This window comes from Lissotriton helveticus, chromosome 10 (assembly GCF_964261635.1).
Source record: "Lissotriton helveticus chromosome 10, aLisHel1.1, whole genome shotgun sequence".
Lineage (NCBI taxonomy): Eukaryota > Metazoa > Chordata > Amphibia > Caudata > Salamandridae > Lissotriton > Lissotriton helveticus.
In genome coordinates this window covers 398409541-398481629 of record NC_136071.1, presented here as the reverse complement: position 1 = coordinate 398481629, position 72089 = coordinate 398409541, and positions in this window count along the sequence as shown.

Sequence of the window (72089 nt, the reverse complement as noted above, 5' to 3'; positions counted from 1 at the left end):
ATTACTGTTGGATGGGAAATATTACTTTTTCAACTAAAATAATTGTGTTTAAAGTCATTTCTGTGCCTGAAATTGGTCAAAATTGAAGCTTTTGAGTAAGCAAAACTCTGTAAAAATGGCAATTTTGGTCACTGTGAGGGTTTAAAATGTGGTTATTTGACATGAGGCACGATCCAATTGACATTTTGAATCATTTTTGGTACAGTCCAAAAAATCAATTTTCTGATGAAAAACGATGACCAGTCGAAGGTTCCTAAAATGGTCAATTTTGATGAAATTTTAACATTTAATCTTTTGACTGTAAATTAATGCTGGATGTGAAATATTACTTTTTCAACTGAAATGATTGTGTTTAAAGTCATTTCTGTGCCTGAAATTGGTCAAAATTGTAGCTTCTGAGTTAGCAAAACTATGTAAAAATGGCAATTTTGGTCACTGTGAGGGTGTAAAAAGTGGTTATTCAACATGAGGCACGATCCAAATGACATTTTGAATCATTTTTGGTACAGTCCAAAAAATAAATTTTCTGATGAAAAACGATGACCCCGGACCAGTCGAACTTTCCTAAAATGGTCAATTTGGATGAAATTTTAACATTTAATCTTTTGACTGTAAATTACTGTTGGATGTGAATTATTACTTTTTCAACTAAAATCAGTGTGTTTAAAGTCATTTCTGTGCCTGAAATTTGTCAAAATTGAAGCTTATGAGCAAGCGAAACGCTGTAAAAATGGCAATTTTGGTCACTTTGAGGGTTTAAAAAGTGTTTATTCAACATGAGGCACGATCCAAATGACATTTTGAATCATTTTTGGTACACTCCAAAAAATCAATTTTCTGATGAAAAACGATGAGCCTGGACCAGTCAAACTTTCCTAAAATAGTCAATTTGGATGAACTTTTAACATTTAATCTTTTGACTGTAAATTACTGTTGGATGTGAATTATTACTTTTTTAACTAAAATAATTGTGTTTATAGTCATTTCTGTGCCTGAAATTGGTTACAATTGAAGCTTCCGAGCAAGCAAAACTCGTAAAAAAATTGCAATTTTGGTCACTCTGAGGGTTTGAAAAGTGGTTATTCAACATGAGGCACGATCCAAATTACATTTTGAATCATTTTTGGTACAGTCCAAAAAATCAATTTTCTGATGAAAAACGATGACCCCGGACCAGTCGAACGTTCCTAAAAAGGTCAATTTCGATGAAATGTTAACATTTAATCTTTTCACTGTAAATTACTGTTAGATGTGGATTATTACTTTTTCAACCAAAATCAGTGTGGTTAAAGTAATTTCTGTGCCGTAAATTGTTCAAAATTGAAGCTTCTGAGTAGGCAAAACTCTGTAAAAATGGCAATTTTGGTCACTGTGAGGCATTAAAAAGTGGTTAGTTAACATGAGGCACGATCCAATTGACAATTTAAATCATTTTCGGTACAGTCCAAAAAATCAATTTTCTGATGAAAAACAATGACCCCTGACCAGTTGAACATTCCTAAAATTGAAAATTTGGATGAAATTTTAAAATTTAATGTTTTGACTGTAAATTCCTGTTGGATGGGAATAATTACTTTTTCAACTAAAATAATGGTGTTTAAAGTCATTTCTGTGCCTGAAATTGGTCAAAATTGAAGCTTCTGAGTTAGCAAAACTCTGTAAAAATGGCAATTTTGGTCACTGTGAGGGTTTAAAAAGTGGTTATTCAACATGAAGCACGATCCAAATTACATTTTGAATCATTTTTGGTACAGTCCAAAAAATCATTTTTCTGATGAAAAACGATGACCAGTCGAACGTTCGTAAAAAGGTCAATTTTGATGACATTTTAATATTTAATCTTTTGACTGTAAATTACTGTTGGATAGGAATTATTACTTTTTCAGCTAAAATAATTGTGTTTAAAGTCATTTCTGTGCCTGAAATTGGTCAAAATTGAAGCTTCTGAGTAAGCAAAACTCTGTAAAAATGGCAATTTTGGTCACTGTGAGGGTTTAAAAAGTGGTTATTTAACATGAGGCACGATCCAATTGACATTTTGAATCATTTTTGGTACAGTCCAAAAAATCAATTTTCTGATTAAAAACGATGACCCAGGACCAGTCGAACGTTCCCAAAATGCTCAATTTTGATGACATTTTAACATTTAATCTTTTGACTGTTAATTACTGTTGGATGTGAATTATTACTTTTTCAACTAAAATCAGTGTGTTTAAAGTCACTTCTGTGCCTGAAATTGGTCAAAATTGAAACTTTTGAGTAAGCAAAACTCTGTCAAAATGGCAATTTTCGTCACTGTGAGGGTTTAAAAAGAGGTTATTTAACATGAGGAACGATCCAATTGACATTTTGAATGATTTTTGGTACAGTCCAAAAAATCCATTTTCTGATGAAAAACGATGACCCCGGACCAGTCGAACTTTCCTAAAATGGTCAATTTGGATGAAATTTTAACATTTAATCTTTTGACTGTAAATTACTGTTGGATGTGAATTATTAATTTTTCAACTAAAATAATTGTGTTCAAAGTAATTTCTGTGCCTGAAATTTGTCAAAATTGAAGCTTATGAGCAAGCGAAACGCTGTAAAAATGGCAATTTTGGTCACTTTGAGGGTTTAAAAAGTGTTTATTCAACATGAGGCACGATCCAAATGACATTTTGAATCATTTTTGGTACACTCCAAAAAATCTATTTTCTGATGAAAAACGAAGACCCCAGACCAGGCGAACGTTCCTAAAATGGTCAAATTTGATGACATTTTAACATTTAATCTTTTGACTGTTAATTACTGTTGGATGTGAATTATTACTTTTTCAACTAAAATCAGTGTGTTTAAAGTCATTTCTGTGCCTGAAATTGGTCAAATTGAAGCTTCTGAGTAAGCAAAACTCTGTAAAAATGGCAATTTTGGTCACTGTGAGGATTTAAAAAGTGGTTATTTAACATGAGGCACAATCCAATTGACATTTTTAATGATTTTTGGTACAGTCCAAAAAATCTATTTATTTTCTGATGAAAAACGATGACCCCGGACCAGTCGAACTTTCCTAAAATGGTCAATTTGGATGAAATTTTAACATTTAATCTTTTGACTGTAAATTCCTGTTGGATAGGAATTATTACTTTTTCGACTAAAATAATTGTGTTTAAAGTCATTTCTGTGCCTGAAATTGGTCAAAATTGAAGCTTCTGAGTAAGCAAAACTCTGTAAAAATGGCAATTTTGGTCACTGAGAGGGTTTAAAAAGTGGTTATTTGACATGAGGCACGATCCAATTGACATTTTGAATCATTTTTGGTACAGTCCAAAAAATCAATTTTCTGATGAAAAACGATGAGCCCGGACCAGTCGAACGTTCGTAAAATGGTCAATTTTGATGAAATTTTAACATTTAATCTTTTGAATGTAAATTACTGTTTGATGTGAATTATTACTTTTTCAAGTAGAATAATTGTGTTTAAAGTCATTTCTGTGCCTGAAATTAGTCAAAATTGAAGCTTCTGAGCAAGCAAAACACTGTAAAAATGGCAATTTTGGTCACTGTGAGAGTTTAAAAAGTGGTTATTCAATATCAGGCACGATCCAACTTACATTTTGAATCATTTTTGGTACAGTCCAAAAAATCAATTTTCTGATGAAAACGATGACCAGTCGATCCTAAAATGGCCAATTTTGATGACACTTTAAAATGTAATCTTTTGACTGTTAATTATTGTTGGATGTGAATTATTACTTTTTCAACTAAAATCAGTGTGTTTAAAGTCATTTCTGAGCATGAAATTAGTCAAAATTGAAGCTTCTGAGCAAGCAAAAATCTGTAAAAATGGCAATTTTGGTCACTTTGAGGGTTTAAAAAGTGGTTATTCAACATGAGGCACGATCCAAATGACATTTTGAATCATTTTTGGTACAGTCCAAAAAATCAATTTTCTTATGAAAAACGATGACCCCGGACCAGTCGAACGTTCCTAAAATGGTCAATTTTTATGACATTTTAACATTTAATCTTTTGACTGTAAATTACTGTTGGATGTGAATTATTACTTTTTAACTAAAATCAGTGTGTTTAAAGTCATTTCTGTGCCTGAAATTGGTCAAATTGAAGCTTCTGAATAAGCAAAACTCTGTAAAAATGGCAATTTTGGTCACTGTGAGGGTTTAAAAAGTGATTATTTAACATTAGGCACAATCCAATTGACATTTTTAATGATTTTTGGAACAGTCCAAAAAATCGATTTTCTGATGAAAAACGATGACCCAGGACCAGTCGAACTTTCCTAAAATGGTCAATTTGGATGAAATTTTAACATTTAATCTTTTGACTGTAAATTACTGTTCGATGGGAAATATTACTTTTTCAACTAAAATAATTGTGTTTAAAGTCATTTCTGAGCCTGAAATTGGTCAAAATTGAAGCTTTTGAGTAAGCAAAACTCTGTAAAAATGGCAATTTTGGTCACTGTGAGGGTTTAAAAAGTGGTTTTTAAACATGAGGAACGATCCAATTGACATTTTGAATGATTTTTGGTACAGTCCAAAAAATTCAATTTTCTAATGAAAAACGATTACCCCGGACCAGTCGTACTTTCCTAAAATGGTCAATTTTGATTAAATTTTAACATTTAATCTTTTGACTGTAAATTACTGTTGGATGTGAATTATTACTTTTTCAACTAAAATAATTGTGTTTAAAGTAATTTCTGTGCCTGAAATTAGTCAAAATCGAAGCTTCTTAGCAAGCAAAACTCTGTAAAAATGGCAATTTTGGTCACTGTGAGGGTTTAAAAAGTGGTTATTCAATATGAGGCATGATCAAAATTACATTTTGAATCATTTTTGGTACAGTCCAAAAAATCAATTTTCTGATGAAAAACGATGACCAGTTGAACGTTCCTAAAATGGTCAATTTTGATGACACTTTAAAATTTAATCTTTTGACTGTTAATTATTGTTGGATGTGAATTATTACTTTTTCAACTAAAATCAGTGTGTTTAAAGTCATTTCTGAGCCTGAAATTAGTCAACATTGAAGCTTCTGAGCAAGCAAAACTCTGTAAAAATGGCAATTTTGGTCACTTTGAGGGTTTAAAAAGTGGTTATTCAACATGAGGCACGATCCAAATGACATTTTGAATCATTTTTGGTACAGTCCAAAAAATAAATTTTCTTATGAAAAACGATGACCCCGGACCAGTCGAACGTTCCTAAAATGGTCAATTTTGATGACATTTTAACATTTAATCTTTTGACTGTAAATTACTGTTGGATGGGAATTATTACTTTTTCAACTAAAATAATTGTGTTTAAAGTCATTTCTGTGCCTGAAATTGGTCAAAATTGAAGCTTCTGAGTAAGCAAATCTCTGTAAAAATGGCAATTTTGGTCACTGTGAGGGTTTAAAAAGTGGTTATTCAACATGAGGCACGATCCAAATTACATTTTGAATCATTTTTGGTACAGTCCAAAAAATAAATTTTCTGATGAAAAACGATGACCAGTCGAACGTTCCTAAAATGGTCAATTTTGATGACACTTTAAAATTTAATCTTTTGACTGTTAATTATTGTTGGATGTGAATTATTACTTTTTCAACTAAAATCAGTGTGTTTAAAGTCATTTCTGAGCCTGAAATTGGTCAAAATTGAAGCTTTTGAGTAAGCACAACTCTGTAAAAATGGCAATTTTGGTCACTGTGAGGGTTTAAAAAGTGGTTTTTAAACATGAGGAACGATCCAATTGACATTTTGAATGATTTTTGGTACAGTCCAAAAAATTCAATTTTCTAATGAAAAACGATTACCCGGACCAGTCGAACTTTCCTAAAATGGTCAATTTTGATTAAATTTTAACATTTAATCTTTTGACTGTAAATTACTGTTGGATGTGAATTATTACTTTTTCAACTAAAATAATTGTGTTTAAAGTAATTTCTGTGCCTGAAATTAGTCAAAATCGAAGCTTCTTAGCAAGCAAAACGCTGTAAAAATGGCAATTTTAGTGACTTTGAGGGTTTAAAAAGTGGTTATTCAACATGAGGCACGATCCAAATGACATTTTGAATCATTTTTGGTACAGTCCAAAAAAATCAATTTTCTGATTAAAAACGATGACCCCGGACCAGTCGAACGTTCCTAAAATGGTCAATTTTGATGACATTTTAACATTTAATCTTTTGACTGTTAATTACTGTTGGATGTGAATTATTACTTTTTCAACTAAAATCAGTGTGTTTAAAGTCATTTCCGTGCCTGAAATTGGTCAAATTGAAGCTTCTGAGTAAGCAAAACTCTCTAAAAATGGCAATTTTGATCACTGTGAGGGTTTAAAAAGTGGTTATTTAACATGAGGCACAATCCAATTGACATTTTTAATGATTTTTGGTACAGTCCAAAAAATCAATTTTCTGATGAAAAACGATGACCCAGGACCAGTCGAACTTTCCTAAAATGGTCAATTTGGATGAAATTTTAACATTTAATCTTTTGACTGTAAATTACTGTTGGATGGGAATTATTACTTTTTCAACTAACATAATTGTGTTTAAAGTCATTTCTGTGCCTGAATTTGGTCAAAATTGAAGCTTCTGAGCAAGCAAAACTCTGTAAAAATGGCAATTTTGGTCACTGTGAGGGTTTAAAAAGTGGTTATTCAATATGAGGCACGATCCAAATTACATTTTGAATCATTTTTGGTACAGTCCAAAAAATCAATTTTCTGATGAAAAACGATGACCAGTCGAACGTTCCTAAAATGGTCAATTTTGATGACACTTTAAAATTTAATCTTTTGACTGTTAATTATTGTTGGATGTGAATTATTACTTTTTCAACTAAAATCAGTGTGTTTAAAGTCATTTCTGAGCCTGAAATTAGTCAACATTGAAGCTTCTGAGCAAGCAAAACTCTGTAAAAATGGCAATTTTGGTCACTTTGAGGGTTTAAAAAGTGGTTATTCAACATGAGGCACGATCCAAATGACATTTTTAATCATTTTTGGTACAGTCCAAAAAATCAATTTTCTTATGAAAAACGATGACCCCGGACCAGTCGAACGTTCCTAAAATGGTCAATTTTGATGACATTTTAACATTTAATCTTTTGACTGTAAATTACTGTTGGATGGGAATTATTACTTTTTCAACTAAAATAATTGTGTTTAAAGTCATTTCTGTGCCTGAAATTGGTCAAAATTGAAGCTTCTGAGTAAGCAAATCTCTGTAAAAATGGCAATTTTGGTCACTGTGAGGGTTTAAAAAGTGGTTATTCAACATGAGGCACGATCTAAATTACATTTTGAATCATTTTTGGTACAGTCCAAAAAATAAATTTTCTGATTAAAAACGATGACCCCGGACCAGTCGAACGTTCCTAAAATGGTCAATTTTGATGACATTTTAACATTTAATCTTTTGACTGTTAATTACTGTTGGATGTGAATTATTACTTTTTCAACTAAAATCAGTGTGTTTAAAGTCATTTCTGAGCCTGAAATTGGTCAAAATTGAAGCTTTTGAGTAAGCAAAACTCTGTAAAAATGGCAATTTTGGTCACTGTGAAGGTTTAAAAAGTGGTTTTTAAACATGAGGAACGATCCAATTGACATTTTGAATGATTTTTGGTACAGTCCAAAAAATTCAATTTTCTAATGAAAAACGATTACCCCGGACCAGTCGAACGTTCCTAAAATGGTCAATTTTGATGACATTTTAACATTTAATCTTTTGACTGTAAATTACTATTGGATGGGAATTATTACTTTTTCAACTAAAATAATTGTGTTTAAAGTCATTTCTGTGCCTGAAATTGGTAAAAATTGAAGCTTCTGAGTAACCAAATCTCTGTAAAAATGGCAATTTTGGTCACTGTGAGGGTTTAAAAAGTGGTTATTCAACATGAGGCACGATCTAAATTACATTTTGAATCATTTTTGGTACAGTCCAAAAAATCAATTTTCTGATTAAAAACGATGACCCCGGACCAGTCGAACGTTCCTAAAATGGTCAATTTTGATGACATTTTAACATTTAATCTTTTGACTGTTAATTACTGTTGGATGTGAATTATTACTTTTTCAACTAAAATCAGTGTGTTTAAAGTCATTTCTGAGCCTGAAATTGGTCAAAATTGAAGCTTTTGAGTAAGCAAAACTCTGTAAAAATGGCAATTTTGGTCACTGTGAGGGTTTAAAAAGTGTTTTTTAAACATGAGGAACGATCCAATTGACATTTTGAATGATTTTTGGTACAGTCCAAAAAATTCAATTTACTAATGAAAAACGATTACCCCGGACCAGTCGAACGTTCCTAAAATGGTCAATTTTGATGACATTTTAACATTTAATCTTTTGACTGTAAATTACTATTGGATGGGAATTATTACTTTTTCAACTAAAATAATTGTGTTTAAAGTCATTTCTGTGCCTGAAATTGGTAAAAATTGAAGCTTCTGAGTAAGCAAATCTCTGTAAAAATGGCAATTTTGGTCACTGTGAGGGTTTAAAAAGTGGTTATTCAACATGAGGCACGATCTAAATTACATTTTGAATCATTTTTGGTACAGTCCAAAAAATAAATTTTCTGATGAAAAACGATGACCAGTCGAACTTTCCTAAAATGGTCAATTTGGATGAAATTTTAACATTTAATCTTTTGACTGTAATTTACTGTTGGATGTGAATTAATACTTTTTCAACTAAAATAAATGTGTTTAAAGTAATTTCTGTGCCTGAAATTAGCCAAAATTGAAGCTTCTGAGCAAGCAAAACTCTGTAAAAATGGCAATTTTGGTCACTTTGAGGGTTTAAAAAGTGGTTATTCAACATGAGGCACGATCCAAATGACATTTTGAATCATTTTTGGTACAGTCCAAAAAATCAATTTTCTTATGAAAAACGATGCCCCCCGACCAGTCGAACGTTCCTAAAATGGTCAATTTTGATGACATTTTAACATTTAATCTTTTGACTGTAAATTACTGTTGGATGGGAATTATTACTTTTTCAACTAAAATAATTGTGTTTAAAGTCATTTCTGTGCCTGAAATTGGTCATAATTGAAGCTTCTGAGTAAGCAAAACTCTCTAAAAATGGCAATTTTGGTCACTGTGAGGGTTTAAAAAGTGGTTATTTAACATGAGGCACGATCCAATTGACATTTTTAATGATTTTTGGTACAGTCCAAAAAATCAATTTTCTGATGAAAAACGATGACCAGTCGAACGTTCCTAAAATGGTCAATTTTGATGACACTTTAAAATTTAATCTTTTGACTGTTAATTATTGTTGGATGTGAATTATTACTTTTTCAACTAAAATCAGTGTGTTTAAAGTCATTTCTGAGCCTGAAATTGGTCAAAATTGAAGCTTTTGAGTAAGCAAAACTCTGTAAAAATGGCAATTTTGGTCACTGTGAGGGTTTAAAAAGTGTTTTTTAAACATGAGGAACGATCCAATTGACATTTTGAATGATTTTTGGTACAGTCCAAAAAATTCAATTTACTAATGAAAAACGATTACCCCGGACCAGTCGAACGTTCCTAAAATGGTCAATTTTGATGACATTTTAACATTTAATCTTTTGACTGTAAATTACTATTGGATGGGAATTATTACTTTTTCAACTAAAATAATTGTGTTTAAAGTCATTTCTGTGCCTGAAATTGGTAAAAATTGAAGCTTCTGAGTAAGCAAATCTCTGTAAAAATGGCAATTTTGGTCACTGTGAGGGTTTAAAAAGTGGTTATTCAACATGAGGCACGATCTAAATTACATTTTGAATCATTTTTGGTACAGTCCAAAAAATAAATTTTCTGATGAAAAACGATGACCAGTCGAACGTTCCTAAAATGGTCAATTTTTTTTTTTTTTTTTTAATTATATTTTATTTTAGATTTCAAAAGAAAGCACACATTACAAAACAATGCAAATACCAAATATTGCCTCCTACATATGTTTGCCCAAATATTGCCGGAAGCTTTAAATCAACTACACTAAAGCATCATATTATAACATTTCTAAGAAACACAATCATGAAAAATAAAGAAAAACCCCAGCTAAAAAGAAAAGACAAATTAGCAAATTGGCAAAATGGATCATCCTATTCCTGTTCTCCATTTCTCCAAAGGTCCCCATATCTTAATACCTCGAGCTCTCCCTACCCTACCCTTCCTTGCATATATATATTTCTCTAAGTTATGTATAGCAATAAGATTTGATAACCACACTTGCAAGGTCAATTTTGATGACACTTAAAAATTTAATCTTTTGACTGTTAATTATTGTTGGATGTGAATTATTACTTTTTCAACTAAAATCAGTGCGTTTAAAGTCATTTCTGAGCCTGAAATTGGTCAAAATTGAAGCTTTTGAGTAAGCAAAACTCTGTAAAAATGGCAATTTTGGTCACTGTGAGGGTTTAAAAAGTGGTTTTTAAACATGAGGAACGATTACCCCGGACCAGTCGAACTTTCCTAAAATGGTCAATTTTGATTAAATTTTAACATTTAATCTTTTGACTGTAAATTACTGTTGGATGTGAATTATTACTTTTTCAACTAAAATAATTGTGTTTAAAGTAATTTCTGTGCCTGAAATTAGTCAAAATCGAAGCTTCTTAGCAAGCAAAACGCTGTAAAAATGGCAATTTTAGTGACTTTGAGGGTTTAAAAAGTGGTTATTCAACATGAGGCACGATCCAAATGACATTTTGAATCATTTTTGGTACAGTCCAAAAAATCAATTTTCTGATTAAAAACGATGACCCCGGACCAGTCGAATGTTCCTAAAATGGTCAAATTTGATGACATTTTAACATTTAATCTTTTGACTGTTAATTACTGTTGGATGTGAATTATTACTTTTTCAACTAAAATCAGTGTGTTTAAAGTCATTTCCGTGCCTGAAATTGGTCAAATTGAAGCTTCTGAATAAGCAAAACTCTCTAAAAATGGCAATTTTGGTCACTGTGAGGGTTTAAAAAGTGGTTATTTAACATGAGGCACAATCCAATTGACATTTTTAATGATTTTTGGTACAGTCCAAAAAATCAATTTTCTGATGAAAAACGATGACCCAGGACCAGTCGAACTTTCCTAAAATGGTCAATTTGGATGAAATTTTAACATTTAATCTTTTGACTGTAAATTACTGTTGGATGGGAATTATTACTTTTTCAACTAACATAATTGTGTTTAAAGTCATTTCTGTGCCTGAATTTGGTCAACATTGAAGCTTCTGAGCAAGCAAAACTCTGTAAAAATTGCAATTTTGGTCACTGTGAGGGTTTAAAAAGTGGTTATTCAATATGAGGCACGATCCAAATTACATTTTGAATCATTTTTGGTACAGTCCAAAAAATCAATTTTCTGATGAAAAACGATGACCAGTCGAACGTTCCTAAAATGGTCAATTTTGAAGACACTTTAAAATTTAATCTTTTGACTGTTAATCATTGTTGGATGTGAATTATTACTTTTTCAACTAAAATCAGTGTGTTTAAAGTCATTTCTGAGCCTGAAATTAGTCAACATTGAAGCTTCTGAGCAAGCAAAACTCTGTAAAAATGGCAATTTTGGTCACTTTGAGGGTTTAAAAAGTGGTTATTCAACATGAGGCACGATCCAAATGACATTTTTAATCATTTTTGGTACAGTCCAAAAAATCAATTTTCTTATGAAAAACGATGACCCCGGACCAGTCGAACGTTCCTAAAATGGTCAATTTTGATGACATTTTAACATTTAATCTTTTGACTGTAAATTACTGTTGGATGGGAATTATTACTTTTTCAACTAAAATAATTGTGTTTAAAGTCATTTCTGTGCCTGAAATTGGTCAAAATTGAAGCTTCTGAGTAAGCAAAACTCTGTAAAAATGGCAATTTTGGTCACTTTGAGGGTTTAAAAAGTGGTTATTCAACATGAGGCACGATCCAAATTACATTTTGAATCATTTTTGGTACAGTCCAAAAAATAAATTTTCTGATGAAAAACGATGACCAGTCGAACGTTCCTAAAATGGTCAATTTTGATGACACTTTAAAATTTAATCTTTTGACTGTTAATTATTGTTGGATGTGAATTATTACTTTTTCAACTAAAATCAGTGTGTTTAAAGTCATTTCTGAGCCTGAAATTGGTCAAAATTGAAGCTTTTGAGTAAGCAAAACTCTGTAAAAATGGCAATTTTGGTCACTGTGAGGGTTTAAAAAGTGTTTTTTAAACATGAGGAACGATCCAATTGACATTTTGAATGATTTTTGGTACAGTCCAAAAAATTCAATTTTCTAATGAAAAACGATTACCCCGGACCAGTCGAACGTTCCTAAAATGGTCAATTTTGATGACATTTTAACATTTAATCTTTTGACTGTAAATTACTATTGGATGGGAATTATTACTTTTTCAACTAAAATAATTGTGTTTAAAGTCATTTCTGTGCCTGAAATTGGTAAAAATTGAAGCTTCTGAGTAAGCAAATCTCTGTAAAAATGGCAATTTTGGTCACTGTGAGGGTTTAAAAAGTGGTTATTCAACATGAGGCACGATCTAAATTACATTTTGAATCATTTTTGGTACAGTCCAAAAAATAAATTTTCTGATGAAAAACGATGACCAGTCGAACGTTCCTAAAATGGTCAATTTTTTTTTTTTTTTTTAATTATATTTTATTTTAGATTTCAAAAGAAAGCACACATTACAAAACAATGCAAATACCAAATATTGCCTCCTACATATGTTTGCCCAAATATTGCCGGAAGCTTTAAATCAACTACACTAAAGCATCATATTATAACATTTCTAAGAAACACAATCATGAAAAATAAAGAAAAACCCCAGCTAAAAAGAAAAGACAAATTAGCAAATTGGCAAAATGGATCATCCTATTCCTGTTCTCCATTTCTCCAAAGGTCCCCATATCTTAATACCTCGAGCTCTCCCTACCCTACCCTTCCTTGCATATATATATTTCTCTAAGTTATGTATAGCAATAAGATTTGATAACCACACTTGCAAGGTCAATTTTGATGACACTTTAAAATTTAATCTTTTGACTGTTAATTATTGTTGGATGTGAATTATTACTTTTTCAACTAAAATCAGTGCGTTTAAAGTCATTTCTGAGCCTGAAATTGGTCAAAATTGAAGCTTTTGAGTAAGCAAAACTCTGTAAAAATGGCAATTTTGGTCACTGTGAGGGTTTAAAAAGTGGTTTTTAAACATGAGGAACGATTACCCCGGACCAGTCGAACTTTCCTAAAATGGTCAATTTTGATTAAATTTTAACATTTAATCTTTTGACTGTAAATTACTGTTGGATGTGAATTATTACTTTTTCAACTAAAATAATTGTGTTTAAAGTAATTTCTGTGCCTGAAATTAGTCAAAATCGAAGCTTCTTAGCAAGCAAAACGCTGTAAAAATGGCAATTTTAGTGACTTTGAGGGTTTAAAAAGTGGTTATTCAACATGAGGCACGATCCAAATGACATTTTGAATCATTTTTGGTACAGTCCAAAAAATCAATTTTCTGATTAAAAACGATGACCCCGGACCAGTCGAATGTTCCTAAAATGGTCAAATTTGATGACATTTTAACATTTAATCTTTTGACTGTTAATTACTGTTGGATGTGAATTATTACTTTTTCAACTAAAATCAGTGTGTTTAAAGTCATTTCCGTGCCTGAAATTGGTCAAATTGAAGCTTCTGAATAAGCAAAACTCTCTAAAAATGGCAATTTTGGTCACTGTGAGGGTTTAAAAAGTGGTTATTTAACATGAGGCACAATCCAATTGACATTTTTAATGATTTTTGGTACAGTCCAAAAAATCAATTTTCTGATGAAAAACGATGACCCAGGACCAGTCGAACTTTCCTAAAATGGTCAATTTGGATGAAATTTTAACATTTAATCTTTTGACTGTAAATTACTGTTGGATGGGAATTATTACTTTTTCAACTAACATAATTGTGTTTAAAGTCATTTCTGTGCCTGAATTTGGTCAACATTGAAGCTTCTGAGCAAGCAAAACTCTGTAAAAATTGCAATTTTGGTCACTGTGAGGGTTTAAAAAGTGGTTATTCAATATGAGGCACGATCCAAATTACATTTTGAATCATTTTTGGTACAGTCCAAAAAATCAATTTTCTGATGAAAAACGATGACCAGTCGAACGTTCCTAAAATGGTCAATTTTGAAGACACTTTAAAATTTAATCTTTTGACTGTTAATCATTGTTGGATGTGAATTATTACTTTTTCAACTAAAATCAGTGTGTTTAAAGTCATTTCTGAGCCTGAAATTAGTCAACATTGAAGCTTCTGAGCAAGCAAAACTCTGTAAAAATGGCAATTTTGGTCACTTTGAGGGTTTAAAAAGTGGTTATTCAACATGAGGCACGATCCAAATGACATTTTTAATCATTTTTGGTACAGTCCAAAAAATCAATTTTCTTATGAAAAACGATGACCCCGGACCAGTCGAACGTTCCTAAAATGGTCAATTTTGATGACATTTTAACATTTAATCTTTTGACTGTAAATTACTGTTGGATGGGAATTATTACTTTTTCAACTAAAATAATTGTGTTTAAAGTCATTTCTGTGCCTGAAATTGGTCAAAATTGAAGCTTCTGAGTAAGCAAAACTCTGTAAAAATGGCAATTTTGGTCACTTTGAGGGTTTAAAAAGTGGTTATTCAACATGAGGCACGATCCAAATTACATTTTGAATCATTTTTGGTACAGTCCAAAAAATAAATTTTCTGATGAAAAACGATGACCAGTCGAACGTTCCTAAAATGGTCAATTTTGATGACACTTTAAAATTTAATCTTTTGACTGTTAATTATTGTTGGATGTGAATTATTACTTTTTCAACTAAAATCAGTGTGTTTAAAGTCATTTCTGAGCCTGAAATTGGTCAAAATTGAAGCTTTTGAGTAAGCAAAACTCTGTAAAAATGGCAATTTTGGTCACTGTGAGGGTTTAAAAAGTGTTTTTTAAACATGAGGAACGATCCAATTGACATTTTGAATGATTTTTGGTACAGTCCAAAAAATTCAATTTTCTAATGAAAAACGATTACCCCGGACCAGTCGAACGTTCCTAAAATGGTCAATTTTGATGACATTTTAACATTTAATCTTTTGACTGTAAATTACTATTGGATGGGAATTATTACTTTTTCAACTAAAATAATTGTGTTTAAAGTCATTTCTGTGCCTGAAATTGGTAAAAATTGAAGCTTCTGAGTAAGCAAATCTCTGTAAAAATGGCAATTTTGGTCACTGTGAGGGTTTAAAAAGTGGTTATTCAACATGAGGCACGATCTAAATTACATTTTGAATCATTTTTGGTACAGTCCAAAAAATAAATTTTCTGATGAAAAACGATGACCAGTCGAACTTTCCTAAAATGGTCAATTTGGATGAAATTTTAACATTTAATCTTTTGACTGTAATTTACTGTTGGATGTGAATTAATACTTTTTCAACTAAAATAAATGTGTTTAAAGTAATTTCTGTGCCTGAAATTAGCCAAAATTGAAGCTTCTGAGCAAGCAAAACTCTGTAAAAATGGCAATTTTGGTCACTTTGAGGGTTTAAAAAGTGGTTATTCAACATGAGGCACGATCCAAATGACATTTTGAATCATTTTTGGTACAGTCCAAAAAATCAATTTTCTTATGAAAAACGATGCCCCCCGACCAGTCGAACGTTCCTAAAATGGTCAATTTTGATGACATTTTAACATTTAATCTTTTGACTGTAAATTACTGTTGGATGGGAATTATTACTTTTTCAACTAAAATAATTGTGTTTAAAGTCATTTCTGTGCCTGAAATTGGTCATAATTGAAGCTTCTGAGTAAGCAAAACTCTCTAAAAATGGCAATTTTGGTCACTGTGAGGGTTTAAAAAGTGGTTATTTAACATGAGGCACGATCCAATTGACATTTTTAATGATTTTTGGTACAGTCCAAAAAATCAATTTTCTGATGAAAAACGATGACCAGTCGAACGTTCCTAAAATGGTCAATTTTGATGACACTTTAAAATTTAATCTTTTGACTGTTAATTATTGTTGGATGTGAATTATTACTTTTTCAACTAAAATCAGTGTGTTTAAAGTCATTTCTGAGCCTGAAATTGGTCAAAATTGAAGCTTTTGAGTAAGCAAAACTCTGTAAAAATGGCAATTTTGGTCACTGTGAGGGTTTAAAAAGTGTTTTTTAAACATGAGGAACGATCCAATTGACATTTTGAATGATTTTTGGTACAGTCCAAAAAATTCAATTTACTAATGAAAAACGATTACCCCGGACCAGTCGAACGTTCCTAAAATGGTCAATTTTGATGACATTTTAACATTTAATCTTTTGACTGTAAATTACTATTGGATGGGAATTATTACTTTTTCAACTAAAATAATTGTGTTTAAAGTCATTTCTGTGCCTGAAATTGGTAAAAATTGAAGCTTCTGAGTAAGCAAATCTCTGTAAAAATGGCAATTTTGGTCACTGTGAGGGTTTAAAAAGTGGTTATTCAACATGAGGCACGATCTAAATTACATTTTGAATCATTTTTGGTACAGTCCAAAAAATAAATTTTCTGATGAAAAACGATGACCAGTCGAACGTTCCTAAAATGGTCAATTTTTTTTTTTTTTTTTTAATTATATTTTATTTTAGATTTCAAAAGAAAGCACACATTACAAAACAATGCAAATACCAAATATTGCCTCCTACATATGTTTGCCCAAATATTGCCGGAAGCTTTAAATCAACTACACTAAAGCATCATATTATAACATTTCTAAGAAACACAATCATGAAAAATAAAGAAAAACCCCAGCTAAAAAGAAAAGACAAATTAGCAAATTGGCAAAATGGATCATCCTATTCCTGTTCTCCATTTCTCCAAAGGTCCCCATATCTTAATACCTCGAGCTCTCCCTACCCTACCCTTCCTTGCATATATATATTTCTCTAAGTTATGTATAGCAATAAGATTTGATAACCACACTTGCAAGGTCAATTTTGATGACACTTTAAAATTTAATCTTTTGACTGTTAATTATTGTTGGATGTGAATTATTACTTTTTCAACTAAAATCAGTGCGTTTAAAGTCATTTCTGAGCCTGAAATTGGTCAAAATTGAAGCTTTTGAGTAAGCAAAACTCTGTAAAAATGGCAATTTTGGTCACTGTGAGGGTTTAAAAAGTGGTTTTTAAACATGAGGAACGATTACCCCGGACCAGTCGAACTTTCCTAAAATGGTCAATTTTGATTAAATTTTAACATTTAATCTTTTGACTGTAAATTACTGTTGGATGTGAATTATTACTTTTTCAACTAAAATAATTGTGTTTAAAGTAATTTCTGTGCCTGAAATTAGTCAAAATCGAAGCTTCTTAGCAAGCAAAACGCTGTAAAAATGGCAATTTTAGTGACTTTGAGGGTTTAAAAAGTGGTTATTCAACATGAGGCACGATCCAAATGACATTTTGAATCATTTTTGGTACAGTCCAAAAAATCAATTTTCTGATTAAAAACGATGACCCCGGACCAGTCGAATGTTCCTAAAATGGTCAAATTTGATGACATTTTAACATTTAATCTTTTGACTGTTAATTACTGTTGGATGTGAATTATTACTTTTTCAACTAAAATCAGTGTGTTTAAAGTCATTTCCGTGCCTGAAATTGGTCAAATTGAAGCTTCTGAATAAGCAAAACTCTCTAAAAATGGCAATTTTGGTCACTGTGAGGGTTTAAAAAGTGGTTATTTAACATGAGGCACAATCCAATTGACATTTTTAATGATTTTTGGTACAGTCCAAAAAATCAATTTTCTGATGAAAAACGATGACCCAGGACCAGTCGAACTTTCCTAAAATGGTCAATTTGGATGAAATTTTAACATTTAATCTTTTGACTGTAAATTACTGTTGGATGGGAATTATTACTTTTTCAACTAACATAATTGTGTTTAAAGTCATTTCTGTGCCTGAATTTGGTCAACATTGAAGCTTCTGAGCAAGCAAAACTCTGTAAAAATTGCAATTTTGGTCACTGTGAGGGTTTAAAAAGTGGTTATTCAATATGAGGCACGATCCAAATTACATTTTGAATCATTTTTGGTACAGTCCAAAAAATCAATTTTCTGATGAAAAACGATGACCAGTCGAACGTTCCTAAAATGGTCAATTTTGAAGACACTTTAAAATTTAATCTTTTGACTGTTAATCATTGTTGGATGTGAATTATTACTTTTTCAACTAAAATCAGTGTGTTTAAAGTCATTTCTGAGCCTGAAATTAGTCAACATTGAAGCTTCTGAGCAAGCAAAACTCTGTAAAAATGGCAATTTTGGTCACTTTGAGGGTTTAAAAAGTGGTTATTCAACATGAGGCACGATCCAAATGACATTTTTAATCATTTTTGGTACAGTCCAAAAAATCAATTTTCTTATGAAAAACGATAACCCCGGACCAGTCGAACGTTCCTAAAATGGTCAATTTTGATGACATTTTAACATTTAATCTTTTGACTGTAAATTACTGTTGGATGGGAATTATTACTTTTTCAACTAAAATAATTGTGTTTAAAGTCATTTCTGTGCCTGAAATTGGTCAAAATTGAAGCTTCTGAGTAAGCAAAACTCTGTAAAAATGGCAATTTTGGTCACTTTGAGGGTTTAAAAAGTGGTTATTCAACATGAGGCACGATCCAAATTACATTTTGAATCATTTTTGGTACAGTCCAAAAAATAAATTTTCTGATGAAAAACGATGACCAGTCGAACGTTCCTAAAATGGTCAATTTTGATGACACTTTAAAATTTAATCTTTTGACTGTTAATTATTGTTGGATGTGAATTATTACTTTTTCAACTAAAATCAGTGTGTTTAAAGTCATTTCTGAGCCTGAAATTGGTCAAAATTGAAGCTTTTGAGTAAGCAAAACTCTGTAAAAATGGCAATTTTGGTCACTGTGAGGGTTTAAAAAGTGTTTTTTAAACATGAGGAACGATCCAATTGACATTTTGAATGATTTTTGGTACAGTCCAAAAAATTCAATTTTCTAATGAAAAACGATTACCCCGGACCAGTCGAACGTTCCTAAAATGGTCAATTTTGATGACATTTTAACATTTAATCTTTTGACTGTAAATTACTATTGGATGGGAATTATTACTTTTTCAACTAAAATAATTGTGTTTAAAGTCATTTCTGTGCCTGAAATTGGTAAAAATTGAAGCTTCTGAGTAAGCAAATCTCTGTAAAAATGGCAATTTTGGTCACTGTGAGGGTTTAAAAAGTGGTTATTCAACATGAGGCACGATCTAAATTACATTTTGAATCATTTTTGGTACAGTCCAAAAAATAAATTTTCTGATGAAAAACGATGACCAGTCGAACGTTCCTAAAATGGTCAATTTTTTTTTTTTTTTTTTTAATTATATTTTATTTTAGATTTCAAAAGAAAGCACACATTACAAAACAATGCAAATACCAAATATTGCCTCCTACATATGTTTGCCCAAATATTGCCGGAAGCTTTAAATCAACTACACTAAAGCATCATATTATATCATTTCTAAGAAACACAATCATGAAAAATAAAGAAAAACCCCAGCTAAAAAGAAAAGACAAATTAGCAAATTGGCAAAATGGATCATCCTATTCCTGTTCTCCATTTCTCCAAAGGTCCCCATATCTTAATACCTCGAGCTCTCCCTACCCTACCCTTCCTTGCATATATATATTTCTCTAAGTTATGTATAGCAATAAGATTTGATAACCACACTTGCAAGGTCAATTTTGATGACACTTTAAAATTTAATCTTTTGACTGTTAATTATTGTTGGATGTGAATTATTACTTTTTCAACTAAAATCAGTGTGTTTAAAGTCATTTCTGAGCCTGAAATTGGTCAAAATTGAAGCTTTTGAGTAAGCAAAACTCTGTAAAAATGGCAATTTTGGTCACTGTGAGGGTTTAAAAAGTGGTTTTTAAACATGAGGAACGATTACCCCGGACCAGTCGAACTTTCCTAAAATGGTCAATTTTGATTAAATTTTAACATTTAATCTTTTGACTGTAAATTACTGTTGGATGTGAATTATTACTTTTTCAACTAAAATAATTGTGTTTAAAGTAATTTCTGTGCCTGAAATTAGTCAAAATCGAAGCTTCTTAGCAAGCAAAACGCTGTAAAAATGGCAATTTTAGTGACTTTGAGGGTTTAAAAAGTGGTTATTCAACATGAGGCACGATCCAAATGACATTTTGAATCATTTTTGGTACAGTCCAAAAAATCAATTTTCTGATTAAAAACGATGACCCCGGACCAGTCGAATGTTCCTAAAATGGTCAAATTTGATGACATTTTAACATTTAATCTTTTGACTGTTAATTACTGTTGGATGTGAATTATTACTTTTTCAACTAAAATCAGTGTGTTTAAAGTCATTTCCGTGCCTGAAATTGGTCAAATTGAAGCTTCTGAGTAAGCAAAACTCTCTAAAAATGGCAATTTTGGTCACTGTGAGGGTTTAAAAAGTGGTTATTTAACATGAGGCACAATCCAATTGACATTTTTAATGATTTTTGGTACAGTCCAAAAAATCAATTTTCTGATGAAAAACGATGACCCAGGACCAGTCGAACTTTCCTAAAATGGTCAATTTGGATGAAATTTTAACATTTAATCTTTTGACTGTAAATTACTGTTGGATGGGAATTATTACTTTTTCAACTAACATAATTGTGTTTAAAGTCATTTCTGTGCCTGAATTTGGTCAACATTGAAGCTTCTGAGCAAGCAAAACTCTGTAAAAATGGCAATTTTGGTCACTGTGAGGGTTTAAAAAGTGGTTATTCAATATGAGGCACGATCCAAATTACATTTTGAATCATTTTTGGTACAGTCCAAAAAATCAATTTTCTGATGAAAAACGATGACCAGTCGAACGTTCCTAAAATGGTCAATTTTGAAGACACTTTAAAATTTAATCTTTTGACTGTTAATTATTGTTGGATGTGAATTATTACTTTTTCAACTAAAATCAGTGTGTTTAAAGTCATTTCTGAGCCTGAAATTGGTCAAAATTGAAGCTTTTGAGTAAGCAAAACTCTGTAAAAATGGCAATTTTGGTCACTGTGAGGGTTTAAAAAGTGTTTTTTTAACATGAGGAACGATCCAATTGACATTTTGAATGATTTTTGGTACAGTCCAAAAAATCAATTTTCTGATGAGAAACGATTACCCCGGACCAGTCGAACTTTCCTAAAATGGTCAATTTGGATGAAATTTTAACATTTAATCTTTTGACTGTAATTTACTGTTGGATGTGAATTAATACTTTTTCAACTAAAATAAATGTGTTTAAAGTAATTTCTGTGCCTGAAATTAGCCAAAATTGAAGCTTCTGAGCAAGCAAAACTCTGTAAAAATGGCAATTTTGGTCACTTTGAGGGTTTAAAAAGTGGTTATTCAACATGAGGCACGATCCAAATGACATTTTGAATCATTTTTGGTACAGTCCAAAAAATCAATTTTCTTATGAAAAACGATGACCGCCGACCAGTCGAACGTTCCTAAAATGGTCAATTTTGATGACATTTTAACATTTAATCTTTTGACTGTAAATTACTGTTGGATGGGAATTATTACTTTTTCAACTAAAATAATTGTGTTTAAAGTCATTTCTGTGCCTGAAATTGGTCATAATTGAAGCTTCTGAGTAAGCAAAACTCTTTAAAAATGTCAATTTTGGTCACTGTGAGGGTTTAAAAAGTGTTTTTTAAACATGAGGAACGATCCAATTGACATTTTGAATGATTTTTGGTACAGTCCAAAAAACTCAATTTTCTAATGAAAAACGATTACCCCGGATCAGTCGAACTTTCCTAAAATGGTGAATTTTGATTAAATTTTAACATTTAATCTTTTGACTGTAAATTACTGTTGGATGTGAATTATTACTTTTTCAACTAAAATAATTGTGTTTAAAGTAATTTCTGTGCCTGAAATTAGTCAAAATTGAAGCTTCTAAGCAATCAAAACGCTGTAAAAATGGCAATTTTAGTCACTTTGAGGGTTTAAAAAGTGGTTATTCAACATGAGGCACGATCCAAATGACATTTTGAATCATTTTTGGTACAGTCCAAAAAATCAATTTTCTGATTAAAAACGATGACCCCGGACCAGTCGAACGTTCCTAAAATGGTCAATTTTGATGACATTTTAACATTTAATCTTTTGACTGTTAATTACTGTTGGATGTGAATTATTACTTTTTCAACTAAAATCAGTGTGTTTAAAGTAATTTCTGTGCCTGAAATTGGTCAAATTGAAGCCTCTGAGTAAGCAAAACTCTCTAAAAATGGCAATTTTGGTCACTGTGAGGGTTTAAAAAGTGGTTATTTAACATGAGGCACAATCCAATTGACATTTTTAATGATTTTTGGTACAGTCCAAAAAATCAATTTTCTGATGAAAAACGATGACCCAGGACCAGTCGAACTTTCCTAAAATGGTCAATTTGGATGAAATTTTAACATTTAATCTTTTGACAGTAAATTACTGTTGGATGGGAAATATTACTTTTTCAACTAAAATAATTGTGTTTAAAGTCATTTCTGTGCCTGAAATTGGTCAAAATTGAAGCTTTTGAGTAAGCAAAACTCTGTAAAAATGGCAATTTTGGTCACTGTGAGGGTTTAAAATGTGGTTATTTGACATGAGGCACGATCCAATTGACATTTTGAATCATTTTTGGTACAGTCCAAAAAATCAATTTTCTGATGAAAAACGATGACCAGTCGAAGGTTCCTAAAATGGTCAATTTTGATGAAATTTTAACATTTAATCTTTTGACTGTAAATTAATGCTGGATGTGAAATATTACTTTTTCAACTGAAATGATTGTGTTTAAAGTCATTTCTGTGCCTGAAATTGGTCAAAATTGTAGCTTCTGAGTTAGCAAAACTATGTAAAAATGGCAATTTTGGTCACTGTGAGGGTGTAAAAAGTGGTTATTCAACATGAGGCACGATCCAAATGACATTTTGAATCATTTTTGGTACAGTCCAAAAAATAAATTTTCTGATGAAAAACGATGACCCCGGACCAGTCGAACTTTCCTAAAATGGTCAATTTGGATGAAATTTTAACATTTAATCTTTTGACTGTAAATTACTGTTGGATGTGAATTATTACTTTTTCAACTAAAATCAGTGTGTTTAAAGTCATTTCTGTGCCTGAAATTTGTCAAAATTGAAGCTTATGAGCAAGCGAAACGCTGTAAAAATGGCAATTTTGGTCACTTTGAGGGTTTAAAAAGTGTTTATTCAACATGAGGCACGATCCAAATGACATTTTGAATCATTTTTGGTACACTCCAAAAAATCAATTTTCTGATGAAAAACGATGAGCCTGGACCAGTCAAACTTTCCTAAAATAGTCAATTTGGATGAACTTTTAACATTTAATCTTTTGACTGTAAATTACTGTTGGATGTGAATTATTACTTTTTTAACTAAAATAATTGTGTTTATAGTCATTTCTGTGCCTGAAATTGGTTACAATTGAAGCTTCCGAGCAAGCAAAACTCGTAAAAAAATTGCAATTTTGGTCACTCTGAGGGTTTGAAAAGTGGTTATTCAACATGAGGCACGATCCAAATTACATTTTGAATCATTTTTGGTACAGTCCAAAAAATCAATTTTCTGATGAAAAACGATGACCCCGGACCAGTCGAACGTTCCTAAAAAGGTCAATTTCGATGAAATGTTAACATTTAATCTTTTCACTGTAAATTACTGTTAGATGTGGATTATTACTTTTTCAACCAAAATCAGTGTGGTTAAAGTAATTTCTGTGCCGTAAATTGTTCAAAATTGAAGCTTCTGAGTAGGCAAAACTCTGTAAAAATGGCAATTTTGGTCACTGTGAGGCATTAAAAAGTGGTTAGTTAACATGAGGCACGATCCAATTGACAATTTAAATCATTTTCGGTACAGTCCAAAAAATCAATTTTCTGATGAAAAACGATTACCCCGGACCAGTCGAACTTTCCTAAAATGGTCAATTTGGATGAAATTTTAACATTTAATCTTTTGACTGTAATTTACTGTTGGATGTGAATTAATACTTTTTCAACTAAAATAAATGTGTTTAAAGTAATTTCTGTGCCTGAAATTAGCCAAAATTGAAGCTTCTGAGCAAGCAAAACTCTGTAAAAATGGCAATTTTGGTCACTTTGAGGGTTTAAAAAGTGGTTATTCAACATGAGGCACGATCCAAATGACATTTTGAATCATTTTTGGTACAGTCCAAAAAATCAATTTTCTTATGAAAAACGATGACCCAGGACCAGTCGAACTTTCCTAAAATGGTCAATTTGGATGAAATTTTAACATTTAATCTTTTGACTGTAAATTACTGTTGGATGTGAATTATTACTTTTTCAACTAAAATAATTGTGTTTAAAGTAAATTCTGTGCCTGAAATTGGTCAAATTGAAGCTTCTGAGTAAGCAAAACTCTCTAAAAATGGCAATTTTGGTCACTGTGAGGGTTTAAAAAGTGGTTATTTAACATGAGGCACAATCCAATTGACATTTTTAATGATTTTTGGTACAGTCCAAAAAATCAATTTTCTGATGAAAAACGATGACCCAGGACCAGTCGAACTTTCCTAAAATGGTCAATTTGGATGAAATTTTAACATTTAATCTTTTGACTGTAAATTACTGTTGGATGGGAAATATTACTTTTTCAACTAAAATAATTGTGTTTAAAGTCATTTCTGTGCCTGAAATTGGTCAAAATTGAAGCTTTTGAGTAAGCAAAACTCTGTAAAAATGGCAATTTTGGTCACTGTGAGGGTTTAAAATGTGGTTATTTGACATGAGGCACGATCCAATTGACATTTTGAATCATTTTTGGTACAGTCCAAAAAATCAATTTTCTGATGAAAAACGATGACCAGTCGAAGGTTCCTAAAATGGTCAATTTTGATGAAATTTTAACATTTAATCTTTTGACTGTAAATTAATGCTGGATGTGAAATATTACTTTTTCAACTGAAATGATTGTGTTTAAAGTCATTTCTGTGCCTGAAATTGGTCAAAATTGTAGCTTCTGAGTTAGCAAAACTATGTAAAAATGGCAATTTTTGTCACTGTGAGGGTGTAAAAAGTGGTTATTCAACATGAGGCACGATCCAAATGACATTTTGAATCATTTTTGGTACAGTCCAAAAAATAAATTTTCTGATGAAAAACGATGACCCCGGACCAGTCGAACTTTCCTAAAATGGTCAATTTGGATGAAATTTTAACATTTAATCTTTTGACTGTAAATTACTGTTGGATGTGAATTATTACTTTTTCAACTAAAATCAGTGTGTTTAAAGTCATTTCTGTGCCTGAAATTTGTCAAAATTGAAGCTTATGAGCAAGCGAAACGCTGTAAAAATGGCAATTTTGGTCACTTTGAGGGTTTAAAAAGTGTTTATTCAACATGAGGCACGATCCAAATGACATTTTGAATCATTTTTGGTACACTCCAAAAAATCAATTTTCTGATGAAAAACGATGAGCCTGGACCAGTCAAACTTTCCTAAAATAGTCAATTTGGATGAACTTTTAACATTTAATCTTTTGACTGTAAATTACTGTTGGATGTGAATTATTACTTTTTTAACTAAAATAATTGTGTTTATAGTCATTTCTGTGCCTGAAATTGGTTACAATTGAAGCTTCCGAGCAAGCAAAACTCGTAAAAAAATTGCAATTTTGGTCACTCTGAGGGTTTGAAAAGTGGTTATTCAACATGAGGCACGATCCAAATTACATTTTGAATCATTTTTGGTACAGTCCAAAAAATCAATTTTCTGATGAAAAACGATGACCCCGGACCAGTCGAACGTTCCTAAAAAGGTCAATTTCGATGAAATGTTAACATTTAATCTTTTCACTGTAAATTACTGTTAGATGTGGATTATTACTTTTTCAACCAAAATCAGTGTGGTTAAAGTAATTTCTGTGCCGTAAATTGTTCAAAATTGAAGCTTCTGAGTAGGCAAAACTCTGTAAAAATGGCAATTTTGGTCACTGTGAGGCATTAAAAAGTGGTTAGTTAACATGAGGCACGATCCAATTGACAATTTAAATCATTTTCGGTACAGTCCAAAAAATCAATTTTCTGATGAAAAACAATGACCCCTGACCAGTTGAACATTCCTAAAATTGAAAATTTGGATGAAATTTTAAAATTTAATGTTTTGACTGTAAATTCCTGTTGGATGGGAATAATTACTTTTTCAACTAAAATAATGGTGTTTAAAGTCATTTCTGTGCCTGAAATTGGTCAAAATTGAAGCTTCTGAGTTAGCAAAACTCTGTAAAAATGGCAATTTTGGTCACTGTGAGGGTTTAAAAAGTGGTTATTCAACATGAAGCACAATCCAAATTACATTTTGAATCATTTTTGGTACAGTCCAAAAAATCATTTTTCTTATGAAAAACGATGACCAGTCGAACGTTCGTAAAAAGGTCAATTTTGATGACATTTTAATATTTAATCTTTTGACTGTAAATTACTGTTGGATAGGAATTATTACTTTTTCAGCTAAAATAATTGTGTTTAAAGTCATTTCTGTGCCTGAAATTGGTCAAAATTGAAGCTTCTGAGTAAGCAAAACTCTGTAAAAATGGCAATTTTGGTCACTGTGAGGGTTTAAAAAGTGGTTATTTAACATGAGGCACGATCCAATTGACATTTTGAATCATTTTTGGTACAGTCCAAAAAATCAATTTTCTGATTAAAAACGATGACCCAGGACCAGTCGAACGTTCCCAAAATGCTCAATTTTGATGACATTTTAACATTTAATCTTTTGACTGTTAATTACTGTTGGATGTGAATTATTACTTTTTCAACTAAAATCAGTGTGTTTAAAGTCACTTCTGTGCCTGAAATTGGTCAAAATTGAAACTTTTGAGTAAGCAAAACTCTGTCAAAATGGCAATTTTCGTCACTGTGAGGGTTTAAAAAGAGGTTATTTAACAAGAGGAACGATCCAATTGACATTTTGAATGATTTTTGGTACAGTCCAAAAAATCCATTTTCTGATGAAAAACGATGACCCCGGACCAGTCGAACTTTCCTAAAATGGTCAATTTGGATGAAATTTTAACATTTAATCTTTTGACTGTAAATTACTGTTGGATGTGAATTATTAATTTTTCAACTAAAATAATTGTGTTTAAAGTAATTTCTGTGCCTGAAATTTGTCAAAATTGAAGCTTATGAGCAAGCGAAACGCTGTAAAAATGGCAATTTTGGTCACTTTGAGGGTTTAAAAAGTGTTTATTCAACATGAGGCACGATCCAAATGACATTTTGAATCATTTTTGGTACACTCCAAAAAATCTATTTTCTGATGAAAAACGAAGACCCCAGACCAGGCGAACGTTCCTAAAATGGTCAAATTTGATGACATTTTAACATTTAATCTTTTGACTGTTAATTACTGTTGGATGTGAATTATTACTTTTTCAACTAAAATCAGTGTGTTTAAAGTCATTTCTGTGCCTGAAATTGGTCAAATTGAAGCTTCTGAGTAAGCAAAACTCTGTAAAAATGGCAATTTTGGTCACTGTGAGGATTTAAAAAGTGGTTATTTAACATGAGGCACAATCCAATTGACATTTTTAATGATTTTTGGTACAGTCCAAAAAATCTATTTATTTTCTGATGAAAAACGATGACCCCGGACCAGTCGAACTTTCCTAAAATGGTCAATTTGGATGAAATTTTAACATTTAATCTTTTGACTGTAAATTCCTGTTGGATAGGAATTATTACTTTTTCGACTAAAATAATTGTGTTTAAAGTCATTTCTGTGCCTGAAATTGGTCAAAATTGAAGCTTCTGAGTAAGCAAAACTCTGTAAAAATGGCAATTTTGGTCACTGAGAGGGTTTAAAAAGTGGTTATTTGACATGAGGCACGATCCAATTGACATTTTGAATCATTTTTGGTACAGTCCAAAAAATCAATTTTCTGATGAAAAACGATGAGCCCGGACCAGTCGAACGTTCGTAAAATGGTCAATTTTGATGAAATTTTAACATTTAATCTTTTGAATGTAAATTACTGTTTGATGTGAATTATTACTTTTTCAAGTAGAATAATTGTGTTTAAAGTCATTTCTGTGCCTGAAATTAGGCAAAATTGAAGCTTCTGAGCAAGCAAAACACTGTAAAAATGGCAATTTTGGTCACTGTGAGAGTTTAAAAAGTGGTTATTCAATATCAGGCACGATCCAACTTACATTTTGAATCATTTTTGGTACAGTCCAAAAAATCAATTTTCTGATGAAAACGATGACCAGTCGATCCTAAAATGGCCAATTTTGATGACACTTTAAAATTTAATCTTTTGACTGTTAATTATTGTTGGATGTGAATTATTACTTTTTCAACTAAAATCAGTGTGTTTAAAGTCATTTCTGAGCATGAAATTAGTCAAAATTGAAGCTTCTGAGCAAGCAAAAATCTGTAAAAATGGCAATTTTGGTCACTTTGAGGGTTTAAAAAGTGGTTATTCAACATGAGGCACGATCCAAATGACATTTTGAATCATTTTTGGTACAGTCCAAAAAATCAATTTTCTTATGAAAAACGATGACCCCGGACCAGTCGAACGTTCCTAAAATGGTCAATTTTTATGACATTTTAACATTTAATCTTTTGACTGTAAATTACTGTTGGATGTGAATTATTACTTTTTAACTAAAATCAGTGTGTTTAAAGTCATTTCTGTGCCTGAAATTGGTCAAATTGAAGCTTCTGAATAAGCAAAACTCTGTAAAAATGGCAATTTTGGTCACTGTGAGGGTTTTAAAAGTGATTATTTAACATTAGGCACAATCCAATTGACATTTTTAATGATTTTTGGAACAGTCCAAAAAATCGATTTTCTGATGAAAAACGATGACCCAGGACCAGTCGAACTTTCCTAAAATGGTCAATTTGGATGAAATTTTAACATTTAATCTTTTGACTGTAAATTACTGTTCGATGGGAAATATTACTTTTTCAACTAAAATAATTGTGTTTAAAGTCATTTCTGAGCCTGAAATTGGTCAAAATTGAAGCTTTTGAGTAAGCAAAACTCTGTAAAAATGGCAATTTTGGTCACTGTGAGGGTTTAAAAAGTGGTTTTTAAACATGAGGAACGATCCAATTGACATTTTGAATGATTTTTGGTACAGTCCAAAAAATTCAATTTTCTAATGAAAAACGATTACCCCGGACCAGTCGTACTTTCCTAAAATGGTCAATTTTGATTAAATTTTAACATTTAATCTTTTGACTGTAAATTACTGTTGGATGTGAATTATTACTTTTTCAACTAAAATAATTGTGTTTAAAGTAATTTCTGTGCCTGAAATTAGTCAAAATCGAAGCTTCTTAGCAAGCAAAACTCTGTAAAAATGGCAATTTTGGTCACTGTGAGGGTTTAAAAAGTGGTTATTCAATATGAGGCATGATCAAAATTACATTTTGAATCATTTTTGGTACAGTCCAAAAAATCAATTTTCTGATGAAAAACGATGACCAGTTGAACGTTCCTAAAATGGTCAATTTTGATGACACTTTAAAATTTAATCTTTTGACTGTTAATTATTGTTGGATGTGAATTATTACTTTTTCAACTAAAATCAGTGTGTTTAAAGTCATTTCTGAGCCTGAAATTAGTCAACATTGAAGCTTCTGAGCAAGCAAAACTCTGTAAAAATGGCAATTTTGGTCACTTTGAGGGTTTAAAAAGTGGTTATTCAACATGAGGCACGATCCAAATGACATTTTGAATCATTTTTGGTACAGTCCAAAAAATAAATTTTCTTATGAAAAACGATGACCCCGGACCAGTCGAACGTTCCTAAAATGGTCAATTTTGATGACATTTTAACATTTAATCTTTTGACTGTAAATTACTGTTGGATGGGAATTATTACTTTTTCAACTAAAATAATTGTGTTTAAAGTCATTTCTGTGCCTGAAATTGGTCAAAATTGAAGCTTCTGAGTAAGCAAATCTCTGTAAAAATGGCAATTTTGGTCACTGTGAGGGTTTAAAAAGTGGTTATTCAACATGAGGCACGATCTAAATTACATTTTGAATCATTTTTGGTACAGTCCAAAAAATCAATTTTCTGATTAAAAACGATGACCCCGGACCAGTCGAACGTTCCTAAAATGGTCAATTTTGATGACATTTTAACATTTAATCTTTTGACTGTTAATTACTGTTGGATGGGAATTATTACTTTTTCAACTAAAATAATTGTGTTTAAAGTCATTTCCGTGCCTGAAATTGGTCAAATTGAAGCTTCTGAGTAAGCAAAACTCTCTAAAAATGGCAATTTTGGTCACTGTGAGGGTTTAAAAAGTGGTTATTTAACATGAGGCACAATCCAATTGACATTTTTAATGATTTTTGGTACAGTCCAAAAAATCAATTTTCTGATGAAAAACGATGACCCAGGACCAGTCGAACTTTCCTAAAATGGTCAATTTGGATGAAATTTTAACATTTAATCTTTTGACTGTAAATTACTGTTGGATGGGAATTATTACTTTTTCAACTAACATAATTGTGTTTAAAGTCATTTCTGTGCCTTAATTTGGTCAAAATTGAAGCTTCTGAGCAAGCAAAACTCTGTAAAAATGGCAATTTTGGTCACTGTGAGGGTTTAAAAAGTGGTTATTCAATATGAGGCACGATCCAAATTACATTTTGAATCATTTTTGGTACAGTCCAAAAAATAAATTTTCTGATGAAAAACGATGACCAGTCGAACGTTCCTAAAATGGTCAATTTTGATGACACTTTAAAATTTAATCTTTTGACTGTTAATTATTGTTGGATGTGAATTATTACTTTTTCAACTAAAATCAGTGTGTTTAAAGTCATTTCTGAGCCTGAAATTGGTCAAAATTGAAGCTTTTGAGTAAGCACAACTCTGTAAAAATGGCAATTTTGGTCACTGTGAGGGTTTAAAAAGTGGTTTTTAAACATGAGGAACGATCCAATTGACATTTTGAATGATTTTTGGTACAGTCCAAAAAATTCAATTTTCTAATGAAAAACGATTACCCGGACCAGTCGAACTTTCCTAAAATGGTCAATTTTGATTAAATTTTAACATTTAATCTTTTGACTGTAAATTACTGTTGGATGTGAATTATTACTTTTTCAACTAAAATAATTGTGTTTAAAGTAATTTCTGTGCCTGAAATTAGTCAAAATCGAAGCTTCTTAGCAAGCAAAACGCTGTAAAAATGGCAATTTTAGTGACTTTGAGGGTTTAAAAAGTGGTTATTCAACATGAGGCACGATCCAAATGACATTTTGAATCATTTTTGGTACAGTCCAAAAAATCAATTTTCTGATTAAAAACGATGACCCCGGACCAGTCGAACGTTCCTAAAATGGTCAATTTTGATGACATTTTAACATTTAATCTTTTGACTGTTAATTACTGTTGGATGTGAATTATTACTTTTTCAACTAAAATCAGTGTGTTTAAAGTCATTTCCGTGCCTGAAATTGGTCAAATTGAAGCTTCTGAGTAAGCAAAACTCTCTAAAAATGGCAATTTTGATCACTGTGAGGGTTTAAAAAGTGGTTATTTAACATGAGGCACAATCCAATTGACATTTTTAATGATTTTTGGTACAGTCCAAAAAATCAATTTTCTGATGAAAAACGATGACCCAGGACCAGTCGAACTTTCCTAAAATGGTCAATTTGGATGAAATTTTAACATTTAATCTTTTGACTGTAAATTACTGTTGGATGGGAATTATTACTTTTTCAACTAACATAATTGTGTTTAAAGTCATTTCTGTGCCTGAATTTGGTCAAAATTGAAGCTTCTGAGCAAGCAAAACTCTGTAAAAATGGCAATTTTGGTCACTGTGAGGGTTTAAAAAGTGGTTATTCAATATGAGGCACGATCCAAATTACATTTTGAATCATTTTTGGTACAGTCCAAAAAATCAATTTTCTGATGAAAAACGATGACCAGTCGAACGTTCCTAAAATTGTCAATTTTGATGACACTTTAACATTTAATCTTTTGACTGTAAATTACTGTTGGATGTGAATTATTACTTTTTCAACTAAAATAATTGTGTTTAAAGTCATTTCTGAGCCTGAAATTAGTCAACATTGAAGCTTCTGAGCAAGCAAAACTCTGTAAAAATGGCAATTTTGGTCACTTTGAGGGTTTAAAAAGTGGTTATTCAACATGAGGCACGATCTAAATTACATTTTGAATCATTTTTGGTACAGTCCAAAAAATAAATTTTCTGATGAAAAACGATGACCAGTCGAACGTTCCTAAAATGGTCAATTTTGATGACACTTTACAATTTAATCTTTTGACTGTTAATTATTGTTGGATGTGAATTATTACTTTTTCAACTAAAATCAGTGTGTTTAAAGTCATTTCTGAGCCTGAAATTGGTCAAAATTGAAGCTTTTGAGTAAGCAAAACTCTGTAAAAATGGCAATTTTGGTCACTGTGAGGGTTTAAAAAGTGTTTTTTTAACATGAGGAACGATCCAATTGACATTTTGAATGATTTTTGGTACAGTCCAAAAAATCAATTTTCTGATGAGAAACGATTACCCCGGACCAGTCGAACTTTCCTAAAATGGTCAATTTGGATGAAATTTTAACATTTAATCTTTTGACTGTAATTTACTGTTGGATGTGAATTAATACTTTTTCAACTAAAATAAATGTGTTTAAAGTAATTTCTGTGCCTGAAATTAGCCAAAATTGAAGCTTCTGAGCAAGCAAAACTCTGTAAAAATGGCAATTTTGGTCACTTTGAGGGTTTAAAAAGTGGTTATTCAACACGAGGCACGATCCAATTGACATTTTGAATCATTTTTGGTACAGTCCAAAAAATCAATTTTCTGATTAAAAACGATGACCCCGGACCAGTCGAACGTTCCTAAAATGGTCAATTATGATGACATTTTAACATTTAATCTTTTGACTGTTAATTACTGTTGGATGTGAATTATTACTTTTTCAACTAAAATCAGTGTGTTTAAAGTCACTTCTGTGCCTGAAATTGGTCAAAATTGAAGCTTTTGAGTAGGCAAAACTCTGTAAAAATGGCAATTTTCGTCACTGTGAGGGTTTAAAAAGTGGTTATTCAACATGAGGCACGATCCAAATTACATTTTGAATCATTTTTGGTACAGTCCAAAAAATAAATTTTCTGATGAAAAACGATGACCAGTCGAACGTTCCTAAAATGGTCAATTTTGATGACACTTTAAAATGTAATCTTTTGACTGTTAATTATTGTTGGATGTGAATTATTACTTTTTCAACTAAAATCAGTGTGCTTAAAGTCATTTCTGAGCCTGAAATTGGTCAAAATTGAAGCTTTTGAGTAAGCAAAACTCTGTAAAAATGGCAATTTTGGTCACTGTGAGGGTTTAAAAAGTGTTTTTTAAACATGAGGAACGATCCAATTGACATTTTGAATGATTTTTGGTACAGTCCAAAAAACTCAATTTTCTAATGAAAAACGATTACCCCGGATCAGTCGAACTTTCCTAAAATGGTGAATTTTGATTACATTTTAACATTTAATCTTTTGACTGTAAATTACTGTTGGATGTGAATTATTACTTTTTCAACTAAAATAATTGTGTTTAAAGTAATTTCTGTGCCTGAAATTAGTCCAAATTTAAGCTTCTAAGCAATCAAAACGCTGTAAAAATGGCAATTTTAGTCACTTTGAGGGTTTAAAAAGTGGTTATTCAACATGAGGCACGATCCAAATGACATTTTGAATCATTTTTGGTACAGTCCAAAAAATCAATTTTCTGATTAAAAACGATGACGTTCCTAAAATGGTCAATTTTGATGACATTTTAACATTTAATCTTTTGACTGTTAATTACTGTTGGATGTGAATTATTACTTTTTCAACTAAAATCAGTGTGTTTAAAGTAATTTCTGTGCCTGAAATTGGTCAAATTGAAGCTTCTGAGTAAGCAAAACTCTCTAAAAATGGCAATTTTGGTCACTGTGAGGGTTTAAAAAGTGGTTATTTAACATGAGGCACAATCCAATTGACATTTTTAATGATTTTTGGTACAGTCCAAAAAATCAATTTTCTGATGAAAAACGATGACCCAGGACCAGTCGAACTTTCCTAAAATGGTCAATTTGGATGAAATTTTAACATTTAATCTTTTGACTGTAAATTACTGTTGGATGGGAAATATTACTTTTTCAACTAAAATAATTGTGTTTAAAGTCATTTCTGTGCCTGAAATTGGTCAAAATTGAAGCTTTTGAGTAAGCAAAACTCTGTAAAAATGGCAATTTTGGTCACTGTGAGGGTTTAAAATGTGGTTATTTGACATGAGGCACGATCCAATTGACATTTTGAATCATTTTTGGTACAGTCCAAAAAATCAATTTTCTGATGAAAAACGATGACCAGTCGAAGGGTCCTAAAATGGTCAATTTTGATGAAATTTTAACATTTTATCTTTTGACTGTAAATTAATGCTGGATGTGAAATATTCCTTTTTCAACTGAAATGATTGTGTTTAAAGTCATTTCTGTGCCTGAAATTGGTCAAAATTGTAGCTTCTGAGTTAGCAAAACTATGTAAAAATGGCAATTTTGGTCACTGTGAGGGTGTAAAAAGTGGTTATTCAACATGAGGCACGATCCAAATGACATTTTGAATCATTTTTGGTACAGTCCAAAAAAAAAAATTTCTGATGAAAAACGATGACCCCGGACCAGTCGAACTTTCCTAAAATGGTCAATTTGGATGAAATTTTAACATTTAATCTTTTGACTGTAAATTACTGTTGGATGTGAATTATTACTTTTTCAACTAAAATCAGTGTGTTTAAAGTCATTTCTGTGCCTGAAATTGGTCAAAATTGAAGCTTTTGAGTAAGCAAAACTCTGTAAAAATGGCAATTTTGGTCACTGTGAGGGTTTAAAAAGTGGTTATTTAACATGAGGCACGATCCAATTGACATTTTGAATCATTTTTGGTACAGTCCAAAAAATCAATTTTCTGATGAAAAACGATGAGCCTGGACCAGTCAAACTTTCCTAAAATAGTCAATTTGGATGAAATTTTAACATTTAATCTTTTGACTGTAAATTACTGTTGGATGTGAATTATTACTTTTTCAACTAAAATAATTGTGTTTATAGTCATTTCTGTGCCTGAAATTGGTTACAATTGAAGCTTCCGAGCAAGCAAAACTCGTAAAAAAATTGCAATTTTGGTCACTCTGAGGGTTTGAAAAGTCGTTATTCAACATGAGGCACGATCCAAATTACATTTTGAATCATTTTTGGTACAGTCCAAAAAATCAATTTTCTGATGAAAAACGATGACCCCGGACCAGTCGAACGTTCCTAAAAAGGTCAATTTCGATGAAATGTTAACATTTAATCTTTTCACTGTAAATTACTGTTGGATGTGGATTATTACTTTTTCAACCAAAATCAGTGTGGTTAAAGTAATTTCTGTGCCGTAAATTGTTCAAAATTGAAGCTTCTGAGTAGGCAAAACTCTGTAAAAATGGCAATTTTGGTCACTGTGAGGCATTAAAAAGTGGTTAGTTAACATGAGGCATGATCCAATTGACAATTTAAATCATTTTCGGTACAGTCCAAAAAATCAATTTTCTGATGAAAAACAATGACCCCTGACCAGTTGAACTTTCCTAAAATTGAAAATTTGGATGAAATTTTAAAATTTAATGTTTTGACTGTAAATTCCTGTTGGATGGGAATTATTACTTTTTCAACTAAAATAATGGTGTTTAAAGTCATTTCTGTGCCTGAAATTGGTCAAAATTGAAGCTTCTGAGTTAGCAAAATTCTGTAAAAATGGCAATTTTGGTCACTGTGAGGGTTTAAAAAGTGGTTATTCAACATGAAGCACGATCCAAATTACATTTTGAATCATTTTTGGTACAGTCCAAAAAATCTTTTTTCTGATGAAAAACGATGACCAGTCGAACGTTCGTAAAAAGGTCAATTTTGATGACATTTTAACATTTAATCTTTTGACTGTAAATTACTATTGGATAGGAATTATTACTTTTTCAGCTAAAATAATTGTGTTTAAAGTCATTTCTGTGCCTGAAATTGGGCAAAATTGAAGCTTCTGAGTAAGCAAAAATCTGTAAAAATGGCAATTTTGGTCACTGTGAGGGTTTAAAAAGTGGTTATTTAACATGAGGCACGATCCAATTGACATTTTGAATCATTTTTGGTACAGTCCAAAAAAATCAATTTTCTGATTAAAAACGATGACCCAGGACCAGTCGAACGTTCCCAAAATGCTCAATTTTGATGACATTTTAACATTTAATCTTTTGACTGTTAATTACTGTTGGATGTGAATTATTACTTTTTCAACTAAAATCAGTGTGTTTAAAGTCACTTCTGTGCCTGAAATTGGTCAAAATTGAAACTTTTGAGTAAGCAAAACTCTGTCAAAATGGCAATTTTCGTCACTGTGAGGGTTTAAAAAGAGGTTATTTAACATGAGGAACGATCCAATTGACATTTTGAATGATTTTTGGTACAGTCCAAAAAATCCATTTTCTGATGAAAAACGATGACCCCGGACCAGTCGAACTTTCCTAAAATGGTCAATTTGGATGAAATTTTAACATTTAATCTTTTGACTGTAAATTACTGTTGGATAAGAATTATTAATTTTTCAACTAAAATAATTGTGTTTAAAGTAATTTCTGTGCCTGAAATTTGTCAAAATTGAAGCTTATGAGCAAGCGAAACGCTGTAAAAATGGCAATTTTGGTCACTTTGAGGGTTTAAAAAGTGTTTATTCAACATGAGGCACGATCCAAATGACATTTTGAATCATTTTTGGTACACTCCAAAAAATCTATTTTCTGATGAAAAACGATGACCCCAGACCAGGCGAACGTTCCTAAAATGGTCAAATTTGATGACATTTTAACATTTAACCTTTTGACTGTTAATTACTGTTGGATGTGAATTATTACTTTTTCGACTAAAATAATTGTGTTTAAAGTCATTTCTGTGCCTGAAATTGGTCAAAATTGAAGCTTCTGAGTAAGCAAAACTCTGTAAAAAATGGCAATTTTGGTCACTGAGAGGGTTTAAAAAGTGGTTATTTGACATGAGGCACGATCCAATTGACATTTTGAATCATTTTTGGTACAGTCCAAAAAATCTATTTATTTTCTGATGAAAAACGATGACCCCGGACCAGTCGAACTTTCCTAAAATGGTCAATTTGGATGAAATTTTAACATTTAATCTTTTGACTGTAAATTACTGTTGGATGGGAATTATTACTTTTTCAACTAACATAATTGTGTTTAAAGTCATTTCTGTGCCTGAATTTGGTCAAAATTGAAGCTTCTGAGCAAGCAAAACTCTGTAAAAATGGCAATTTTGGTCACTTTAAGGGTTTAAAAAGTGGTTATTCAACATGAGGCACGATCCAAATGACATTTTGAATCATTTTTGGTACAGTCCAAAAAATCAATTTTCTGATGAAAACGATGACCAGTCGAACGATCCTAAAATGGCCAATTTTGATGACACTTTAAAATTTAATCTTTTGACTGTTAATTATTGTTGGATGTGAATTATTACTTTTTCAACTAAAATCAGTGTGTTTAAAGTCATTTCTGAGCATGAAATTAGTCAAAATTGAAGCTTCTGAGCAAGCAAAAATCTGTAAAAATTGCAATTTTGGTCACTTTAAGGGTTTAAAAAGTGGTTATTCAACATGAGGCACGATCCAAATGACATTTTGAATCATTTTTGGTACAGTCCAAAAAATCAATTTTCTTATGAAAAACGATGACCCCGGACCAGTCGAACGTTCCTAAAATGGTCAATTTTTATGACATTTTAACATTTAATCTTTTGACTGTAAATTACTGTTGGATGGGAATTATTACTTTTTCAACTAAAATAATTGTGTTTAAAGTCATTTCTGAGCCTGAAATTAGTCAAAATTGAAGCTTCTGAGCAAGCAAAACGCTGTAAAAATTTGCAATTTTGGTCACTTTGAGGGTTTAAAAAGTGGTTATTCAACATGAGGCACGATCCAAATGACATTTTGAATCATTTTTGGTACAGTCCAAAAAATCAATTTTCTGATTAAAAACGATGACCCCGGACCATTCGAACGTTCCTAAAATGGTCAATTTTGATGACATTTTAACATTTAATCTTTTGACTGTTAATTACTGTTGGATGTGAATTATTACTTTTTAACTAAAATCAGTGTGTTTAAAGTCATTCCTGTGCCTGAAATTGGTCAAATTGAAGCTTCTGAATAAGCAAAACTCTGTAAAAATGGCAATTTTGGTCACTGTGAGGGTTTAAAAAGTGGTTTTTAAACATGAGGAACGATCCAATTGACATTTTGAATGATTGTTGGTACAGTCCAAAAAATTCAGTTTTCTAATGAAAAACGATTACCCCGGACCAGTCGTACTTTCCTAAAATGGTCAATTTTGATTAAATTTTAACATTTAATCTTTTGACTGTAAATTACTGTTGGATGTGAATTATTACTTTTTCAACTAAAATAATTGTGTTTAAAGTAATTTCTGTGCCTGAAATTAGTCAAAATCGAAGCTTCTTAGCAAGCAAAACTCTGTAAAAATGGCAATTTTGGTCACTGTGAGGGTTTAAAAAGTGGTTATTCAATATGAGGCACGATCCAAATTACATTTTGAATCATTTTTGGTACAGTCCAAAAAATCAATTTTCTGATGAAAAACGATGACCAGTCGAACGTTCCTAAAATGGTCAATTTTGATGACACTTTAAAATTTAATCTTTTGACTGTTAATTATTGTTGGATGTGAATTATTACTTTTTCAACTAAAATCAGTGTGTTTAAAGTCATTTCTGAGCCTGAAATTAGTCAACATGGAAGCTTCTGAGCAAGCAAAACTCTGTAAAAATGGCAATTTTGGTCACTTTGAGGGTTTAAAAAGTGGTTATTCAACATGAGGCACGATCCAAATGACAGTTTGAATAATTTTTGGTACAGTCCAAAAAATCAATTTTCTTATGAAAAACGATGACCCCGGACCAGTCGAACGTTCCTAAAATGGTCAATTTTGATGACATTTTAACATTTAATCTTTTGACTGTAAATTACTGTTGGATGGGAATTATTACTTTTTCAACTAAAATAATTGTGTTTAAAGTCATTTCTGAGCCTGAAATTGATCAAAATTGAAGCTTTTGAGTAAGCAAAACTCTGTAAAAATGGCAATTTTGGTCACTGTGAGGGTTTAAAAAGTGTGTTTTTAAACATCAGGAACGATCCAATTGACATTTTGAATGATTTTTGGTACAGTCCAAAAAATTCAATTTTCTAATGAAAAACGATTACCCCGGACCAGTCGAACTTTCCTAAAATGGTCAATTTTGATTAAATTTTAACATTTAATCTTTTGACTGTAAATTACTGTTGGATGTGAATTATTACTTTTTCAACTAAAATAATTGTGTTTAAAGTAATTTCTGTGCCTGAAATTAGTCAAAATCGAAGCTTCTTAGCAAGCAAAACGCTGTAAAAATGGCAATTTTAGTGACTTTGAGGGTTTAAAAAGTGGTTATTCAACATGAGGCACGATCCAAATGACATTTTGAATCATTTTTGGTACAGTCCAAAAAATCAATTTTCTGATTAAAAACGATGACCCCGGACCAGTCGAACGTTCCTAAAATGGTCAATTTTGATGACATTTTAACATTTAATCTTTTGACTGTTAATTACTGTTGGATGTGAATTATTACTTTTTCAACTAAAATCAGTGTGTTTAAAGTCATTTCCGTGCCTGAAATTGGTCAAATTGAAGCTTCTGAGTAAGCAAAACTCTCTAAAAATGGCAATTTTGATCACTGTGAGGGTTTAAAAAGTGGTTATTTAACATGAGGCACAATCCAATTGACATTTTTAATGATTTTTGGTACAGTCCAAAAAATCAATTTTCTGATGAAAAACGATGACCCAGGACCAGTCGAACTTTCCTAAAATGGTCAATTTGGATGAAATTTTAACATTTAATCTTTTGACTGTAAATTACTGTTGGATGGGAATTATTACTTTTTCAACTAACATAATTGTGTTTAAAGTCATTTCTGTGCCTGAATTTGGTCAAAATTGAAGCTTCTGAGCAAGCAAAACTCTGTAAAAATGGCAATTTTGGTCACTGTGAGGGTTTAAAAAGTGGTTATTCAATATGAGGCACGATCCAAATTACATTTTGAATCATTTTTGGTACAGTCCAAAAAATCAATTTTCTGATGAAAAACGATGACCAGTCGAACGTTCCTAAAATGGTCAATTTTGATGACACTTTAAAATTTAATCTTTTGACTGTTAATTATTGTTGGATGTGAATTATTACTTTTTCAACTAAAATCAGTGTGTTTAAAGTCATTTCTGAGCCTGAAATTAGTCAACATTGAAGCTTCTGAGCAAGCAAAACTCTGTAAAAATGGCAATTTTGGTCACTTTGAGGGTTTAAAAAGTGGTTATTCAACATGAGGCACGATCCAAATGACATTTTTAATCATTTTTGGTACAGTCCAAAAAATCAATTTTCTTATGAAAAACGATGACCCCGGACCAGTCGAACGTTCCTAAAATGGTCAATTTTGATGACATTTTAACATTTAATCTTTTGACTGTAAATTACTGTTGGATGGGAATTATTACTTTTTCAACTAAAATAATTGTGTTTAAAGTCATTTCTGTGCCTGAAATTGGTCAAAATTGAAGCTTCTGAGTAAGCAAATCTCTGTAAAAATGGCAATTTTGGTCACTGTGAGGGTTTAAAAAGTGGTTATTCAACATGAGGCACGATCTAAATTACATTTTGAATCATTTTTGGTACAGTCCAAAAAATAAATTTTCTGATGAAAAACGATGACCAGTCGAACGTTCCTAAAATGGTCAATTTTGATGACACTTTACAATTTAATCTTTTGACTGTTAATTATTGTTGGATGTGAATTATTACTTTTTCAACTAAAATCAGTGTGTTTAAAGTCATTTCTGAGCCTGAAATTGGTCAAAATTGAAGCTTTTGAGTAAGCAAAACTCTGTAAAAATGGCAATTTTGGTCACTGTGAGGGTTTAAAAAGTGTTTTTTTAACATGAGGAACGATCCAATTGACATTTTGAATGATTTTTGGTACAGTCCAAAAAATCAATTTTCTGATGAGAAACGATTACCCCGGACCAGTCGAACTTTCCTAAAATGGTCAATTTGGATGAAATTTTAACATTTAATCTTTTGACTGTAATTTACTGTTGGATGTGAATTAATACTTTTTCAACTAAAATAAATGTGTTTAAAGTAATTTCTGTGCCTGAAATTAGCCAAAATTGAAGCTTCTGAGCAAGCGAAACTCTGTAAAAATGGCAATTTTGGTCACTTTGAGGGTTTAAAAAGTGGTTATTCAACATGAGGCACGATCCAATTGACATTTTGAATCATTTTTGGTACAGTCCAAAAAATCAATTTTCTGATTAAAAACGATGACCCCGGACCAGTCGAACGTTCCTAAAATGGTCAATTATGATGACATTTTAACATTTAATCTTTTGACTGTTAATTACTGTTGGATGTGAATTATTACTTTTTCAACTAAAATCAGTGTGTTTAAAGTCACTTCTGTGCCTGAAATTGGTCAAAATTGAAGCTTTTGAGTAGGCAAAACTCTGTAAAAATGGCAATTTTCGTCACTGTGAGGGTTTAAAAAGTGGTTATTCAACATGAGGCACGATCCAAATTACATTTTGAATCATTTTTGGTACAGTCCAAAAAATAAATTTTCTGATGAAAAACGATGACCAGTCGAACGTTCCTAAAATGGTCAATTTTGATGACACTTTAAAATTTAATCTTTTGACTGTTAATTATTGTTGGATGTGAATTATTACTTTTTCAACTAAAATCAGTGTGCTTAAAGTCATTTCTGAGCCTGAAATTGGTCAAAATTGAAGCTTTTGAGTAAGCAAAACTCTGTAAAAATGGCAATTTTGGTCACTGTGAGGGTTTAAAAAGTGTTTTTTAAACATGAGGAACGATCCAATTGACATTTTGAATGATTTTTGGTACAGTCCAAAAAACTCAATTTTCTAATGAAAAACGATTACCCCGGATCAGTCGAACTTTCCTAAAATGGTGAATTTTGATTACATTTTAACATTTAATCTTTTGACTGTAAATTACTGTTGGATGTGAATTATTACTTTTTCAACTAAAATAATTGTGTTTAAAGTAATTTCTGTGCCTGAAATTAGTCCAAATTTAAGCTTCTAAGCAATCAAAACGCTGTAAAAATGGCAATTTTAGTCACTTTGAGGGTTTAAAAAGTCGTTATTCAACATGAGGCACGATCCAAATGACATTTTGAATCATTTTTGGTACAGTCCAAAAAATCAATTTTCTGATTAAAAACGATGACGTTCCTAAAATGGTCAATTTTGATGACATTTTAACATTTAATCTTTTGACTGTTAATTACTGTTGGATGTGAATTATTACTTTTTCAACTAAAATCAGTGTGTTTAAAGTAATTTCTGTGCCTGAAATTGGTCAAATTGAAGCTTCTGAGTAAGCAAAACTCTCTAAAAATGGCAATTTTGGTCACTGTGAGGGTTTAAAAAGTGGTTATTTAACATGAGGCACAATCCAATTGACATTTTTAATGATTTTTGGTACAGTCCAAAAAATCAATTTTCTGATGAAAAACGATGACCCAGGACCAGTCGAACTTTCCTAAAATGGTCAATTTGGATGAAATTTTAACATTTAATCTTTTGACTGTAAATTACTGTTGGATGGGAAATATTACTTTTTCAACTAAAATAATTGTGTTTAAAGTCATTTCTGTGCCTGAAATTGGTCAAAATTGAAGCTTTTGAGTAAGCAAAACTCTGTAAAAATGGCAATTTTGGTCACTGTGAGGGTTTAAAATGTGGTTATTTGACATGAGGCACGATCCAATTGACATTTTGAATCATTTTTGGTACAGTCCAAAAAATCAATTTTCTGATGAAAAACGATGACCAGTCGAAGGGTCCTAAAATGGTCAATTTTGATGAAATTTTAACATTTTATCTTTTGACTGTAAATTAATGCTGGATGTGAAATATTCCTTTTTCAACTGAAATGATTGTGTTTAAAGTCATTTCTGTGCCTGAAATTGGTCAAAATTGTAGCTTCTGAGTTAGCAAAACTATGTAAAAATGGCAATTTTGGTCACTGTGAGGGTGTAAAAAGTGGTTATTCAACATGAGGCACGATCCAAATGACATTTTGAATCATTTTTGGTACAGTCCAAAAAAAAAAAATTCTGATGAAAAACGATGACCCCGGACCAGTCGAACTTTCCTAAAATGGTCAATTTGGATGAAATTTTAACATTTAATCTTTTGACTGTAAATTACTGTTGGATGTGAATTATTACTTTTTCAACTAAAATCAGTGTGTTTAAAGTCATTTCTGTGCCTGAAATTGGTCAAAATTGAAGCTTTTGAGTAAGCAAAACTCTGTAAAAATGGCAATTTTGGTCACTGTGAGGGTTTAAAAAGTGGTTATTTAACATGAGGCACGATCCAATTGACATTTTGAATCATTTTTGGTACAGTCCAAAAAATCAATTTTCTGATGAAAAACGATGAGCCTGGACCAGTCAAACTTTCCTAAAATAGTCAATTTGGATGAAATTTTAACATTTAATCTTTTGACTGTAAATTACTGTTGGATGTGAATTATTACTTTTTCAACTAAAATAATTGTGTTTATAGTCATTTCTGTGCCTGAAATTGGTTACAATTGAAGCTTCCGAGCAAGCAAAACTCGTAAAAAAATTGCAATTTTGGTCACTCTGAGGGTTTGAAAAGTCGTTATTCAACATGAGGCACGATCCAAATTACATTTTGAATCATTTTTGGTACAGTCCAAAAAATCAATTTTCTGATGAAAAACGATGACCCCGGACCAGTCGAACGTTCCTAAAAAGGTCAATTTCGATGAAATGTTAACATTTAATCTTTTCACTGTAAATTACTGTTGGATGTGGATTATTACTTTTTCAACCAAAATCAGTGTGGTTAAAGTAATTTCTGTGCCGTAAATTGTTCAAAATTGAAGCTTCTGAGTAGGCAAAACTCTGTAAAAATGGCAATTTTGGTCACTGTGAGGCATTAAAAAGTGGTTAGTTAACATGAGGCATGATCCAATTGACAATTTAAATCATTTTCGGTACAGTCCAAAAAATCAATTTTCTGATGAAAAACAATGACCCCTGACCAGTTGAACTTTCCTAAAATTGAAAATTTGGATGAAATTTTAAAATTTAATGTTTTGACTGTAAATTCCTGTTGGATGGGAATTATTACTTTTTCAACTAAAATAAAGGTGTTTAAAGTCATTTCTGTGCCTGAAATTGGTCAAAATTGAAGCTTCTGAGTTAGCAAAACTCTGTAAAAATGGCAATTTTGGTCACTGTGAGGGTTTAAAAAGTGGTTATTCAACATGAAGCACGATCCAAATTACATTTTGAATCATTTTTGGTACAGTCCAAAAAATCTTTTTTCTGATGAAAAACGATGACCAGTCGAACGTTCGTAAAAAGGTCAATTTTGATGACATTTTAACATTTAATCTTTTGACTGTAAATTACTATTGGATAGGAATTATTACTTTTTCAGCTAAAATAATTGTGTTTAAAGTCATTTCTGTGCCTGAAATTGGTCAAAATTGAAGCTTCTGAGTAAGCAAAACTCTGTAAAAATGGCAATTTTGGTCACTGTGAGGGTTTAAAAAGTGGTTATTTAACATGAGGCACGATCCAATTGACATTTTGAATCATTTTTGGTACAGTCCAAAAAATCAATTTTCTGATTAAAAACGATGACCCAGGACCAGTCGAACGTTCCCAAAATGCTCAATTTTGATGACATTTTAACATTTAATCTTTTGACTGTTAATTACTGTTGGATGTGAATTATTACTTTTTCAACTAAAATCAGTGTGTTTAAAGTCACTTCTGTGCCTGAAATTGGTCAAAATTGAAACTTTTGAGTAAGCAAAACTCTGTCAAAATGGCAATTTTCGTCACTGTGAGGGTTTAAAAAGAGGTTATTTAACATGAGGAACGATCCAATTGACATTTTGAATGATTTTTGGTACAGTCCAAAAAATCCATTTTCTGATGAAAAACGATGACCCCGGACCAGTCGAACTTTCCTAAAATGGTCAATTTGGATGAAATTTTAACATTTAATCTTTTGACTGTAAATTACTGTTGGATAAGAATTATTAATTTTTCAACTAAAATAATTGTGTTTAAAGTAATTTCTGTGCCTGAAATTTGTCAAAATTGAAGCTTATGAGCAAGCGAAACGCTGTAAAAATGGCAATTTTGGTCACTTTGAGGGTTTAAAAAGTGTTTATTCAACATGAGGCACGATCCAAATGACATTTTGAATCATTTTTGGTACACTCCAAAAAATCTATTTTCTGATGAAAAACGATGACCCCAGACCAGGCGAACGTTCCTAAAATGGTCAAATTTGATGACATTTTAACATTTAACCTTTTGACTGTTAATTACTGTTGGATGTGAATTATTACTTTTTCGACTAAAATAATTGTGTTTAAAGTCATTTCTGTGCCTGAAATTGGTCAAAATTGAAGCTTCTGAGTAAGCAAAACTCTGTAAAAAATGGCAATTTTGGTCACTGAGAGGGTTTAAAAAGTGGTTATTTGACATGAGGCACGATCCAATTGACATTTTGAATCATTTTTGGTACAGTCCAAAAAATCTATTTATTTTCTGATGAAAAACGATGACCCCGGACCAGTTGAACTTTCCTAAAATGGTCAATTTGGATGAAATTTTAACATTTAATCTTTTGACTGTAAATTACTGTTGGATGGGAATTATTACTTTTTCAACTAACATAATTGTGTTTAAAGTCATTTCTGTGCCTGAATTTGGTCAAAATTGAAGCTTCTGAGCAAGCAAAACTCTGTAAAAATGGCAATTTTGGTCACTTTAAGGGTTTAAAAAGTGGTTATTCAACATGAGGCACGATCCAAATTACATTTTGAATCATTTTTGGTACAGTCCAAAAAATCAATTTTCTGATGAAAACGATGACCAGTCGAACGATCCTAAAATGGCCAATTTTGATGACACTTTAAAATTTAATCTTTTGACTGTTAATTATTGTTGGATGTGAATTATTACTTTTTCAACTAAAATCAGTGTGTTTAAAGTCATTTCTGAGCATGAAATTAGTCAAAATTGAAGCTTCTGAGCAAGCAAAAATCTGTAAAAATTGCAATTTTGGTCACTTTAAGGGTTTAAAAAGTGGTTATTCAACATGAGGCACGATCCAAATGACATTTTGAATCATTTTTGGTACAGTCCAAAAAATCAATTTTCTTATGAAAAACGATGACCCCGGACCAGTCGAACGTTCCTAAAATGGTCAATTTTTATGACATTTTAACATTTAATCTTTTGACTGTAAATTACTGTTGGATGGGAATTATTACTTTTTCAACTAAAATAATTGTGTTTAAAGTCATTTCTGAGCCTGAAATTAGTCAAAATTGAAGCTTCTGAGCAAGCAAAACGCTGTAAAAATTTGCAATTTTGGTCACTTTGAGGGTTTAAAAAGTTGTTATTCAACATGAGGCACGATCCAAATGACATTTTGAATCATTTTTGGTACAGTCCAAAAAATCAATTTTCTGATTAAAAACGATGACCCCGGACCATTCGAACGTTCCTAAAATGGTCAATTTTGATGACATTTTAACATTTAATCTTTTGACTGTTAATTACTGTTGGATGTGAATTATTACTTTTTAACTAAAATCAGTGTGTTTAAAGTCATTCCTGTGCCTGAAATTGGTCAAATTGAAGCTTCTGAATAAGCAAAACTCTGTAAAAATGGCAATTTTGGTCACTGTGAGGGTTTAAAAAGTGGTTTTTAAACATGAGGAACGATCCAATTGACATTTTGAATGATTGTTGGTACAGTCCAAAAAATTCAGTTTTCTAATGAAAAACGATTACCCCGGACCAGTCGTACTTTCCTAAAATGGTCAATTTTGATTAAATTTTAACATTTAATCTTTTGACTGTAAATTACTGTTGGATGTGAATTATTACTTTTTCAACTAAAATAATTGTGTTTAAAGTAATTTCTGTGCCTGAAATTAGTCAAAATCGAAGCTTCTTAGCAAGCAAAACTCTGTAAAAATGGCAATTTTGGTCACTGTGAGGGTTTAAAAAGTGGTTATTCAATATGAGGCACGATCCAAATTACATTTTGAATCATTTTTGGTACAGTCCAAAAAATCAATTTTCTGATGAAAAACGATGACCAGTCGAACGTTCCTAAAATGGTCAATTTTGATGACACTTTAAAATTTAATCTTTTGACTGTTAATTATTGTTGGATGTGAATTATTACTTTTTCAACTAAAATCAGTGTGTTTAAAGTCATTTCTGAGCCTGAAATTAGTCAACATGGAAGCTTCTGAGCAAGCAAAACTCTGTAAAAATGGCAATTTTGGTCACTTTGAGGGTTTAAAAAGTGGTTATTCAACATGAGGCACGATCCAAATGACAGTTTGAATAATTTTTGGTACAGTCCAAAAAATCTATTTTCTTATGAAAAACGATGACCCCGGACCAGTCGAACGTTCCTAAAATGGTCAATTTTGATGACATTTTAACATTTAATCTTTTGACTGTAAATTACTGTTGGATGGGAATTATTACTTTTTCAACTAAAATAATTGTGTTTAAAGTCATTTCTGAGCCTGAAATTGGTCAAAATTGAAGCTTTTGAGTAAGCAAAACTCTGTAAAAATGGCAATTTTGGTCACTGTGAGGGTTTAAAAAGTGTGTTTTTAAACATGAGGAACGATCCAATTGACATTTTGAATGATTTTTGGTACAGTCCAAAAAATTCAATTTTCTAATGAAAAACGATTACCCCGGACCAGTCGAACTTTCCTAAAATGGTCAATTTTGATTAAATTTTAACATTTAATCTTTTGACTGTAAATTACTGTTGGATGTGAATTATTACTTTTTCAACTAAAATAATTGTGTTTAAAGTAATTTCTGTGCCTGAAATTAGTCAAAATCGAAGCTTCTTAGCAAGCAAAACGCTGTAAAAATGGCAATTTTAGTGACTTTGAGGGTTTAAAAAGTGGTTATTCAACATGAGGCACGATCCAAATGACATTTTGAATCATTTTTGGTACAGTCCAAAAAATCAATTTTTTGATTAAAAACGATGACCCCGGACCAGTCGAACGTTCCTAAAATGGTCAATTTTGATGACATTTTAACATTTAATCTTTTGACTGTTAATTACTGTTGGATGTGAATTATTACTTTTTCAACTAAAATCAGTGTGTTTAAAGTCATTTCCGTGCCTGAAATTGGTCAAATTGAAGCTTCTGAGTAAGCAAAACTCTCTAAAAATGGCAATTTTGGTCACTGTGAGGGTTTAAAAAGTGGTTATTTAACATGAGGCACAATCCAATTGACATTTTTAATGATTTTTGGTACAGTCCAAAAAATCAATTTTCTGATGAAAAACGATGACCCAGGACCAGTCGAACTTTCCTAAAATGGTCAATTTGGATGAAATTTTAACATTTAATCTTTTGACTGTAAATTACTGTTGGATGGGAATTATTACTTTTTCAACTAACATAATTGTGTTTAAAGTCATTTCTGTGCCTGAATTTGGTCAAAATTGAAGCTTCTGAGCAAGCAAAACTCTGTAAAAATGGCAATTTTGGTCACTGTGAGGGTTTAAAAAGTGGTTATTCAATATGAGGCACGATCCAAATTACATTTTGAATCATTTTTGGTACAGTCCAAAAAATCAATTTTCTGATGAAAAACGATGACCAGTCGAACGTTCCTAAAATGGTCAATTTTGATGACATTTTAACATTTAATCTTTTGACTGTAAATTACTGTTGGATGGGAATTATTACTTTTTCAACTAAGATAATTGTGTTTAAAGTCATTTCTGTGCCTGAAATTGGTCAAAATTGAAGCTTCTGAGTAAGCAAATCTCTGTAAAAATGGCAATTTTGGTCACTGTGAGGGTTTAAAAAGTGGTTATTCAACATGAGGCACGATCTAAATTACATTTTGAATCATTTTTGGTACAGTCCAAAAAATTAATTTTCTGATGAAAAACGATGACCAGTCGAACGTTCCTAAAATGGTCAATTTTGATGACACTTTAAAATGTAATCTTTTGACTGTTAATTATTGTTGGATGTGAATTATTACTTTTTCAACTAAAATCAGTGTGTTTAAAGTCATTTCTGAGCCTGAAATTGGTCAAAATTGAAGCTTATGAGCAAGCGAAACGCTGTAAAAATGGCAATTTTGGTCACTGTGAGGGTTTAAAAAGTGTTTTTTAACATGAGGAACGATCCAATTGACATTTTGAATGATTTTTGGTACAGTCCAAAAAATCAATTTTCTGATGAGAAACGATTACCCCGGACCAGTCGAACTTTCCTAAAATGGTCAATTTGGATGAAATTTTAACATTTAATCTTTTGACTGTAATTTACTGTTGGATGTGAATTAATACTTTTTCAACTAAAATAAATGTGTTTAAAGTAATTTCTGTGCCTGAAATTAGCCAAAATTGAAGCTTCTGAGCAAGCAAAACTCTGTAAAAATGGCAATTTTGGTCACTTTGAGGGTTTAAAAAGTGGTTATTCAACATGAGGCACGATCCAAATGACATTTTGAATCATTTTTGGTACAGTCCAAAAAATCAATTTTCTTATGAAAAACGATGACCCCCGACCAGTCGAACGTTCCTAAAATGGTCAATTTTGATGACATTTTAACATTTAATCTTTTGACTGTAAATTACTGTTGGATGGGAATTATTACTTTTTCAACTAAAATAATTGTGTTTAAAGTCATTTCTGTGCCTGAAATTGGTCATAATTGAAGCTTCTGAGTAAGCAAAACTCTGTAAAAATGGCAATTTTGGTCACTGTGAGGGTTTAAAAGGTGGTTATTTAACATGAGGCACGATCCAATTGACATTTTGAATCATTTTTGGTACAGTCCAAAAATCAATTTTCTGATTAAAAACGATGACCCCGGACCAGTCGAACGTTCCTAAAATGGTCAATTATGATGACATTTTAACATTTAATCTTTTGACTGGTAATTACTGTTGGATGTGAATTATTACTTTTTCAACTAAAATCAGTGTGTTTAAAGTCACTTCTGTGCCTGAAATTGGTCAAAATTGAAGCTTTTGAGTAAGCAAAACTCTGTAAAAATGGCAATTTTCGTCACTGTGAGGGTTTAAAAAGTGGTTATTCAACATGAGGCACGATCCAAATTACATTTTGAATCATTTTTGGTACAGTCCAAAAAATAAATTTTCTGATGAAAAACGATGACCAGTCGAACGTTCCTAAAATGGTCAATTTTGATGACACTTTAAAATTTAATCTTTTGACTGTTAATTATTGTTGGATGTGAATTATTACTTTTTCAACTAAAATCAGTGTGCTTAAAGTCATTTCTGAGCCTGAAATTGGTCAAAATTGAAGCTTTTGAGTAAGCAAAACTCTGTAAAAATGGCAATTTTGGTCACTGTGAGGGTTTAAAAAGTGTTTTTTAAACATGAGGAACGATCCAATTGACATTTTGAATGATTTTTGGTACAGTCCAAAAAACTCAATTTTCTAATGAAAAACGATTACCCCGGATCAGTCGAACTTTCCTAAAATGGTGAATTTTGATTACATTTTAACATTTAATCTTTTGACTGTAAATTACTGTTGGATGTGAATTATTACTTTTTCAACTAAAATAATTGTGTTTAAAGTAATTTCTGTGCCTGAAATTAGTCAAAATTGAAGCTTCTAAGCAATCAAAACGCTGTAAAAATGGCAATTTTAGTCACTTTGAGGGTTTAAAAAGTGGTTATTCAACATGAGGCACGATCCAAATGACATTTTGAATCATTTTTGGTACAGTCCAAAAAATCAATTTTCTGATTAAAAACGATGACCCCGGACCAGTCGAACGTTCCTAAAATGGTCAATTTTGATGGCATTTTAACATTTAATCTTTTGACTGTTAATTACTGTTGGATGTGAATTATTACTTTTTAACTAAAATCAGTGTGTTTAAAGTCATTTCTGTGCCTGAAATTGGTCAAATTGAAGCTTCTGAATAAGCAAAACTCTGTAAAAATGGCAATTTTGGTCACTGTGAGGGTTTAAAAAGTGGTTTTTAAACATGAGGAACGATCCAATTGACATTTTGAATGATTTTTGGTACAGTCCAAAAAATTCAATTTTCTAATGAAAAACGATTACCCCGGACCAGTCGTACTTTCCTAAAATGGTCAATTTTGATTAAATTTTAACATTTAATCTTTTGACTGTAAATTACTGTTGGATGTGAATTATTACTTTTTCAACTAAAATAATTGTGTTTAAAGTAATTTCTGTGCCTGAAATTAGTCAAAATCGAAGCTTCTTAGCAAGCAAAACTCTGTAAAAATGGCAATTTTGGTCACTGTGAGGGTTTAAAAAGTGGTTATTCAATATGAGGCACGATCCAAATGACATTTTGAATCATTTTTGGTACAGTCCAAAAAATCAATTTTCTGACGAAAAACGATGACCAGTCGAACGTTCCTAAAATGGTCAATTTTGATGACACTTTAAAATTTAATCTTTTGACTGTTAATTATTGTTGGATGTGAATTATTACTTTTTCAACTAAAATCAGTGTGTTTAAAGTCATTTCTGAGCCTGAAATTAGTCAACATTGAAGCTTCTGAGCAAGCAAAACTCTGTAAAAATGGCAATTTTGGTCACTTTGAGGGTTTAAAAAGTGGTTATTCAACATGAGGCACGATCCAAATGACATTTTGAATCATTTTTGGTACAGTCCAAAAAATCAATTTTCTTATGAAAAACGATGACCCCGGACCAGTCGAACGTTCCTAAAATGGTCAATTTTGATGACATTTTAACATTTAATCTTTTGACTGTAAATTACTGTTGGATGAGAATTATTACTTTTTCAACTAAAATAATTGTGTTTAAAGTCATTTCTGTGCCTGAAATTGGTCAAAATTGAAGCTTCTGAGTAAGCAAATCTCTGTAAAAATGGCAATTTTGGTCACTGTGAGGGTTTAAAAAGTGGTTATTCAACACGAGGCACGATCTAAATTACATTTTGAATCATTTTTGGTACAGTCCAAAAAATCAATTTTCTGATTAAAAACGATGACCCCGGACCAGTCGAACGTTCCTAAAATGGTCAATTTTGATGACATTTTAACATTTAATCTTTTGACTGTTAATTACTGTTGGATGTGAATTATTACTTTTTCAACTAAAATCAGTGTGTTTAAAGTCATTTCCGTGCCTGAAATTGGTCAAATTGAAGCTTCTGAGTAAGCAAAACTCTCTAAAAATGGCAATTTTGGTCACTGTGAGGGTTTAAAAAGTGGTTATTTAACATGAGGCACAATCCAATTGACATTTTTAATGATTTTTGGTACAGTCCAAAAAATCAATTTTCTGATGAAAAACGATGACCCAGGACCAGTCGAACTTTCCTAAAATGGTCAATTTGGATGAAATTTTAACATTTAATCTTTTGACTGTAAATTACTGTTGGATGGGAATTATTACTTTTTCAACTAACATAATTGTGTTTAAAGTCATTTCTGTGCCTGAATTTGGTCAAAATTGAAGCTTCTGAGCAAGCAAAACTCTGTAAAAATGGCAATTTTGGTCACTGTGAGGGTTTAAAAAGTGGTTATTCAATATGAGGCACGATCCAAATTACATTTTGAATCATTTTTGGTACAGTCCAAAAAATAAATTTTCTGATGAAAAACGATGACCAGTCGAACGTTCCTAAAATGGTCTATTTTGATTAAATTTTAACATTTAATCTTTTGACTGTAAATTACTGTTGGATGTGAATTATTACTTTTTCAACTAAAATAATTGTGTTTAAAGTAATTTCTGTGCCTGAAATTAGTCAAAATCGAAGCTTCTTAGCAAGCAAAACGCTGTAAAAATGGCAATTTTAGTGACTTTGAGGGTTTAAAAAGTGGTTATTCAACATGAGGCACGATCCAAATGACATTTTGAATCATTTTTGGTACAGTCCAAAAAATCAATTTTCTGATTAAAAACGATGACCCCGGACCAGTCGAACGTTCCTAAAATGGTCAATTTTGATGACATTTTAACATTTAATCTTTTGACTGTTAATTACTGTTGGATGTGAATTATTACTTTTTCAACTAAAATCAGTGTGTTTAAAGTAATTTCTGTGCCTGAAATTGGTCAAATTGAAGCTTCTGAGTAAGCAAAACTCTCTAAAAATGGCAATTTTGGTCACTGTGAGGGTTTAAAAAGTGGTTATTTAACATGAGGCACAATCCAATTGACATTTTTTATGATTTTTGGTACAGTCCAAAAAATCAATTTTCTGATGAAAAACGATGACCCAGGACCAGTCGAACTTTCCTAAAATGGTCAATTTGGATGAAATTTTAACATTTAATCTTTTGACTGTAAATTACTGTTGGATGGGAAATATTACTTTTTCAACTAAAATAATTGTGTTTAAAGTCATTTCTGTGCCTGAAATTGGTCAAAATTGAAGCTTTTGAGTAAGCAAAACTCTGTAAAAATGGCAATTTTGGTCACTGTGAGGGTTTAAAATGTGGTTATTTGACATGAGGCACGATCCAATTGACATTTTGAATCATTTTTGGTACAGTCCAAAAAATCAATTTTCTGATGAAAAACGATGACCAGTCGAAGGTTCCTAAAATGGTCAATTTTGATGAAATTTTAACATTTAATCTTTTGACTGTAAATTAATGCTGGATGTGAAATATTACTTTTTCAACTGAAATGATTGTGTTTAAAGTCATTTCTGTGCCTGAAATTGGTCAAAATTGTAGCTTCTGAGTTAGCAAAACTATGTAAAAATGGCAATTTTGGTCACTGTGAGGGTGTAAAAAGTGGTTATTCAACATGAGGCACGATCCAAATGACATTTTGAATCATTTTTGGTACAGTCCAAAAAATAAATTTTCTGATGAAAAACGATGACCCCGGACCAGTCGAACTTTCCTAAAATGGTCAATTTGGATGAAATTTTAACATTTAATCTTTTGACTGTAAATTACTGTTGGATGTGAATTATTACTTTTTCAACTAAAATCAGTGTGTTTAAAGTCATTTCTGTGCCTGAAATTGATCAAAATTGAAGCTTTTGAGTAAGCAAAACTCTGTAAAAATGGCAATTTTGGTCACTGTGAGGGTTTAAAAAGTGGTTATTTAACATGAGGCACGATCCAATTGACATTTTGAATCATTTTTGGTACAGTCCAAAAAATCAATTTTCTGATGAAAAACGATGAGCCTGGACCAGTCAAACTTTCCTAAAATAGTCAATTTGGATGAAATTTTAACATTTAATCTTTTGACTGTAAATTACTGTTGGATGTGAATTATTACTTTTTCAACTAAAATAATTGTGTTTATAGTCATTTCTGTGCCTGAAATTGGTTACAATTGAAGCTTCCGAGCAAGCAAAACTCGTAAAAAAATTGCAATTTTGGTCACTCTGAGGGTTTGAAAAGTGGTTATTCAACATGAGGCACGATCCAAATTACATTTTGAATCATTTTTGGTACAGTCCAAAAAATCAATTTTCTGATGAAAAACGATGACCCCGGACCAGTCGAACGTTCCTAAAAAGGTCAATTTCGATGAAATGTTAACATTTAATCTTTTCACTGTAAATTACTGTTGGATGTGGATTATTACTTTTTCAACCAAAATCAGTGTGGTTAAAGTAATTTCTGTGCCGTAAATTGTTCAAAATTGAAGCTTCTGAGTAGGAAAAACTCTGTAAAAATGGCAATTTTGGTCACTGTGAGGCATTAAAAAGTGGTTAGTTAACATGAGGCACGATCCAATTGACAATTTAAATCATTTTCGGTACAGTCCAAAAAATCAATTTTCTGATGAAAAACAATGACCCCTGACCAGTTGAACTTTCCTAAAATTGAAAATTTGGATGAAATTTTAAAATTTAATGTTTTGACTGTAAATTCCTGTTGGATGGGAATTATTACTTTTTCAACTAAAATAATGGTGTTTAAAGTCATTTCTGTGCCTGAAATTGGTCAAAATTGAAGCTTCTGAGTTAGCAAAACTCTGTAAAAATGGCAATTTTGGTCACTGTGAGGGTTTAAAAAGTGGTTATTCAACATGAAGCACGATCCAAATTACATTTTGAATCATTTTTGGTACAGTCCAAAAAATCATTTTTCTGATGAAAAACGATGACCAGTCGAACGTTCGTAAAAAGGTCAATTTTGATGACATTTTAACATTTAATCTTTTGACTGTAAATTACTGTTGGATAGGAATTATTACTTTTTCAGCTAAAATAATTGTGTTTAAAGTCATTTCTGTGCCTGAAATTGGTCAAAATTGAAGCTTCTGAGTAAGCAAAACTCTGTAAAAATGGCAATTTTGGTCACTGTGAGGGTTTAAAAAGTGGTTATTTAACATGAGGCACGATCCAATTGACATTTTGAATCATTTTTGGTACAGTCCAAAAAATCAATTTTCTGATTAAAAACGATGACCCAGGACCAGTCGAACGTTCCCAAAATGCTCAATTTTGATGACATTTTAACATTTAATCTTTTGACTGTTAATTACTGTTGGATGTGAATTATTACTTTTTCAACTAAAATCAGTGTGTTTAAAGTCACTTCTGTGCCTGAAATTGGTCAAAATTGAAACTTTTGAGTAAGCAAAACTCTGTCAAAATGGCAATTTTCGTCACTGTGAGGGTTTAAAAAGAGGTTATTTAACATGAGGAACGATCCAATTGACATTTTGAATGATTTTTGGTACAGTCCAAAAAATCCATTTTCTGATGAAAAACGATGACCCCGGACCAGTCGAACTTTCCTAAAATGGTCAATTTGGATGAAATTTTAACATTTAATCTTTTGACTGTAAATTACTGTTGGATGTGAATTATTAATTTTTCAACTAAAATAATTGTGTTTAAAGTAATTTCTGTGCCTGAAATTAGTCAAAATCGAAGCTTCTTAGCAAGCAAAACGCTGTAAAAATGGCAATTTTAGTGACTTTGAGGGTTTAAAAAGTTGTTATTCAACATGAGGCACGATCCAAATGACATTTTGAATCATTTTTGGTACAGTCCAAAAAATCAATTTTCTGATTAAAAACGATGACCCCGGACCAGTCGAACGTTCCTAAAATGGTCAATTTTGATGACATTTTAACATTTAATCTTTTGACTGTAATTTACTGTTGGATGTGAATTAATACTTTTTCAACTAAAATAAATGTGTTTAAAGTAATTTCTGTGCCTGAAATTAGCCAAAATTGAAGCTTCTGAGCAAGCAAAACTCTGTAAAAATGGCAATTTTGGTCACTTTGAGGGTTTAAAAAGTGGTTATTCAACATGAGGCACGATCCAAATGACATTTTGAATCATTTTTGGTACAGTCCAAAAAAATCAATTTTCTTATGAAAAACGATGACCCCCGACCAGTCGAACGTTCCTAAAATGGTCAATTTTGATGACATTTTAACATTTAATCTTTTGACTGTAAATTACTGTTGGATGGGAATTATTACTTTTTCAACTAAAATAATTGTGTTTAAAGTCATTTCTGTGCCTGAAATTGGTCATAATTGAAGCTTCTGAGTAAGCAAAACTCTGTAAAAATGGCAATTTTGGTCACTGTGAGGGTTTAAAAGGTGGTTATTTAACATGAGGCACGATCCAATTGACATTTTGAATCATTTTTGGTACAGTCCAAAAATCAATTTTCTGATTAAAAACGATGACCCCGGACCAGTCGAACGTTCCTAAAATGGTCAATTATGATGACATTTTAACATTTAATCTTTTGACTGGTAATTACTGTTGGATGTGAATTATTACTTTTTCAACTAAAATCAGTGTGTTTAAAGTCACTTCTGTGCCTGAAATTGGTCAAAATTGAAGCTTTTGAGTAAGCAAAACTCTGTAAAAATGGCAATTTTCGTCACTGTGAGGGTTTAAAAAGTGGTTATTCAACATGAGGCACGATCCAAATTACATTTTGAATCATTTTTGGTACAGTCCAAAAAATAAATTTTCTGATGAAAAACGATGACCAGTCGAACGTTCCTAAAATGGTCAATTTTGATGACACTTTAAAATTTAATCTTTTGACTGTTAATTATTGTTGGATGTGAATTATTACTTTTTCAACTAAAATCAGTGTGCTTAAAGTCATTTCTGAGCCTGAAATTGGTCAAAATTGAAGCTTTTGAGTAAGCAAAACTCTGTAAAAATGGCAATTTTGGTCACTGTGAGGGTTTAAAAAGTGTTTTTTAAACATGAGGAACGATCCAATTGACATTTTGAATGATTTTTGGTACAGTCCAAAAAACTCAATTTTCTAATGAAAAACGATTACCCCGGATCAGTCGAACTTTCCTAAAATGGTGAATTTTGATTACATTTTAACATTTAATCTTTTGACTGTAAATTACTGTTGGATGTGAATTATTACTTTTTCAACTAAAATAATTGTGTTTAAAGTAATTTCTGTGCCTGAAATTAGTCAAAATTGAAGCTTCTAAGCAATCAAAACGCTGTAAAAATGGCAATTTTAGTCACTTTGAGGGTTTAAAAAGTGGTTATTCAACATGAGGCACGATCCAAATGACATTTTGAATCATTTTTGGTACAGTCCAAAAAATCAATTTTCTGATTAAAAACGATGACCCCGGACCAGTCGAACGTTCCTAAAATGGTCAATTTTGATGGCATTTTAACATTTAATCTTTTGACTGTTAATTACTGTTGGATGTGAATTATTACTTTTTAACTAAAATCAGTGTGTTTAAAGTCATTTCTGTGCCTGAAATTGGTCAAATTGAAGCTTCTGAATAAGCAAAACTCTGTAAAAATGGCAATTTTGGTCACTGTGAGGGTTTAAAAAGTGGTTTTTAAACATGAGGAACGATCCAATTGACATTTTGAATGATTTTTGGTACAGTCCAAAAAATTCAATTTTCTAATGAAAAACGATTACCCCGGACCAGTCGTACTTTCCTAAAATGGTCAATTTTGATTAAATTTTAACATTTAATCTTTTGACTGTAAATTACTGTTGGATGTGAATTATTACTTTTTCAACTAAAATAATTGTGTTTAAAGTAATTTCTGTGCCTGAAATTAGTCAAAATCGAAGCTTCTTAGCAAGCAAAACTCTGTAAAAATGGCAATTTTGGTCACTGTGAGGGTTTAAAAAGTGGTTATTCAATATGAGGCACGATCCAAATTACATTTTGAATCATTTTTGGTACAGTCCAAAAAATCAATTTTCTGATGAAAAACGATGACCAGTCGAACGTTCCTAAAATGGTCAATTTTGATGACACTTTAAAATTTAATCTTTTGACTGTTAATTATTGTTGGATGTGAATTATTACTTTTTCAACTAAAATCAGTGTGTTTAAAGTCATTTCTGAGCCTGAAATTAGTCAACATTGAAGCTTCTGAGCAAGCAAAACTCTGTAAAAATGGCAATTTTGGTCACTTTGAGGGTTTAAAAAGTGGTTATTCAACATGAGGCACGATCCAAATGACATTTTGAATCATTTTTGGTACAGTCCAAAAAATCAATTTTCTTATGAAAAACGATGACCCCGGACCAGTCGAACGTTCCTAAAATGGTCAATTTTGATGACATTTTAACATTTAATCTTTTGACTGTAAATTACTGTTGGATGAGAATTATTACTTTTTCAACTAAAATAATTGTGTTTAAAGTCATTTCTGTGCCTGAAATTGGTCAAAATTGAAGCTTCTGAGTAAGCAAATCTCTGTAAAAATGGCAATTTTGGTCACTGTGAGGGTTTAAAAAGTGGTTATTCAACACGAGGCACGATCTAAATTACATTTTGAATCATTTTTGGTACAGTCCAAAAAATCAATTTTCTGATTAAAAACGATGACCCCGGACCAGTCGAACGTTCCTAAAATGGTCAATTTTGATGACATTTTAACATTTAATCTTTCGACTGTTAATTACTGTTGGATGTGAATTATTACTTTTTCAACTAAAATCAGTGTGTTTAAAGTCATTTCCGTGCCTGAAATTGGTCAAATTGAAGCTTCTGAGTAAGCAAAACTCTCTAAAAATGGCAATTTTGGTCACTGTGAGGGTTTAAAAAGTGGTTATTTAACATGAGGCACAATCCAATTGACATTTTTAATGATTTTTGGTACAGTCCAAAAAATCAATTTTCTGATGAAAAACGATGACCCAGGACCAGTCGAACTTTCCTAAAATGGTCAATTTGGATGAAATTTTAACATTTAATCTTTTGACTGTAAATTACTGTTGGATGGGAATTATTACTTTTTCAACTAACATAATTGTGTTTAAAGTCATTTCTGTGCCTGAATTTGGTCAAAATTGAAGCTTCTGAGCAAGCAAAACTCTGTAAAAATGGCAATTTTGGTCACTGTGAGGGTTTAAAAAGTGGTTATTCAATATGAGGCACGATCCAAATTACATTTTGAATCATTTTTGGTACAGTCCAAAAAATAAATTTTCTGATGAAAAACGATGACCAGTCGAACGTTCCTAAAATGGTCAATTTTGATGACACTTTAAAATTTAATCTTTTGACTGTTAATTATTGTTGGATGTGAATTATTACTTTTTCAACTAAAATCAGTGTGTTTAAAGTCATTTCTGAGCCTGAAATTGGTCAAAATTGAAGCTTTTGAGTAAGCAAAACTCTGTAAAAATGGCAATTTTGGTCACTCTGAGGGTTTAAAAAGTGGTTTTTAAACATGAGGAACGATCCAATTGACATTTTGAATGATTTTTGGTACAGTCCAAAAAATTCAATTTTCTAATGGAAAACGATTACCCCGGACCAGTCGAACTTTCCTAAAATGGTCAATTTTGATTAAATTTTAACATTTAATCTTTTGACTGTAAATTACTGTTGGATGTGAATTATTACTTTTTCAACTAAAATAATTGTGTTTAAAGTAATTTCTGGGCCTGAAATTAGTCAAAATCGAAGCTTCTTAGCAAGCAAAACGCTGTAAAAATGGCAATTTTAGTGACTTTGAGGGTTTAAAAAGTGGTTATTCAACATGAGGCACGATCCAAATGACATTTTGAATCATTTTTGGTACAGTCCAAAAAATCAATTTTCTGATTAAAAACGATGACCCCGGACCAGTCGAACGTTCCTAAAATGGTCAATTTTGATGACATTTTAACATTTAATCTTTTGACTGTTAATTACTGTTGGATGTGAATTATTACTTTTTCAACTAAAATCAGTGTGTTTAAAGTAATTTCTGTGCCTGAAATTGGTCAAATTGAAGCTTCTGAGTAAGCAAAACTCTCTAAAAATGGCAATTTTGGTCACTGTGAGGGTTTAAAAAGTGGTTATTTAACATGAGGCACAATCCAATTGACATTTTTTATGATTTTTGGTACAGTCCAAAAAATCAATTTTCTGATGAAAAACGATGACCCAGGACCAGTCGAACTTTCCTAAAATGGTCAATTTGGATGAAATTTTAACATTTAATCTTTTGACTGTAAATTACTGTTGGATGGGAAATATTACTTTTTCAACTAAAATAATTGTGTTTAAAGTCATTTCTGTGCCTGAAATTGGTCAAAATTGAAGCTTTTGAGTAAGCAAAACTCTGTAAAAATGGCAATTTTGGTCACTGTGAGGGTTTAAAATGTGGTTATTTGACATGAGGCACGATCCAATTGACATTTTGAATCATTTTTGGTACAGTCCAAAAAATCAATTTTCTGATGAAAAACGATGACCAGTCGAAGGTTCCTAAAATAGTCAATTTTGATGAAATTTTAACATTTAATCTTTTGACTGTAAATTAATGCTGGATGTGAAATATTACTTTTTCAACTGAAATGATTGTGTTTAAAGTCATTTCTGTGCCTGAAATTGGTCAAAATTGTAGCTTCTGAGTTAGCAAAACTATGTAAAAATGGCAATTTTGGTCACTGTGAGGGTGTAAAAAGTGGTTATTCAACATGAGGCACGATCCAAATGACATTTTGAATCATTTTTGGTACAGTCCAAAAAATAAATTTTCTGATGAAAAACGATGACCCCGGACCAGTCGAACTTTCCTAAAATGGTCAATTTGGATGAAATTTTAACATTTAATCTTTTGACTGTAAATTACTGTTGGATGTGAATTATTACTTTTTCAACTAAAATCAGTGTGTTTAAAGTCATTTCTGTGCCTGAAATTGGTCAAAATTGAAGCTTTTGAGTAAGCAAAACTCTGTAAAAATGGCAATTTTGGTCACTGTGAGGGTTTAAAAAGTGGTTATTTAACATGAGGCATGATCCAATTGACATTTTGAATCATTTTTGGTACAGTCCAAAAAATCAATTTTCTGATGAAAAACGATGAGCCTGGACCAGTCAAACTTTCCTAAAATAGTCAATTTGGATGAAATTTTAACATTTAATCTTTTGACTCTAAATTACTGTTGGATGTGAATTATTACTTTTTCAACTAAAATAATTGTGTTTATAGTCATTTCTGTGCCTGAAATTGGTTACAATTGAAGCTTCCGAGCAAGCAAAACTCGTAAAAAAATTGCAATTTTGGTCACTCTGAGGGTTTGAAAAGTGGTTATTCAACATGAGGCACGATCCAAATTACATTTTGAATCATTTTTGGTACAGTCCAAAAAATCAATTTTCTGATGAAAAACGATGACCCCGGACCAGTCGAACGTTCCTAAAAAGGTCAATTTCGATGAAATGTTAACATTTAATCTTTTCACTGTAAATTACTGTTGGATGTGGATTATTACTTTTTCAACCAAAATCAGTGTGGTTAAAGTAATTTCTGTGCCGTAAATTGTTCAAAATTGAAGCTTCTGAGTAGGCAAAACTCTGTAAAAATGGCAATTTTGGTCACTGTGAGGCATTAAAAAGTGGTTAGTTAACATGAGGCACGATCCAATTGACAATTTAAATAATTTTCGGTACAGTCCAAAAAATCAATTTTCTGATGAAAAACAATGACCCCTGACCAGTTGAACTTTCCTAAAATTGAAAATTTGGATGAAATTTTAAAATTTAATGTTTTAACTGTAAATTCCTGTTGGATGGGAATTATTACTTTTTCAACTAAAATAATGGTGTTTAAAGTCATTTCTGTGCCTGAAATTGGTCAAAATTGAAGCTTCTGAGTTAGCAAAACTCTGTAAAAATGGCAATTTTGGTCACTGTGAGGGTTTAAAAAGTGGTTATTCAACATGAAGCACGATCCAAATTACATTTTGAATCATTTTTGGTACAGTCCAAAAAATCATTTTTCTGATGAAAAACGATGACCAGTCGAACGTTCGTAAAAAGGTCAATTTTGATGACATTTTAACATTTAATCTTTTGACTGTAAATTACTGTTGGATAGGAATTATTACTTTTTCAGCTAAAATAATTGTGTTTAAAGTCATTTCTGTGCCTGAAATTGGTCAAAATTGAAGCTTCTGAGTAAGCAAAACTCTGTAAAAATGGCAATTTTGGTCACTGTGAGGGTTTAAAAAGTGGTTATTTAACATGAGGCACGATCCAATTGACATTTTGAATCATTTTTGGTACAGTCCAAAAAATCAATTTTCTGATTAAAAACGATGACCCAGGACCAGTCGAACGTTCCCAAAATGCTCAATTTTGATGACATTTTAACATTTAATCTTTTGACTGTTAATTACTGTTGGATGTGAATTATTACTTTTTCAACTAAAATCAGTGTGTTTAAAGTCACTTCTGTGCCTGAAATTGGTCAAAATTGAAACTTTTGAGTAAGCAAAACTCTGTCAAAATGGCAATTTTCGTCACTGTGAGGGTTTAAAAAGAGGTTATTTAACACGAGGAACGATCCAATTGACATTTTGAATGATTTTTGGTACAGTCCAAAAAATCCATTTTCTGATGAAAAACGATGACCCCGGACTAGTCGAACTTTCCTAAAATGGTCAATTTGGATGAAATTTTAACATTTAATCTTTTGACTGTAAATTACTGTTGGATGTGAATTATTAATTTTTCAACTAAAATAATTGTGTTTAAAGTAATTTCTGTGCCTGAAATTAGTCAAAATCGAAGCTTCTTAGCAAGCAAAACGCTGTAAAAATGGCAATTTTAGTGACTTTGAGGGTTTAAAAAGTTGTTATTCAACATGAGGCACGATCCAAATGACATTTTGAATCATTTTTGGTACAGTCCAAAAAATCAATTTTCTGATTAAAAACGATGACCCCGGACCAGTCGAACGTTCCTAAAATGGTCAATTTTGATGACATTTTAACATTTAATCTTTTGACTGTTAATTACTGTTGGATGCGAATTATTACTTTTTCAACTAAAATCAGTGTGTTTAAAGTCATTTCCGTGCCTGAAATTGGTCAAATTGAAGCTTCTGAGTAAGCAAAACTCTCTAAAAATGGCAATTTTGGTCACTGTGAGGGTTTAAAAAGTGGTTATTTACCATGAGGCACAATCCAATTGACATTTTTAATGATTTTTGGTACAGTCCAAAAAATCAATTTTCTGATGAAAAACGATGACCCAGGACCAGTCGAACTTTCCTAAAATGGTCAATTTGGATGAAATTTTAACATTTAATCTTTTGACTGTAAATTACTGTTGGATGGGAATTATTACTTTTTCAACTAACATAATTGTGTTTAAAGTCATTTCTGTGCCTGAATTTGGTCAAAATTGAAGCTTTTGAGTAAGCAAAACTCTGTAAAAATGGCAATTTTCGTCACTGTGAGGGTTTAAAAAGTGGTTATTCAACATGAGGCACGATCCAAATTACATTTTGAATCATTTTTGGTACAGTCCAAAAAATTAATTTTCTGATGAAAAACGATGACCAGTCGAACGTTCCTAAAATGGTCAATTTTGATGACACTTTAAAATTTAATCTTTTGACTGTTAATTATTGTTGGATGTGAATTATTACTTTTTCAACTAAAATCAGTGTGCTTAAAGTCATTTCTGAGCCTGAAATTGGTCAAAATTGAAGCTTTTGAGTAAGCAAAACTCTGTAAAAATGGCAATTTTGGTCACTGTGAGGGTTTAAAAAGTGTTTTTTAAACATGAGGAACGATCCAATTGACATTTTGAATGATTTTTGGTACAGTCCAAAAAACTCAATTTTCTAATGAAAAACGATTACCCCGGATCAGTCGAACTTTCCTAAAATGGTGAATTTTGATTACATTTTAACATTTAATCTTTTGACTGTAAATTACTGTTGGATGTGAATTATTACTTTTTCAACTAAAATAATTGTGTTTAAAGTAATTTCTGTGCCTGAAATTAGTCAAAATTGAAGCTTCTAAGCAATCAAAACGCTGTAAAAATGGCAATTTTAGTCACTTTGAGGGTTTAAAAAGTGGTTATTCAACATGAGGCACGATCCAAATGACATTTTGAATCATTTTTGGTACAGTCCAAAAAATCAATTTTCTGATTAAAAACGATGACCCCGGACCAGTCGAACTTTCCTAAAATGGTCAATTTGGATGAAATTTTAACATTTAATCTTTTGACTGTAAATTACTGTTGGATGTGAATTATTACTTTTTCAACTAAAATAATTGTGTTTAAAGTAATTTCTGTGCCTGAAATTAGTCAAAATCGAAGCTTCTTAGCAAGCAAAACTCTGTAAAAATGGCAATTTTGGTCACTGTGAGGGTTTAAAAAGTGGTTATTCAATATGAGGCACGATCCAAATTACATTTTGAATCATTTTTGGTACAGTCCAAAAAATCAATTTTCTGATGAAAAACGATGACCAGTCGAACGTTCCTAAAATGGTCAATTTTGATGACACTTTAAAATTTAATCTTTTGACTGTTAATTATTGTTGGATGTGAATTATTACTTTTTCAACTAAAATCAGTGTGTTTAAAGTAATTTCTGAGCCTGAAATTAGTCAACATTGAAGCTTCTGAGCAAGCAAAACTCTGTAAAAATGGCAATTTTGGTCACTTTGAGGGTTTAAAAAGTGGTTATTCAACATGAGGCACGATCCAAATGACATTTTGAATCATTTTTGGTACAGTCCAAAAAATCAATTTTCTTATGAAAAACGATGACCCCGGACCAGTCGAACGTTCCTAAAATGGTCAATTTTGATGACATTTTAACATTTAATCTCTTGACTGTAAATTACTGTTGGATGGGAATTATTACTTTTTCAACTAAAATAATTGTGTTTAAAGTCATTTCTGAGCCTGAAATTGGTCAAAATTGAAGCTTTTGAGTAAGCAAAACTCTGTAAAAATGGCAATTTTGGTCACTGTGAGGGTTTAAAAAGTGGTTTTTAAACATGAGGAACGATCCAATTGACATTTTGAATGATTTTTGGTACAGTCCAAAAAATTCAATTTTCTAATGAAAAACGATTACCCCGGACCAGTCGAACTTTCCTAAAATGGTCAATTTTGATTAAATTTTAACATTTAATCTTTTGACTGTAAATTACTGTTGGATGTGAATTATTACTTTTTCAACTAAAATAATTGTGTTTAAAGTAATTTCTGTGCCTGAAATTAGTCAAAATCGAAGCTTCTTAGCAAGCAAAACGCTGTAAAAATGGCAATTTTAGTGACTTTGAGGGTTTAAAAAGTGGTTATTCAACATGAGGCACGATCCAATTGACATTTTGAATCATTTTTGGTACAGTCCAAAAAATCAATTTTCTGATTAAAAACGATGACCCAGGACCAGTCGAACGTTCCCAAAATGCTCAATTTTGATGACATTTTAACATTTAATCTTTTGACTGTTAATTACTGTTGGATGTGAATTATTACTTTTTCAACTAAAATCAGTGTGTTTAAAGTCACTTCTGTGCCTGAAATTGGTCAAAATTGAAACTTTTGAGTAAGCAAAACTCTGTCAAAATGGCAATTTTCGTCACTGTGAGGGTTTAAAAAGAGGTTATTTAACATGAGGAACGATCCAATTGACATTTTGAATGATTTTTGGTACAGTCCAAAAAATCCATTTTCTGATGAAAAACGATGACCCCGGACCAGTCGAACTTTCCTAAAATGGTCAATTTGGATGAAATTTTAACATTTAATCTTTTGACTGTAAATTACTGTTGGATGTGAATTATTAATTTTTCAACTAAAATAATTGTGCTTAAAGTAATTTCTGTGCCTGAAATTAGTCAAAATCGAAGCTTCTTAGCAAGCAAAACGCTGTAAAAATGGCAATTTTAGTGACTTTGAGGGTTTAAAAAGTTGTTATTCAACATGAGGCACGATCCAAATGACATTTTGAATCATTTTTGGTACAGTCCAAAAAATCAATTTTCTGATTAAAAACGATGACCCCGGACCAGTCGAACGTTCCTAAAATGGTCAATTTTGATGACATTTTAACATTTAATCTTTTGACTGTTAATTACTGTTGGATGTGAATTATTACTTTTTCAACTAAAATCAGTGTGTTTAAAGTCATTTCCGTGCCTGAAATTGGTTAAATTGAAGCTTCTGAGTAAGCAAAACTCTCTAAAAATGGCAATTTTGGTCACTGTGAGGGTTTAAAAAGTGGTTATTTAACATGAGGCACAATCCAATTGACATTTTTAATGATTTTTGGTACAGTCCAAAAAATCAATTTTCTGATGAAAAACGATGACCCAGGACCAGTCGAACTTTCCTAAAATGGTGAATTTGGATGAAATTTTAACATTTAATCTTTTGACTGTAAATTACTGTTGGATGGGAATTATTACTTTTTCAACTAACATAATTGTGTTTAAAGTCATTTCTGTGCCTGAATTTGGTCAAAATTGAAGCTTCTGAGCAAGCAAAACTCTGTAAAAATGGCAATTTTGGTCACTGTGAGGGTTTAAAAAGTGGTTATTCAATATGAGGCACGATCCAAATTACATTTTGAATCATTTTTGGTACAGTCCAAAAAATCAATTTTCTGATGAAAAACGATGACCAGTGGAACGTTCCTAAAATGGTCAATTTTGATGACACTTTAAAATTTAATCTTTTGACTGTTAATTATTGTTGGATGTGAATTATTACTTTTTCAACTAAAATCAGTGTGTTTAAAGTCATTTCTGAGCCTGAAATTAGTCAACATTGAAGCTTCTGAGCAAGCAAAACTCTGTAAAAATGGCAATTTTGGTCACTTTGAGGGTTTAAAAAGTGGTTATTCAACATGAGGCACGATCCAAATGACATTTTTAATCATTTTTGGTACAGTCCAAAAAATCAATTTTCTTATGAAAAACGATGACCCCGGACCAGTCGAACGTTCCTAAAATGGTCAATTTTGATGACATTTTAACATTTAATCTTTTGACTGTATATTACTGTTGGATGGGAATTATTACTTTTTCAACTAAAATAATTGTGTTTAAAGTCATTTCTGTGCCTGAAATTGGTCAAAATTGAAGCTTCTGAGTAAGCAAATCTCTGTAAAAATGGCAATTTTGGTCACTGTGAGGGTTTAAAAAGTGGTTATTCAACATGAGGCACGATCTAAATTACATTTTGAATCATTTTTGGTACAGTCCAAAAAATTAATTTTCTGATGAAAAACGATGACCAGTCGAACGTTCCTAAAATGGTCAATTTTGATGACACTTTAAAATTTAATCTTTTGACTGTTAATTATTGTTGGATGTGAATTATTACTTTTTCAACTAAAATCAGTGTGTTTAAAGTCATTTCTGAGCCTGAAATTGGTCAAAATTGAAGCTTTTGAGTAAGCAAAACTCTATAAAAATGGCAATTTTGGTCACTGTGAGGGTTTAAAAAGTGTTTTTTTAACATGAGGAACGATCCAATTGACATTTTGAATGATTTTTGGTACACTCCAAAAAATCTATTTTCTTATGAAAAACGATGACCCCCGACCAGTCGAACGTTCCTAAAATGGTCAATTTTGATGACATTTTAACATTTAATCTTTTGACTGTAAATTACTGTTGGATGGGAATTATTACTTTTTCAACTAAAATAATTGTGTTTAAAGTCATTTCTGTGCCTGAAATTGGTCATAATTGAAGCTTCTGAGTAAGCAAAACTCTGTAAAAATGGCAATTTTGGTCACTGTGAGGGTTTAAAAGGTGGTTATTTAACATGAGGCACGATCCAATTGACATTTTGAATCATTTTTGGTACAGTCCAAAAATCAATTTTCTGATTAAAAACGATGACCCCGGACCAGTCGAACGATCCTAAAATGGTCAATTATGATGACATTTTAACATTTAATCTTTTGACTGGTAATTACTGTTGGATGTGAATTATTACTTTTTCAACTAAAATCAGTGTGTTTAAAGTCACTTCTGTGCCTGAAATTGGTCAAAATTGAAGCTTTTGAGTAAGCAAAACTCTGTAAAAATGGCAATTTTCGTCACTGTGAGGGTTTAAAAAGTGGTTATCCAACATGAGGCACGATCCAAATTACATTTTGAATCATTTTTGGTACAGTCCAAAAAATAAATTTTCTGATGAAAAACGATGACCAGTCGAACGTTCCTAAAATGGTCAATTTTGATGACACTTTAAAATTTAATCTTTTGACTGTTAATTATTGTTGGATGTGAATTATTACTTTTTCAACTAAAATCAGTGTGCTTAAAGTCATTTCTGAGCCTGAAATTGGTCAAAATTGAAGCTTTTGAGTAAGCAAAACTCTGTAAAAATGGCAATTTTGGTCACTGTGAGGGTTTAAAAAGTGTTTTTTAAACATGAGGAACGATCCAATTGACATTTTGAATGATTTTTGGTACAGTCCAAAAAACTCAATTTTCTAATGAAAAACGATTACCCCGGATCAGTCGAACTTTCCTAAAATGGTGAATTTTGATTACATTTTAACATTTAATCTTTTGACTGTAAATTACTGTTGGATGTGAATTATTACTTTTTCAACTAAAATAATTGTGTTTAAAGTAATTTCTGTGCCTGAAATTAGTCAAAATTGAAGCTTCTAAGCAATCAAAACGCTGTCAAAATGGCAATTTTAGTCACTTTGAGGGTTTAAAAAGTGGTTATTCAACATGAGGCACCATCCAAATGACATTTTGAATCATTTTTGGTACAGTCCAAAAAATCAATTTTCTGATTAAAAACGATGACCCCGGACCAGTCGAACGTTCCTAAAATGGTCAATTTTGATGGCATTTTAACATTTAATCTTTTGACTGTTAATTACTGTTGGATGTGAATTATTACTTTTTAACTAAAATCAGTGTGTTTAAAGTCATTTCTGTGCCTGAAATTGGTCAAATTGAAGCTTCTGAATAAGCAAAACTCTGTAAAAATGGCAATGTTGGTCACTGTGAGGGTTTAAAAAGTGGTTTTTAAACATGAGGAACGATCCAATTGACATTTTGAATGATTTTTGGTACAGTCCAAAAAATTCAATTTTCTAATGAAAAACGATTACCCCGGACCAGTCGTACTTTCCTAAAATGGTCAATTTTGATAAAATTTTAACATTTAATCTTTTGACTGTAAATTACTGTTGGATGTGAATTATTACTTTTTCAACTAAAATAATTGTGTTTAAAGTAATTTCTGTGCCTGAAATTAGTCAAAATCGAAGCTTCTTAGCAAGCAAAACTCTGTAAAAATGGCAATTTTGGTCACTGTGAGGGTTTAAAAAGTGGTTATTCAATATGAGGCACGATCCAAATTACATTTTGAATCATTTTTGGTACAGTCCAAAAAATCAATTTTCTGATGAAAAACGATGACCAGTCGAACGTTCCTAAAATGGTCAATTTTGATGACACTTTAAAATTTAATCTTTTGACTGTTAATTATTGTTGGATGTGAATTATTACTTTTTCAACTAAAATCAGTGTGTTTAAAGTCATTTCTGAGCCTGAAATTAGTCAACATTGAAGCTTCTGAGCAAGCAAAACTCTGTAAAAATGGCAATTTTGGTCACTTTGAGGGTTTAAAAAGTGGTTATTCAACATGAGGCACGATCCAAATGACATTTTGAATCATTTTTGGTACAGTCCAAAAAATCAATTTTCTTATGAAAAACGATGACCCCGGACCAGTAGAACGTTCCTAAAATGGTCAATTTTGATGACATTTTAACATTTAATCTTTTGACTGTAAATTACTGTTGGATGGGAATTATTACTTTTTCAACTAAAATAATTGTGTTTAAAGTCATTTCTGTGCCTGAAATTGGTCAAAATTGAAGCTTCTGAGTAAGCAAATCTCTGTAAAAATGGCAATTTTGGTCACTGTGAGGGTTTAAAAAGTGGTTATTCAACATGAGGCACGATCTAAATTACATTTTGAATCATTTTTGGTACAGTCCAAAAAATCAATTTTCTGATTAAAAACGATGACCCCGGACCAGTCGAACGTTCCTAAAATGGTCAATTTTGATGACATTTTAACATTTAATCTTTTGACTGTTAATTACTGTTGGATGTGAATTATTACTTTTTCAACTAAAATCAGTGTGTTTAAAGTCATTTCCGTGCCTGAAATTGGTCAAATTGAAGCTTCTGAGTAAGCAAAACTCTCTAAAAATGGCAATTTTGGTCACTGTGAGGGTTTAAAAAGTGGTTATTTAACATGAGGCACAATCCAATTGACATTTTTAATGATTTTTGGTACAGTCCAAAAAATCAATTTTCTGATGAAAAACGATGACCCAGGACCAGTCGAACTTTCCTAAAATGGTCAATTTGGATGAAATTTTAACATTTAATCTTTTGACTGTAAATTACTGTTGGATGGGAATTATTACTTTTTCAACTAACATAATTGTGTTTAAAGTCATTTCTGTGCCTGAATTTGGTCAAAATTGAAGCTTCTGAGCAAGCAAAACTCTGTAAAAATTGCAATTTTGGTCACTGTGAGGGTTTAAAAAGTGGTTATTCAATATGAGGCACGATCCAAATTACATTTTGAATCATTTTTGGTACAGTCCAAAAAATAACTTTTCTGATGAAAAACGATGACCAGTCGAACGTTCCTAAAATGGTCAATTTTGATGACACTTTAAAATTTAATCTTTTGACTGTTAATTATTGTTGGATGTGAATTATTACTTTTTCAACTAAAATCAGTGTGTTTAAAGTCATTTCTGAGCCTGAAATTGGTCAAAATTGAAGCTTTTGAGTAAGCAAAACTCTGTAAAAATGGCAATTTTGGTCACTCTGAGGGTTTAAAAAGTGGTTTTTAAACATGAGGAACGATCCAATTGACATTTTGAATGATTTTTGGTACAGTCCAAAAAATTCAATTTTCTAATGGAAAACGATTACCCCGGACCAGTCGAACTTTCCTAAAATGTTCAATTTTGATTAAATTTTAACATTTAATCTTTTGACTGTAAATTACTGTTGGATGTGAATTATTACTTTTTCAACTAAAATAATTGTGTTTAAAGTAATTTCTGGGCCTGAAATTAGTCAAAATCGAAGCTTCTTAGCAAGCAAAACGCTGTAAAAATGGCAATTTTAGTGACTTTGAGGGTTTAAAAAGTGGTTATTCAACATGAGGCACGATCCAAATGACATTTTGAATCATTTTTGGTACAGTCCAAAAAATCAATTTTCTGATTAAAAACGATGACCCCGGACCAGTCGAACGTTCCTAAAATGGTCAATTTTGATGACATTTTAACATTTAATCTTTTGACTGTTAATTACTGTTGGATGTGAATTATTACTTTTTCAACTAAAATCAGT